A 72,089-nucleotide genomic window follows, 5' to 3' on the forward strand; every position below is an offset into this window, starting at 1 on the left:
TCCTATAGTCTGTTCTGGACTTGAGGACTCTGAAGAGACCTCTGGTGTCATGTCTTGTGGGGTATGCATGCGTGTCCGAGTGGTGTGCCAGTAGTTCAAAAAGACAGCTCACAAATACAAGTAGTGATGAAGTCAATCTCTTTTAAACGTCGAGCCAGGAGAGATTGACATGCATATTATTAATGTTATCTCTCTGTGTACATCCAAGGGCCAGCCGTGCTGCCCTGTTCTGAGCCAATTGAAATTTCCCTAAGTCCCTCTTTGTGGCACACGACTGAACAGTAGTACAGGTGTGACTAAACTAGGGCCTGTAGGACCAGCCTTGTTGATAGTGCTGTTAAGAATGCAGAGCTGCACTTTTTTATGAACAGACTTCTCGCCATCCTAGCTACTATTGTATTAATATGTTTTGACCATGACAGTTAACAATCCAGGGTTACTCCAAGCAGTTTAGTCTCCTCAACTTGCTCAATTACCACATTATTCATTACAATATTTAGTTTAGGTTTAGGGTTTAGTGAATGATTTGTCCCAAATACAATGCTTTTCGTTTTTGAAATATTTAGGACTAACTTATTCCTTGCCATCCATTCTGAAACTAATTGCAGCTCTTTGTTAAGTGTTGCAGTCATTTCAGTTGCTGTGGCAGCTGACGTGTATAGTGTTGAGTCATCCGCATACATACACACTGGATGTACTCAAAGCCAGTGGCATGCCATTCGTAAAGATTGAAAAATCTTAGTTACCTGTTAGACAGGTAGCTCTTTATCCACAATATAGTAGGAGGTGTAAAGCCATAACACATATGCTTTTCCAGCAATAGACTATGATTGATAATGTCAAGAGCCGCACTGAAGTCTAACAAAACCTGTGTGCTTGTGTGTCAGTTGTTTTAGTCTGCCCTACCCATAATACTCATAAAAGTGTGTCTTTTGTGAGAGATGAATGTGTTCACTGTTCTATGAAGTTGTGTGTGTTCTCAGTTGTGTTTGATTTAATCTCGTTCCCAGACACTTTCGCCCAAATATGCGAAGAGTCTGGTGGGTCACGTGGTCAGAGGGGGCTGGGGTGCAGACGGTGGGAGCGGTGGAGAGAACGGTGGACTCAGCCACTTGGCAGTGTTGGCACTGCTACTTCCTACCTGCACATTACTTCTACATATACAATCAATCAATCAAAATTATATATGCCTTTTTTTTTTTTTACATCAGCAGTTGTCAAAGTGCATTTACAGTAACCCGGCTTACACCAGGGGAACCTGGGACATACAGGGCACCACTGCTCCAGCCATCTCTTGCTCCCTGTGTGATGTCATATCCTGTTCCTGTTTACCAGTGCTGAGCTATTGGTGCTTTTTGAGGTTGGTTTGGTTACAGTTCAATTATAATATTTTGATGGTAGTGACAGGCCATTACTGCTTATCACTTAATTACCTTCATTTATTCAAATTATTTTTTTTACCCCTTTTTCTCCCCAATGTCGTGATATCCAATTGGTAGTTACAGTCTTGTTCCATAGCTACAGACTCAGGAGAGGTGAAGGTCGAGAGCCATGCATCCACCGAAACACGACCCTGCCAAGCCGCACTGCTTCTTGACACACTGCTATGGGGGGTGATAAGGGACATATATAAGCTTAGGCAACCGTACCACTTGACATGACATGATACTAACGCGTCTGACTTACATGACATTATACCAACACCTTACTAACGTCTGCGTGACACCTGCATTAATGAAAGTCATAATGTGCAAAGTTTATATTTATATTAATTCAGTCTCAACCATAAATGTTAGAAATTTACAATTTTTCCCGTGCAAGCAGGCAAACTATAGTGTAGCCTACGGCTTGTGTATTTCCTGTTATCGCTAATGGCCTAGAAAAGATGATGTCCAATCTATAGATAATCTGTCTTTCCCTCAACACCTCATGGCATGGTACGTTATCTTGTCTCGCTGTATACAGATTGAAATGTTGTTAGCCAATCACAGACTGTGTTGTTACGAGTTCGACATCAGACACCCAATAAGAGTTGTGTCCATGGCTTTCAGAGGAGTTCATAGTTGCTATTCGGCATTCTTGGGATGTCCTCTCAGTCGAATAGAGCCGTTCATAGATTTTCCCAGAGGATCCATGTTATTTGGAATCCTTGGGATGTCCACACCTCTATCGAATCAAATCAAAGTTTATTTGTCACGTTCGCCGAATACAACAGGTGTTGACCTTACAGTGAAACGCTTACTTACAGGCCCTAACCAACAGTGCACATTTTAACTTAAAAAATGGCATTAGGTGAACAATAGATAAGTAAAGAAATAAAAAAACAACTGTAAAAAGACAGTGAAAAATAACAGTAGCGAGGCTACATACAGTAGTGAGGCTATAACAGCAGCGAGGCTATATACAGGCACCGGTTAGTCGGGTTAATTGAGGTAGTATGTACATGTAGGTATGGATAAAGTGACTATGCATATATGATAAACAGAGAGTAGCAGCAGCGTAAAAGAGGGGTTGGGGGGGACACAATGCAAATAGTCCGGGTAGCCAAGTATAAATGTAAATTGGTTACGTTTAGTGTTAGTGTAGGGTAAGGACGTCCCAATGAATCCGTATTGCAGTGACCGTTCATAGAGTGGGAGACTGGCACGGTATTTGAGAGCTCGGCAGCGACACAGACATTCATTTGTTTTTTTGTTTTGTACAAGCGGCAGAAGCGACTTTCGAGTGTCTGCACCGGATAGTTTACTTATTCGAGACAATGAAAACAATTACCAAGATGTCCTTAATCCAAATGAGGAGTAAGTAGGCTATATTTAAATTGCGATATCGTTAGGAAATATTTAGGTCTACTGTATTAAGGCAAATTTGGTTTATTGGAAAATAAAAACAAATTGTTGATTACGTATTGTCGAAAGCACGTAGGCAATATTATTTACTGTGTCGAGGCTAGTGTACAATAACGTAATTTGATGTGCTAGTATTATTTATTTAATGGATTCATTCAATTGTAAATGAAATAGCTATTTTTCACTGAAGGGAAACGAGGTACAACATGCAACTTCGATTGAAGACCTAAAATCATGCCTGACAATATCACAACGGTATCCTAATATAGTGTGGATACAGTAGTAGCCTATTCTTCAACAATTTAACTGTATGTGCATGCTAGTATTATTTATCTAATTGATCAATTACATTGTAAATGTGGATGGGTACGCTATTTCATTCAATATTTACGTTATTGTACAAGGTAGACACAGGAATAGTCTATAGTCTACAATAGTAATGTAATTGAATGTGCTATAGTATCATTTCTTTCATTGATGAATACAATTGTACATGGGGATGGGTAGGCTACTGAATATATTGCTGTCTCTGGGAGTATGTTAATGACGGCTTTTCAGCTGTTGAACTATGGCAATGTCGAAATAATTTCTTTTAATTTCTTTTAGTCAAAATGTGATGAGCCAGAGCAACCAATCAGCTTCACTGTAGGTGCTCAACCCCCCACCCTCACTGTTCTCCCTCCACAAGTAACCACATCCTCTTCTCCTGTTCAACTACTTATCCTCTTCTCCTGTTCAACTACTTTGCCACCACTCTAACAATGACTGTACATATACCCCTGTGCCCATCTGTGTCACATGATCCATCCAAGACCTCAGCTGGATGCCTAAAATGGGAGAAATGTAAGCAAGATGCTATAGTATGTGTGTATGGATGGAGTTCCACGTAAAGACTTGATAAGATGGCAAAGGAGATAGTGATGAGAGTGAGAGCATACAGTATGAAAATAAAGACCCATTGGGATCTAAAATGAGTGTGGGGTGCCTCTTGTGTCTCCTTTTTGTCCATTTGAGGATACTACAGTCACCCCTGGTGGAGGTTGTTGGAACACTGTGATTTAAGTCTGAGCAGAGGTTGACAAAAACCTTGAAAGGTGGTGGTGCTATGTTGCTTGTTATCTTGAATACCAGGCAGATGTTTGAGTACAGAATCAAATGGTGTAAACTTAACAGGCTAAACTTATTGAGTACACTCTTTGAGAAAGGGGTTCCAACAGGGTTCTTTGGCTGTCACCAAAGGAGAGAACTTTTTGGTTCCAGGTAGAAGTATTTTTGGTTCCATGTAGAACCTTCTGTGGAATGGAGCCCAAAAAGGTTCTACCTAGACACAGAAGGGGTTCTACCTGGAACCAAAAAAGTTTATCCTATGGGGACAGCGCATGAATCCTGTTAGTTTGTAGATAGCACCTTTTTATCTGAGTGTAGGCCTATATTGCAGTCGTGGTTCCGTGGATATCTGTGAAAAATAAAATTAATTGGTGGTGGTGAGTTAATCAGAAATACTATGAAACATCCCCACTTTTAGCACACATTTGCAAGCAGGCAAAGTAACCTATGTGTGCTAAGGCATGTGTGATCACTCAACATATACAGAACCAACAAAAAATACATGCTTGGGACTCCTGAGAGGCGCAGCGGTCTAAGGCACGGCATCTCAGTGCTAGAGGCATCACTACAGACCCTGGTTAGTTTCCAGGCTGTATCACAACCGGCTGTGATTGGGAGTCCCATAGGGCAGCGCACAATTGGCCCAGCTTCATCCGGGTTAGGGTTTGGCTGGGGTAGGTCGTCATTGTAAATAAGAATTTGTTCTTAACTGACTTGCCTAGTTAAATAAAGGTTCAATAAAAAAAATGTATATAAAAAAACATACAAACAAAAGATGACGTGTCTAACTTGCACCATTATGCAATTATTAGGAGATGAGATACGCTGCTGCTGCTACATTGACCCCCCTCCATTTGTTTTGTAAAATGCTGCTACTCGCTGTTTATTATCTATGCATAGTCACTTCACCCCTACCTACATGTACAAATTACCTCAACTAACCTGTACCCCTGCACACTGACTAAGTACCGGTACCCCCTGTATATTGCCTCGTTATTGTTATGTTATGTTTTACTTTTTATTTATTTTAATTTTATTTTTTACTTTAGTTTATTTGGTAGATATTTTCTTACTCTTCTTGAGCTGCACTGTTGTTTCAGGGCTTGTAAGTAAGCATTTCACAGTAAGGTCTACACTTGTGGTATTCGGTGCATGTGACAAAGTTTGATTTGAAATAGCTATTCCTGGCTACCAATGTTCTAGTATTAATTTATTGAGGCAAGCAGATCAGAGATGGCAAGGTAGTACTCAAGCATATGCCATGTGTATGTGACACACATATGTATGGTGATATTTTTAATGTTTTATTTTGCCTCCCAGGTATTTGCATTTAATGTCTGTTTATAATTACTGCCGCTAGGGGAGCTGTGACGTCAATGAAGTGAGTTAGTGAGATATTTAACATTTCTTCTTCATTATGGAGAATGACTAGTTCTGAAAACGAACGTTTCTCTGCCTCTTCATTTTACCATATTAATTCAGGTATGCAATGTGCAAAAATGCAATACGACTCAAAATATTGAGGTAACATGGTTAATTACATAGTCCATGAGTTTGGTGATGTTTGAAGGCAGTTTTAACTGAGTGAAAAACTGCTTGGTATATTCCCCATTGTAAGTAATGGAGTTAGCAACCTAGCCTAACGGTAATGGTTTACACTTTACATGAACGAGAAGGGATTAACATCAACTTTCTGTATTTCCCCCCCCCCCCCCCCCCCCACAACGTTTTAGATTCAATTTGTTTTATATTCTATGAGCAAAGGCTCAGTTTACTTTAGGTAATATATGTAAATATCTGACGGCACGATAAAATGTGTTAGTGTTAATATTTGTACGAAAATAGCGTTTAACAGTTCGCTAGCTTGATGCTAACCAAATTTAGCTTGGCTAAGCGCTAGTTAGCTCTAGCCTAATTGGTTTTAGTCAATGTCAGTTTAATGTAATGGTTGTAGTATAATGGTGTAATTAAATTGTTATATTCCTGCATAAAATGGGTATTATGCCACCTCATGGTGGATTAGTATGTTTACATTGTCTAATACACTCAGTGATAAAGGTATGGGATTCTGGGTAATCCACAGCAGATCTATGGAGAATTGCTGTAGGTGAGTTGAAAATGTATGATCCTGGGATAGAAATGTATAAAGTTGACATAAGATCATAAAATCCACCTTTTACATCGTACATTAGCAATTTATGTTATTAGTAACCAATGTTGTTGGTTTATGCGCCAAATAAGCCACTCTTTATATGTTATTTGCCGAACCTGTTTGCCATGTGGGTTTTATGCTAGTTAAAGTTCCCTCTTTGAAGTTGGTAGCTAACTTGAAAATGCATCTTCTTTAGGAGTGCTATTTATATCCCTTCGACTACTCATCATTCATCCACACTGTGTGTGTCCCATGATTGCAGGTAATTTATGACAAATGTATAAAGTATATGTTTTATACATTTACGAGCACCAGCTAACAGCGTATTAGCCTGTTTGTGTTAGCTTAGGAAAATGTGGTACATTCTAGATATTATATTTCTTCGCCACAAGAGTGTGACGTTGAGTAATCTTTCAGGTTCATTTGATATATTTTGAATACTAAAATGGATGATAGTTTATTCTGATGTAAATATGAGATTACACATGGAAACAATATTTTTTATTATAGTAAATTAGGAATTATTAGAAATTGTTAAATCGACTATATGATCACGACTTTGATAGACATTTTAATTGTTCTTTTGTTAGTATATTATAGAGCAGATCTATGGAGAATTGCTGTGGAAGTGCTATTTATATCCCGTCGACTACTCATCATTCATCCATACTGTGTCCCCCTTGATTGCAGCTTTGGAGATAAATGAACTATCCATCCATTACTCCTTCCTGTGTTGACTCCCTGACTTGAGGGACGGGACCAGGAAGGTCACAGTAGCATTGTTTCGCATAGGCATCCAGTAATTTAGTTTTTTTCTTCTTCAAAATTGACACTGATTGTACAGTGAGTTATATAATGTGTAGATGTATGGTGACTCCACGTTTGGATGAACGGACCAATGGGACTGCCACTGGCAAGTCCCTTGACGGGTACCAGGAATGGTGGAAGGACAATCTGAAGGTAATTATCTTTTCACACAACACAGCAGTGTCCAGACCTCCAGAGTATTCACTCTATCGCCTGCTATATGGAGGGGAGCCGCAGCAGTTAACTAACTGACATAAACAATGCAATTGCATATACTGTAGTATAATTTTATTACTTTGACGCCACTGATACTCCACCTGATGTGGAAGTTGTTGAATCAGGTCAGAACGCCTTTGAAGACCACCTTCAGGCACGGACTGAGAAGGATGTGGAGGTTTTTGACCAGGTAAAAATGATTGTCCGCAGTTAATTTATTTTCTGGACTTCCAAGAGATAGATATATAAGAAATGTATTTTGTAATAATATGAAACATATTTGCATTTCTATTATCAATCAAGGTGAGACTGAACATGGACAGGGCACATGAGGAGAGCCACCTGAGAAGAATCAAGGGGACCAAGTGCTTCGACATCTGGGTGAATGGAAGGACGAAAGGAAGGCGAGACCCAGGAAAGCGTGGTGCTCTTTCCCTCCTAGCTGGGGTCAACATCCGTTAAGGTGAATATAAAAATCTCCGATAACTATTTGCATTTGCTGCCTCGTGGTGGGTGGCATCGCCATGCTGTCAGCAGTACCAACGCTGACAGCATGTAAGTGACAATGTGTGTGTGGGGGTGCATTGAAATGATTTTATGTTAACCCCAATGCCTGTTTATTCATAAAAAGCGGAAGATGGTAAATAACATTATTCAATAAAAAAACATGAGCTGGCGCACACCAAGAAAATAGTTTGTGTGGAGGTGTTGACTGATGGTGAATAAACTATCAAAATAAAGTTGCGAACTGCATGTATAATCTCCTAACAATTTAATGGGTATTTACCAACGTTTCGGCATCACTGTGTACAGTGGGGAAATTAGGTCAAATCATGACATCAGTGATTTTCAGGTCAGAGAAATATGCCTGAGATTCCGAGTTGGATCACTGTTCAAAACAAAAATCCCAGTCTGTTTTTTTTCAGAGTTCCAAGTTGTCTTGAACGCACTGAATTCGGAAGAACAGAAATTGCCGACTTCCGAGTTGGTTTGAATGCACCACTAGAGACCTAGACTACCCCCAACAAAAAAAAGGAAAGGGGGATACCTAGTCAGTTGTACAACTGAATGCTTTCAACTGAAATGTGTCTTCCGCATTTAACCCAACCCCTCTGAATCAGAGGAGGTGCGGGGGCTGCCTTAATCGAAATCCACGTATTCGTCGCCCTGGGAACAATGGGTTAACTGTCTTGCTTGGGCAAAACGACAAAAAAAGTTTATCTTGTCAGTTTTGGAATTCGATCTAGCAACCTTAGGTTTATTGACCAAACACTAACCACTAGGCTACCAAGAAGCCTATGTGTTTGTATTGATGCAAGAAATAGGCATATCTACACAGTAATGGTGGCTGCAATAATAATATTTGCATAGATTTGATAGGCCTACTTAAGCTATTTCGACAAATGAAATTGATGAACTAAACAGACACTTAAACTAACGCGTAACACATGTAGACGTTTTTAAGGCGTTAATGGTAAGATCATTCATAATAAACTTGCACACAAACTGACACGCAAAGTGAAGACCAGGTGAACACTCTGCATGACGTGTACGTGTCACGTGACGTGAATGCGTCGGCAGTTTGGCGCCTTAGAAACAAACTTGTCTCCATTGACAGTCCATGTTAATTCATGGCGTTATTTAATGGCGCTAGGAAGTTGTTAGGTGACTTGGTGAGAGGTATCAGTAGCTTCATGAGGCTTAATTCTGGCATGAATCACCCCCCATACATTGCTGTCAGAGGAAACACCGCACAACTGGCGACCGAAGTCAGTGTGCATGTGCCTGGCCCACCACAACTCGCTAGTGTGCGATGGGACAAGGACATCCCGGCTAGCCAAACCCTCCCCTAACCAGGACGACTCTGGGCCAATTGTGCGCTGCCTCATGGGTCTCCCGGTCGCGGCCGGCTGCCACACAGCCTGGGATCGAACCTGGACATTTGTTTGATTTGATGACTTTATTTCATTCCGAGCATCATCTCATCTCTATAGAGCTGCAGCATATGCTGTCTGACAAAATCACTATATTGTAGTTCTTTAAAGTAAATAAGGCATACTTTTATAAATCACTTAATGTATTTTTAGGTAGAGATAACTCGCGAAGCAACAGCTGCTCTCTATCCCCTCACGATCACGCATTCTTCTGCCTTTTCGTAGCAGGCATAAAAGAAAAAGACACGACAATGCGCAATAATGGATTATGGTCATTGTAGTTAATTACAACGTTTTCTGCGCTAAACTATGTAGAATATTGACCTGTTGGAAAGTATAACTCCCTACTAAGACTGGATCTGATTTATCTCTCAAGAAACTGTAATGTGTGCATTGAGCTCATATAAAAAGACTGAAAGAAATGGAATTCAAATTATTGAACTGCCGTCGGTCAATTAGTTGTTTAAAAACCGCAGAGGAAAAAAATGAATTTCGGTGATTCGCTCAGCACTACGGTTTTAGGCACTTGGTTCATACAGTTGGAGCAGTGGTGTAAAAATACTTTAAAGTACTACTTAAGTAGTTTTTTTGGGGTATCTGTACTTTACTATTTATATTTTGACTACTTTTAACTTCACTACATTCCTAAAGAAAATAATGTACTTTTTACTCCATACATTTTCCTTGTCGCCCAAAAGTACTTGTTACATTTTGAATGCTAAGCAGGACAGAAAAGTGGTCCAATTCAAACACTTATCAACAGAACATCCCTAGTCATCCCTACTGCCTCGTGATCTAGCTTACTCACTAAACACACGCTTCATTTGTAAATTATGTTGGAGTATTCCTCTGGCTATCCATAAATAAAAAAACAAGAAATGGTGCCGTCTGGTTAGCTTAATATAAGGAATTTAAAATGATTTGTACTTTTGGTACTTAAGTATATTTTAGTAATTACATTTACTTTTAATACTTAAGTATATTTTAAACCAAATACTTTTAGACTTTTACTCAAGTAGAATTTTACTGGGTGACTTTTACTTTAGAGTCGTTTTCTATTAAGGTATCTTTACTTTTACTCAAGTATGAAATGTGGTACTTTTTCCACCACTGAGTAGGAGTGACCTTTTTGGAGACACTTCTGGAGTAGTGTTAACCTCTATGGGTTAGGTGGGACGCTAGCGTGCCACCCGTGGTGCACTCCATCAACAGCAGGTGCATTTCAAGAGCGGCAAATTTGAATCCAAATAAATGTCAAAATTCAAATTTTTCAAACATACAACTATTTTACACCCTTTGAAAGATAAACATCTCCTTAATCTAACCACGTTTTACGATTTCAAAAAGGTTTTACGGCGAAAGCATAAATTTAGAGTATGTTAGGACAGTACATTTACAAGAGTTGTGTGTAATGTTTTGTCAAGTCAAAGACAGGGTCACCAAAACCATAAAACCAGCTAAAATGATGCACTAACCTTTTACAATCTCTGTCAGATGACACTCCTAGGACATTATGTTAGACAATGCATGCATTTTTAGTTCTATCAAGTTCATATTTATATCCAAAAACAGCGTTTTACTATGGCATTGATGTTGAGGAAATCGTTTCCCTCCAATAACCGGCAGTCAAGTCAGCGTCACAAATTAAATAATTAAAATTAGAAAACATTGGTAAAATATTATATTGTCATTTAAAGAATTATAGATTTACATCTCTTGAACGCAATCAACTTGCCAGATTTAAAAATAACCTTACTGGGAAATCACACTTTGCAATAATCTGAGCACTGCGCCCAGAAAAATACGCGTTGCGATACAGACTAGACGTCATGTTGGGGAGATCTAAAATCGAAAATACTATGTAAATAATCCATTACCTTTGATTCTCTTCATCAGATGTCACTTCCAGGTATCACAGGTCCATAACGAATGTAGTTTTGTTCAAAAAAGCTCATCATTTATGTCCAAAAATCTCTGTCTTGTTAGCACATGATCTAAGCCAGCCGGACTTCTCGTCATGAACGAGGGGAAAAAATATATTTACGTTCGTTCAAACATGTCAAACGTTGTATAGCATAAATCATTAGGGCCTTTTTTAACCAGAACATGAATAATATTCAAGGTGGACGAATGCATACTCTTTTATAACGTATTGGAACGAGGGTACCCAACATGAACTCGCGCGCCAGGTGTCTAATGGGACATCATCGTTCCATGGCTCTTGTTCGGTCAGATCTCCCTCCAGAAGACTCAAAACACTTTGTAAAGGCTGGTGACATCTAGTGGAAGCAATAGGAAGTGCCAAAATATTCCTCAGCCCCTGTGTTTTTCAATGGGATAGGTTTAAAGGTAATACAACACATCAGGTATCCACTTCCTGTCAGAAAATGTCTCAGGGTTTTGCCTGCCAAATGAGTTCTGTTATACTCACAGACACCATTCAAACAGTTTTAGAAACTTTAGAGTGTTTTCTATCCATATATAATAAGTATATGCATATTCTAGTTACTGGGTAGGATTAGTAACCAGATTAAATCGGGTACATTTTTTTTATCCAGACGTGCAAATGCTGCCCCCTAGCCCTAACAGGTTTAAGTGTGTCGGTAGAGCAAATGATGTTGATGATTCCTGATGTTTGACACAAGTGTCAAGAATCGGAATTCATCCTCTCCCTCCAGGTTGCTGTCCTCCTTCGGGGATGGTCTGAGGTTTGATGTGGAGTTCACAGTGAACTGTCTGACCACTAGGCTTCAGCAGAGAGCAACAGAGCTGGCTGACAGACACAGCCTGGGGAATGTACTGTTCCCCTCTGGAGACCAAACTATCAAACCACCCAAAAACAACCTCTCACATGAGTGCACACCACCCATCTGCCTGATCCACACTTCCTTTTTGACCTTTGACCACTGAGCCTTACATGTTAACCCTTATCCAAAATCCCCAATACATAACCCCCCCTCCTCTCTCTTTGTCCCCCTTTCTCTCTCTACCCATCCCCCTCTCCCTAGGTTGTATCACAGGGGTCTAGAGCAGAACCCAGAACAGTACACAGCAGTCCAGAACATCGTAGATGGATCCTCCTGTCCGGCTCCTTACCTGGTGTTTGGACCACCTAGGACAGGTAACACGTGTGTATGTGTGCTAGGTTAATATACAGTGCCTTTGAAAGTATTCAGACCACTTTACTTTTTCCACATTTAGTTACGTTACAGCCTTATACTAAAATGTATTAAATAGAACAAATCAGCTATCAACACACAATACCCCATAATGACAAAGTGAAAACGGGTTTAGACATTTTTGCAAATGTATTCAAAATAAAAAACAAAAATACCTTATCTACATAAGTATTAAGACCCTTTGCTATGAGACTCGAAATTCAGCTAAGGTGCATCCTGTTTCCATTGATCATACTTGAAATGTTTCTGCAACTTGATTGTAATCCACTTGTGGTAAATTAAATTGATTGGACAAGATTTGGAAAGGCACACACCTGTCTATATAAGGTCCCACAGTTGACGGTGCATGTCAGTGCAAAAACCAAGCCATGCGGTCGAAGGAATTGTCCATAGAACTCCAAGACAGGATTGTGTCGAGGCACAGATCTGGGGAAGGGTACCAAAAAATGTCTGCAGCATTGAAGGTCCCCAAGAACACAGTGGCCTTCATCATTCTTAAATGGAATAAGTTTAGAACCACCAGACTCTTCCTAGAGCAGGCCACCCGGCCAAACTAAGCAATCGGGGGAAAAGGGTCTTGGTCGGTCAGGGAGGTGACCAAGAACCCAATGGTCACTCTGACAGAGCTCTAGAGTTCCTCTGTGGAGATGGGAGGACCTTATAGAAGGACAACCATCTCTGCAGCACTCCATGGCCAGACGGAAGCCACTCCTCAGTAAAAGGCACATGACAGCCTACTTGGAGTTTGCACCTAAAAACTCAGAACATGAGAAACAAGATTCTCTAATGAAACCAAGATTGAACTCTTTGGCCTAAATGCAAAGCGTCACATCTGGCGGAAACCTCGCACTATCCCTACGGTGAAGCGTGGTGGCAGCATCATGCTGTGGGGATGTTTTTCAGCGGCAGGGACTGGGAGACTAGTCAGGATCGAGGGAAAGATGAACAGCAAAGTACAGAGAAAGATCCTTGATGAAAACCTGCTCCAGAGCACTCAGGTCCTCAAATTAGCGCTTAGGTTCACCTTCCAACAGGTCAACGACCCTAAGCACACAACCAAGACAACGCAAGATTGGCTTCGGGACAAGTCTCCGAATGTCCTTGAGTGGCCCAGCTAGAGCCCGGACTTGAACCTGATCGAACATCTCTGGAGAGACCTGAAAATAGCTGTGCAGTGATGCTCCTCATCTAACCTGACGGAGCTTGAGAGGATCTTTAGAGAAAAATGGGAGAAACTCCCCAAATACAGGTGTGCTGAGCTTGTAGCGTCATACCCAAGAAGACTCGAGGCTGTAATCACTGCCAAAGGTGCTTCAAGAAAGTACTGAGTAAAGGGTCTGAACTTATGTAAGTGATATTAAAGTTTCTTCTTTTTTTTTTAATACATTTTCAAACATTTCTAAAAACCTGTTCTTGCTTTGTCATTATGGGCTAGTTTATATAGATTGATGAGGGGAAACAATTTGTTCAATTTTAGAATAAGGCTGTAACATAACAATGGAAAAAGTCAAGGGTTCTGAATACTTTCTGAGTGCACTATAGTATTATCTTCAATTGTGTTCCAATATAAAAAAAATTATATATTCACTGATTCAACAATAACCTGTCTTCAGTCATGCTTTGCCTCTGTGCAGATGTCTCCCACCACAGAATGCAGGAGTAACAATCCAGATGAGAGCATCTACCCCCAGAAATAAAAATCATGAAACTCCTGTCAATTACCTGCAAATCAGCCAATAAATGGTATGGAGATACTTGACTAGAACACATCCATCCATTTATATCGTCATGAAAAATATATATTTTGCTTTGTGCTCAATCTAAACAGTGTACCAAATTATTCAACTCAGTTTATCCTTTTTTTTAAGTACCATCTTGCAATGCAGCCTGTGTATCTGTGGCTAAGCATCTCTGCTCTGCTCTGCTCTTGGTGCTTGGTTTCCACTAATGTGATACAGCACTCTGGGCAGAGACCCTGTTTACAGCTCAGTAGCACAGACAAACTGCAAGTTGAACTCGTGAACGAGACTCCTAAATTGATCATGTAGTTTGTTTAGACAATTTTACAGCTAGCTAGGGGACAGATTGCAATTTACTAGGGGGAGGAGTGTCAAACTTTTGTTTTTGCTTTGGAGAGGTTTTTATTTTATTTATTGGGCACAGGGGAGGGTAGTGTTTTTTTTCTCTTCTGGTTAACAATCGCTCTTTTGCAGATTTTACTATATAATTTCTTTCATGCTAGCCAAATTTCCTAATCTGCTTGCATGCGCCTCCCCTATATCAAGGTGTTTTGGTATTTCCATTATGCACTACACTTTTGTCTGTGCTAACTTTTACTGCAGGTCAGTAGTCTACCAGTCAAATGGTCTATCCTTCCCTCTATCCACCATTCGTAGTGACAATAGTGGTAGGTGGGTTGTTTGTCCAGATTTGCAATAGGCTAACTAGCAATCATACCACATATAAAAGCATTCAAAGCTGCATCAATTTTCAATATGAATTGACAAGAACAAATAGGAATAGCTGATAGGCAGTGGACAGGCCAGATGCATCATTGATCTTGTTTAGGAACGATACAATTATCTTACCTAGACTATAGTAGCCTACAACACCACAATGCACTGAATTATTATTGCATTATTGTTTTCAAGTGAGTACAAAATTCTACCCTAGGCTGCAGTGAAAATGTCATTTCAATAATGGCACAAAACCCCTGTGATTTGAATGTTTCATTCGATTTGGATCCTATAAGGTCTAGAAAGCCACAGTACCAGGCCAGTCTGCCTGTATTTTTACTTCTTATACCAATGCACTGTCTGTTTCAGATCATCATTCTTCTAAGTAGTCCTATAATAATGTGGCCACATAAGCTCCCTTCCGGCATGCCCAGTTATTCAGGAAAGCTTAACACGCGCTCGGCCTCCTCTCCAATCCAAGCGGCTATTCCTTGCGAACTTAGAACCTAACGCTTCAATATAGCCTAAATATTTTTTTATTTAACTTTTTAAAATGTATTACCTTTTATGTGGCATAAACACAACCAGTCACAATGTTTTAGTCTGATTAGGCTACTACAAAAGTCTTCTGTAGGCATGCACACCATCTAAAATATAATTCCAGCATCCTCAAAATGGCTTGACATTAACCAGGTTTCCATCCACCCTTTTTATGCAGGTAAGTAGCCTACATGTCGGATAAAAAATGTCATGACATCATGGGAAAGCATGCAGTTTATTAGGCTACAGATGAAATAAGCTATGATGAACTTCACAGTGGTGAAAGTGCAGTGATGAGTTTGATGCTCCTTTCAATAAATGTCTTGTTCTTGTGACATGATGGCATCCCTCACAGTTCCTTGTGTATGATCATATATTTTGATACCTATGAATGTTAATATTGTGAACCTATGTTATATATATATTTTTTTACTTATAGTTTCAGGAAGTGATGTAACTGAGTACTCACCCTGTATATAGGACCTTCCATCCCCATCTGGGATATGGATGCCTGATGAAGACCTACGGGTTGAAACGTTATAAATAAAATAACCTGGGAGCATGAACAGCAGTGTGCTGCATTTCTTTCTGTTTTCCATGAGTTTGCCTACAACTCCAGCAACCTGCGGAAAGTACCTGGATGTGCGTATTTTCTTAAGCTTTTGTCATTTGGCCAATATCTCTTGTTTATTGGCCCGGTGGCTGCGCCAAGTCGGATCTGCATGCGTATGGATGTTCGGTAAATTTCTTCAGTCATGTTGACAGGTGCCAAACTTTTGTAAAGGAAACCCTGAAATGCTCACGTTGTTTATATGCTGATTTTAGAATATTTGCATGAAAATCTGTCACCAATGGATCGGAACCTATAGCTATAGACATCCTAAAGACTGGCAAGTGGGCTAGTCCAGTGTCACTTTGATTATGCCTGCACATCATGGTTCACCAGCAGCCCCAAACATCTAAAGAATAAGCTACATATTAGGGTCGAATATTTTCCCTGTATTTTACATATGTTCCATCCCAAGAATAATTAATTTTCTCCTGGGTAACCCGGTTATTCCCAACCAAACCGGAAGTGTCATTCTAAAGCATATGCCTGGATTTGATTAGAGCTTTGATCGACTTGAAAATTCAAGTCTGATGCTGCCTGAGCCCGATGAGCCACACATTTTGTAATCCTTACGTTAATTACATTTTTATTTCAAAACATAGCCCACGATAGGTACATTACCCCCAAATCCGTAAACACGGGCACCCTCTGGCCCTTTGGACACTGTTAACTAACCTCCAGGCGAGCTTCAATGCCATACAACGCTCCTTCCCATGGCCTCCAACTGCTTTTAAAAGCAAGTAAAACTAAATGCATGCTCTTCAACCGGTCGCTGCCCCCGCCCACCCGTTCAGCATCACTACTCTGGACGATTCTGACTTAGAATATGTGGACAATTACAAATACCTAGGTGTCTGGTTAGACTGTAAACTCTCCTTCCAGACTCACATTAAGCATCTCCAATCCAAAATTAAATCTAGAACTGGCTTCCTATTTCGCAACAAAGCATCCTTCACTCATGCTGCCAAACATACCCTCGTAAAACTAACTATCCTACCGATCCTTGACTTCGGCGGTGTCATTTACAAAATAGCCTCCAACACTGTACTCAACAGATTGGATGCATTCTATCACAGTGCCATCCGTTTTGTCACCAAAGCCCCATATACTACCCACCACTGCGACCTGTATGCTCTCATTGGCTGGTCCTCGCTTCATATTCGTCGCCAAACCCACTGGCTCCAGGTCATCGATAAGTCTTTGCTAGGTAAAGCCAAGCCTTATCTCAGCTCACTGGTCACCATAGCATCACCCACCTGTAGCACGCGCTCCAGCAGGTATATTTCACTGGTCACCCCCAAAGCAAATTCCTCCTTTGGTCGCCTTTCCTTCCAGTTCTCTGCTGCCAATGACTGGAACGAACTGCAATAATCACTGAAGCTGGAGACCCATATGTCCCTCACTAACTTTAAGCACCAGCTGTCAGAGCAGTTCACAGATCACTGCACATAGCCCATCTGTCCAACCAACTACCTCAACCCCATGCTGTTATTTATTTAGCTCCTTTGCGTCCACTTGCATTCATCTTCTGCACATCTATCACTCCAGTGTTTAATTGCTATATTGTAATTATTTTGGCACTATGGCCTATTTATTGCCTTACCTCCCTTATCCTACCTCATTTGCACACACTGTGTATAGACTTTCTATTGTATTATTGACTGGGTTTGTTTATTCCATGTGTAACTCTGTTGTTTGTGTCACACTGCTTTGCTTTATCTTGGCCAGGTCGCAGTTGTAAATGAGAACTTGTTCAACTAGCCTACCTGGTTAAATAAAGGTGAAATAAAACATTTACACAATACAGAAAAACATAAAAGCTCATAGATGTAGCTATGCTCTGTTGGGAAAGTAAATTAAATAAGCTCCAGTAAGCTAATCTTTTTTTTAGTGTGGACTGTACTATATGCACCTCTTTCAAACCATGAACCAGGGAGAGAACATGTGATCTTGGTGAAGGACATGCTTCCTACGAAGTTACAATTAGGCCCTACTTTACATTTTCATCATTAGTAGGTTGATGCATACATACCTTTCATATTTCCCCTACAGTTGTGCAACATGCTTATCAGCCTACCTCCTCTTTCTCTATTGTTGCTTCATTCCTTCCTCGCTTTCAACAGTTAAATGAAATACGTTTTATCCTGATCATCATTGTAATGACATGCTTGAATAAGACAGGACTACAATAAGATGCAGATGGCTTTCTTTTCTCTTCATGAAGACTGAATGGTTACGGGTCTGAACAAATAACTGCTATAGCTTACCGCCATCCCTCATTCTCTCTTCCTTCAATCTCCCTGGCCTGTGGCCCTGAGTTCTATTAGCTGCTGCATTTAACATTGAGTAAACAGCTTGCATCCCTCGTACAATAGTCTATTTGTATAAGAAATGCTACAAATAAATTCTTCTAGCAAGATATTCTAGTCTAGCTTGAACCAAATCTAACATCTCTGGAGACCTGAAAATATCTGTGCAGTAACGTTCCCCATCCAAACTGACAGAGTTTGAGATGATCTGCAGAGAAGAATGGGAGAAACTCCAAGAAGTGAATCAGTGGCGATTTTAGCATGTAAATCTTGGTGGGGGAAGAAAAAGTGGAATGCATGCCTGCAAAGCCACTAAACAAAACATTAATTGCACTATAACGATGACAAACGGTGCCCACAAACTGTTAGGGCCTACATAAAGCTGTCCCAACATCTTACCAGTGCTACACCTGGCTATCAGCGGAGCCTTGTCTTGAGGCGAAACTGTTTATTCAGCCTCATTTACTGCCTTTAAAAAAAAACATGTCTGACTTCCTTAATAAGGATCGTACCCTTTTTTGTTTTTCAATTTTCGCCTAAAATGACATACCCAAATCTGTCTAGGTCAGGCCCCGAAGCAAGGATATGAATATTCTTGTTACAATTTGAAAGGAACCACTTTGAATTTGTGGAAATGTGAAATTAATGTAGGATAATATAACACATTAGATCTGGTAAAAGATAATACAAACAAAAAACGTAATTTTTTTCCTCCATCATCTTTGAAATGCAAGAGAAAGATTCCTATCTTAAAGTATGGCCTATGTTTAATTTCGATTTTGGCCACCAGATGGTAGCAGTATGTGTGCAAAGTTTCAGACTGATCCAGTGAAGAATTACAGTAAATTACTACTTGTGTAAAAATCTAAAAGTATTTGGTTTTAAATATACTTAAGTATCAAAATGAATAGTATGAATAATTTAAAATTCCTTATATTAAGCACACTCCAACAGTCAGACAATTTACCAACAAAGCATTTGTGTCTAGTGAGTCCGCCAGATCAGAGGCAGTAGGGATGACCAGGGAGGTTCTGTTTATTAGTGTGTGAATTGTACAATATTCTGTCCTGCTAACCATTCAAAATGTAATGAGTACTTTTGGGTGTCAGGGAAAATGTAAGGAGTAAAAAGTACATTATTTTCTTTAGGAATGCAGCAAAGTAAAAGTTGACCAAAATATAAATGGTAAAGTACAGATACCCCAAAAAACAACTTAAGTAGTACTTTCAAGTATTTTTACTTAAGTGCTTTACAACACTGCTACTCTGACTCCTTAATCTGTTCAAACACAATGCCACACCCACGGACGTTTGTTTTAGACCCTTTGGGGCTGTCTGATTGGTTCCAGAAACCAATGTGTTGGGCCAGAACACACATGGGTGAAGCTGCGTTTTTGTGGTACGTAATTGGCTTTGATACTGGGATTGGTTTTCACCACAAACAATGCCAAAAAACAACTTTCAATGATGGAAGATTCAGACTAAAGTCTAACAAATGATAGAGCAGCGTAAGAATTTAGTGTGAGAGTTCAGAGTGGCAGTGTACACTCGTACACGCCACCTCACGGATTTAAAAGAAATTAACTAGTATAAGGAATATGGTGGAAACTCCCCCCAGCCATGCTTTCCCTAATCCAGTGCTTTTAAATGCATGAGGGGGAGTGAACGAGTGCGCACTTTAGAAGAAAGAGTAGAGAATCGGAATGTAACCAGACAACCATGAAGAGAGAGAGCTTTGATTTATAAGATCCCTTCGGGAAGAAGCCTCCTCCAATCATGTCCTTACTTCCTGTCAAATCCCAGTTTGACGGAGTCCAGCTCCACACGGTGGACGTAACCACGGTATTTGACCACGCCCCCCTTATTAGCGTCACCTGACCTCGTCACCAGGATGGAGTTGCCCTGCAGAACAGACGGACGGTTCTCTGACTCACCTGGTACCTGCATGAGCACACAACATACTGGGCTGGAGATAAACCCTGGGCCATCTAGTAGAGGAGGAGATACGTTCCTAGTGTTTGTTTGTTTGTGTGTGTCCTGCAGCACCAGTAGTGTCTTGTTGGTCTTGTCTCTGACCATGTGTGAGTACATCTGTGTTTGTGTGTGCCTCTAGCACCAGTAGTGTCTTGTCTCTGACCATGGGAGTGTTGGGCTTGTTGTATATTTTAATGTCCACCTCCATCTGTAGCTCCTCTAGATACAGCAGCAGCTGGAACCGTTTAGAGTAATTCTCTACTCAGACCTGACTCTAGGATAGACCTGGGGGAAGAGGGGGAGGGAGGGTGAGAGAGAGAAAGAAAGAGACATTCACAGCACTCATATTGAACACTGGCAGGGTGGTCTAGGATTACAGAGGAGGAAGAGGAGGTACTCACTGAGCATCCAGTAAAAGAGTAGAGGAGGAGGAGTATCCATTGAGGAACTTGATCAGATCTTTGGCATATCCTGGAACCTTGTGGTCCTGGAAAAGCACCATGGGCTTCAGGCTGTTGGCTGAGAGACTGATGGGGAGGAAGGGGCAGAGAGAGGAGAAGATGGTTGGGAGGGGGAAGAGAGAGAGATTTTTGAGTTTTAAAGAACATTTATTGGGTCTGGGAACCCACAGCTAGGGTTGCACATTTTGGGGAATATTCAGAGGTGGAAACTTTCCGTGGTAATTAATGGGAATATATGGGAATTAACGGAAATATATGCGAATTAATATTAGTACCATTTAAATGTAGATGTTTTTTGCATTGGACTATATTTACCATATCATATGGAGACAGAAACATAAACCTTTTACCTTATCATAAGTAGACATAATTGCCAATGATAGAAATAATAAAACATTTATTGTTACGAATTGAACTTGAATTAAATGAGTTGACTCTTCACTTGGGATGATTTCACTGAACAACAAAAGGGAATATTGAATGATCACCAATGATCGATCGCATCTCCCCAAAAAAATTTCAACATACTTCTGTAAAATGATAGTCTAGAAACTAAAGCTTTGGTTGTCTTCCCCTCAGGCTTCAATGTCTTCTCCCTGGACCTCCTCAGTGTCCACCGCTTGAACATCAGACTCTGAGGCCTCATCTTAACTGTCACTTTCTAACCTTGTTGAGGATGGCTCGTTGTCAGGCTCAAAAAGCCTCAAATTTGCCCAGATGGCCCCTGATTTTTCAACCCTTGTATTGGTTAGCCTGTTGCGTGCTTTGGTGTGTGTGTGTGTCCCAAACAAAGGACCAGTTGCGCTCTGAGGCGGCTGATGTTGTTGGGATTTGGAGGATGATGGAGGCAACAGGGGAAAGAGCCTCAGATACAGACAGTCCCTTCCACCAGGTGGCTGATGAGATATGTTGGCACGACTGCCATATTGCATCTCCATCCCAAAGCTCTTGCTTGGAAATGTACTTCACCAGACTGCCAAGAACCTTGCCCTCATCAAGGCCAAGGTGGCGAGACAAGGTAGTGATGACACCATAGGCCTTGTTGATCTCTGCACCAGACAGGATGCTCTTGCCAGCATACTTGGGGTCCAACATGTACACTGCGGCGTGTATGGGCTTCAGGCAGAAGTTTTCACGCTTTTGATGTATTTCAGAACTGCAGTTTCCTCTGCTTGGAGCAACAGTGAAGCAGTGTCTGAACATCAGACAGGATGGCATTGACTCCCTCAATCCGTGCAATGGCTACTGCTATAGGTTTCAGGCTGCTTACCACTCTCTCCCAAAATACATAATCCAGGAAGATCCTCTTGATGGGGCTGTCCATATCGGCAGACTGTGATATGGCCATTTCTTGGAGAGACTCCTTCCCCTCCAGGAGACAGTCAAACATGATGACAACCCCACCCCAATGGGTGTTGCTGGGCAGCTTCAATGTGGTGCTCTTATTCTTCTCACTTTGTTTGGTGAGGTAGATTGCTGCTATAACTTGATGATGCTTCACATACCTAACCATTTCCTTGGCTCTCTTGTAGAGTGTATCCATTGTTTTCAGTGCCATGATGTCCTTGAGGAGCAGATTCAATGAATGAGCAGCACAGTCAATGGGTGTGATGTGAGGATAGGACTTTTCCACTTTAGACCAAGCAGCCTTCATGTTTGCAGCATTGTCTGTCACCAGTGCAAATACCTTCTGTGGTCCAAGGTCATTGATGACTGCCTTCAGCTCAACTGCAATGTACAGACCGGTGTGTCTGTGCTCTTGTAGAATACTGGTTGAGGGGTGGAGATGATGTAGTTAATTATTCCTTGCCCACAAACTTGACCACCCATCAGAGAGGATTGCAATACAGTCTGCTTTCTCTACGATTTTCTTGACCTTCACTTGAACTCTGTTGAACTCTGTATCCAGCAAATGAGTAGATAAAGCATGTCTGGTTGGAGTGGTGTATGCTGGGCAAAGAACATTCAGAAATCTCTTCCAATACACATTGCCTGTGAGCATCAGAGGTGAACCAGTTGCATACACAACTCGAGCAAGACATTCATCAGCATTTCTGTGACTACGTTCCTCCATTGAGTCAAAAAACTTTGATTCCAGGAGGACCATGAGCTGTTGCTATCGGTTTCTGATTCATAATTTTTACCTCGAATAGAAGTAGAGGGACTTTTGTCAGAGGTTGCTTGTTGTGAGCGTTGAGGAAACTTTATGCACTTGGCCAGATGATTCTGCATCTTTGTTGCATTCTTCACATATGATTTGGCACAGTATTTGCAAATGTACACATCTTTTCCTTCTACATTAGCTGCAGTGAAATGTCTCCACACAACAGATAGTGCCTGTGGCATTTTCCTGTAAAGATTAGAAAAGAAAATGTAAAAATAAAACAAATACAATTCCATGTACAGATAAATATTTAAGGAGATTAAACAACTCCTTTGTAAGATAAATGTTTTAAAATGAAACATGTATGGAAACAGGTGAATTAACACTCCTCAGTTAGCAGGCTCAATCAAGCTAAAACTCACATGGTAGCAAAAACAAACTAGCAGAAATTAACAAGTTAGAAATGATTTAAACAAACTTTGCTGTAGGCTACTATTTACTAGTTAACAAAAAAATAATGTATGTCATATAACATATATTCACCCCACCCAGTATTGTAATCAAAACTTACCAGAAAGCATGTCATCCTTGGCTCAGACAGTGTAGTAGTGTGGGCTCAATGGCATCTCATTAGTGTGCAAGATCTTGAGAATCAGCTGTACATGTGATGGAAGAATGCACTGTGCATGCAGAGGGTTACAATTCCATTGAATTGGGAATAGTGTAATCAAAATATGCCACAAGACCTAGAATTGCCTTATGTGTATCCCACAAAAAAAGGTTCACTGTTATAAGGTAACTTTTTTGATGAATTTAAGCAAAATTCCCCAAATTCTTAACTTCCCATGGAAAATTTCCTGGAAAATTTCCTGAAATTTCCTGGAACGTTTCAGACCCTTTGCAACCCTACCCACAGCACAATGAACACTCAAACAACAAAGCAGATATCATGGGCATCTGGATCAGCCCAAATGACCACTTCTACTGTAACCTTCCCAGGGGTGTCCAGGCTAATTAATTTTTTGGGTTTCCTTTTGTCATCAGTGCTTCAAGATCTGCCAATTGTTCACGTGGACAGGAGAATGCTATACGTCCAAAGGCTGTCCCATGATCTACTATCTCAACAATGTTCTGAAGCTCTAGTTTACACTGAGTGTATGCAAATCCCATCAGCACAGTCTTCTTCTCTTCATATCTCTCTTTCTCCTTCATCCCCAAAAGGGAGGACCAGTAGTGTATTGATTCCTGCATGTCAGACCCTGCTAGACACACCTTCTGTACAGGATCATTGGGAGGCTGTTCTTTGTCCACCAGGTAGAAGCGATAACCTCCTGGTGCCTCAGCCAGATAGAGGGCCTTTCCAACCTCAGTGAGGAGCCAACCAAGCTACTTAGCATTGCTGACAGCCTGGCTAGACTGTCGAGTCAGACCCAGGAAGTAGTTGCCTAGGCAATATTCTCCCACTCCATAATTGTAGATCAGTTCAGCCACAAAGTTACCATCCTCTGGCCCAAAGCTGACCATTGTCTTGCTCCAGTTTCCATCATAAGGGCCGTTACATGTTTCTTTTACATCCCTCTTCAAACTCTTTGTGACACAAAATCTTCATGCCGAGAACATCTCGGTAAAGGGTGGCCGTTTTGCTTCTGTCACTCACTTTGAAAACGAACTGCAAGGCTCACCTCAAAGCCATGATAACCCAAGTGAGTTTGCTATGTACTATACGATTATATATCACGCTCAGTTTGTCTACGTTGATTGAGGATCCTTGCAAATGATTGCCATATAGAAAGGAGAAAGGAAAATCTGCTGAAACCACAGAGAACCCAGACAGAGAGAAAAATACCCTATGAGGTATGATCATCATATTGTTTTCATTTTCTCTTAACCTTACCACGTTTCTCACTACCTTTTGCTGCCGTGACAGCAGTAACAAATTTCCTCAAGCGGAAATGCTTCTTCACACAACTGATCTAACCCCACCGTCTTCTATAACACCACAGGTGACCTCACAAACGTATCAACATAAAAAAAAAATCTGCCAATTTGACAGATTTCCCAAAAGTCTGATCCAGGAACCAATTTACCTCCTCTAGATTGTAAATTGAGTCGTCACCAGATGATACCAGTATCATACTGATCCTCCTCAACTGAGGCCACAGACCCCTGACTCCCCTCTGCCACATCACTCTCAAAACTCCCCACTTGCACCCCATCACTCGTACCCAGGCATCTCCTCTCCAGTCTGGGGAATTGGCTCCCCAGATCCATTCTTACCTCCTACAACAATATTTTTCTGCTGCACATCAAACGCTATATTTCCCTCTGGTACAAGCTGCAACTCCATACCCTCAACACAGACAGCTTGTTACTCAGCAACAGGTGCTTGTGGCTGCTCTACCACTGTCGGCCCACCTATCCCTACCTCAGTGGGCCCAGGTGTTACGAGGACCACCTGCGCCCCTCCCTCGCCTTCTTCCTTTTCAGTATGTCGCTTATGGCCAACATCCCCACACTCAACACTGTTGACTATCCATACTAGCATAAGCCATATACAGTCTGTTGTCATACTTGACTTTAAACGATACCTCCAAAGTCTGTTCCGGTGAGTCCAAAAACATAAACACCTGTCGCCGAAACAACATAACCTGTTTCAACGCCGGGTGTTTGCAACCCAACGGGACAATCTTAATTGAACCGCAATAACTCGCGCTCCAATAGCTCATTGGGAATAAACGGCGGCACATCCGAAATCGTTACCCTTGTTGATGGAGAAAAAAGCGGCATAACTTGAATAAACATACCTTTAAGAAGTACGCCATGCTCAAGCATCCGATCAACTAGACTCTCTTCTTTCAGAAAAACCACCACCGCTTTATTCATCTGCGACGCATAAGCAACATTTTCATAGCCTACTTTCTCTCCTACGGCGACCGGAAACTCCTCCACAGTGACAATAGCCGAAGTGACAGGGACAGCGTCCCCATGTGGGTAGCCATTGCCACTAAAGCGAAAAAAATTCCAACCAGACATGAAATATACCTAGTTCTACCACAAAACATTTAAGTAATGATAACCTTAATCATGCCTAGAAAAATGAAAACCACCAAGAAAATGAAACAAAAAAGAAAACACAGGGAATCTAACTCCACACCAAACACTCAGACTCCAAAAAAACTCCCAGCATGTACTGAGAGAGAGCGCGCGGGAGGGGAGGAGTTTGTTCGTTTCTCCTGTAAAGTCATTGAAAGAAAACAGCTACTATTTTGTCACAGGACTGGTCTTAGAGTTAGGGTAAAAGTAGATTTACAGATGTGGGACAACTAACTACTGTCTCTTATTTGTGAATTAGAGTTCAGAGCAGTCTGACGCCTTTTATTCCCATTCTCCCACATCTTGTCGCCTGCTATCACTTTAGATTTGCATGTGCCGCATCTGACCATTCAAAACTTCTTAGGGCTAGGCCCCTTTTTTCTCCATTTCCGCCTGAGTGAAGTGCCCAAAGTAAACTGCCTGTAGCTCAGGCCCTGAAGCCAGGATATGCATATAATTGGTACCATTGGAAAGGAAACACTTTGACGTTTGTAGAAATGTTAAAATAATGTAGGAGAATACAACACAATAGATATGGTAGGAGAAAATCCAAATAAAAACCAACCAGAATTATTTCTTTGAGAGAGACCATCCTCTTAGAAATGCAAGTAAAAGGTCATATTGAAAATTAGCTCCCTGAATGCAATTCCTATGGCTTCCACAGCAATTTATGTTCAAGGTTTGAGGCTTGTAACTTCAGAAATGAATAAGAAATATCAGTTTTAGTACAGACACAGTCTTGGAAATTCATGTTTGAGCGTGCCATGAAGACAGTACGCACCTGCTAAAATCGGTTTCCTATTGAACATACTTCTTTCCGTAAGAAATATTATAGTTTGATTACATTTTAGGGTATCTGAGGAGTAAATGGAAACATATTTTGACTTGTTGAAACAAAGTTTAGAAGGTAGATTTTCGGATTCCTTTCTCTGCATGTTGAACGAGTGGATTAATCTAATCGATGGTGGCAAATAAACAGACTTTTTTGGGATATAAAGAATGATATTATCTAGCAAAACGACACTACACGTAATAGCTGTGATCCTTTGGATGACAAATCGGAGGAAGATTTTCAAAAAGTAAGTGAATTAATCGTCATTTGTGAATGTATGAAACCTGTGCCAGTGGATATTTATATTTTGATGTGGGGCGCTGTTTTCAAACAATCGCATGGCATGTTTTCACTGTAATAGCTACTGTAAATCGGACAGTGCAGTTAGATTAACAAGAATTTAAGCTTTCAGACGATATAAGACACTTATATGTACCTAAATGTTTAGGGACACCTATCCTTAATTAACGCACCAGTATAAATTCTATGTCGGCTTTGTGAGGAAAAACTCTGATGTTGGGTGCTGGGCGTTCCCCCCTGTGTCCCCAATTTAAACAATGCTAGGGTAATGCTGCGTTCACAGCAAGTGGGAAACTCGTAAAATATTACTTGTAAACTGGGAGAAACGAGTTGTCTGCGTTCTGTGCATTCACGTGCTTTGAACTCGTCGAGAACGCCAATTGGCTGCTGAGACAAACATAAACTAAAAGTACACATATTATGCAGGCAAACTAATTAGTGTTCAAAAAACATGAAAAGATCGTTTTTTTTATAAATAAGGTTTTGTTGTTGCATTTAACTGCCGAAAATGCTGTTATTGAGGTTGTTTACTTAGTATGTGACTTCAGAGTTAAGCATGTAGGAGAAGTCAGAGTTCCGAAATGATAGACGAGTTTCCCACTAGTAATTACCAGTTCAAGCGTTCAAGTGGATTTTTCCCAGTCGTATGCTGGTATTTACGAATTTACGAGATGTTATGAACGCAGCATTAGGGTCAGACAGAGTCAGGGTTAAAGTTCTGGTCTTACCTCTGTCTCACTCTCCAGAGTGAACTTGATCAGGCCATCAACAACAAGGTGGTCAGAAGTGATGCTTACACCGCCACGGTCTGAGATCAACTTAGCTCTGACGGGGTAGGGGTCAGGGGTTAGGTTAGTCACATTACACAGAGGTCCAATCCCAAATAGACCCCTAGACCCTATGCACTTGTCGAGATCGGAGAGGATTTGAAAAATGTGAGCAATATGATAATAGCTCCACTTGCTCACTGAAAGGCTAGGTGGAAGTTTAACCATATTGCCTATATCTATCAAATCCTGTCAGTCCATAGGGAATTTGGGATTGGGCTACCGAGGATCCATAAGGACCTGACGAATGAAGAATAAAGGTAAAAACAAACAGCTCCATGTCTGGACCAATCACCTGTCAGAGTTGAACTTCCTGAGGATGGAATTCTCCAGTCTCTCCTGGGGGTGTGTGATGTCTGGGCTGGGCCAGGTGAGGGCGCCACACACCCTCCACTCACACACACACCATTCTTCTGCCCCACACCATTAACCTGTCCTCCATTCTGAACAGGAAAAGAGCTAGACACCCCCTGCTGCTTCTGGCCACACCCTTTTCCTCGGGGTCCTTGCCACTGGTCCTGACAGAACTCCCTCACCTGCAGACCAACACACTCAGGTGTCAAATTCAACCTTCCGCCTCTTTAGTCTAGTGCCACGACTATATCTGCTATCAGAGCAGAGTCATTTGGACGTCGGTCTTCTTTTTTATTTCAGTTTGGCAATGTTGACTTTGTAACATACGGAAACACACACGCCAGAATGCGGTTGGTATCGATTGCCAGGTTGGTACAGGTTGTAAAAGCTGAGCTGGAGAGGGTGTGGGAGGATGTGGGCTGATCATGAACCCGGACTTGAACCGGGACACACGCACAACTTGTGAACGGGTTGAGGAACACAACAGTAACCCAATGACCCTTATGAGTTAGTAGTTAACATGTGACCATCAGACACAATGGACCACAGTGTGTGTATGTGTGGGGCTCTGCTAAACCTAACTGGCAACACCATAAAGTGGTGCTGTACACCCTGGAATCCCCCTGGCACACTGTTTAGTTAAGTTGGCCTACCAACACCCTGTCTAAAGCAACCAGGCCAGGGCCATATGTTCATATAACTCTGTACCAGGCTAGTGTTGTAGGCCTACCTTTGGTTTGAAGTTCACCACTCCTGAATAGACTTTGGCATTATTGGATAGCTTGAGAGCGTAGAGGATTTTAATGAAGTTAGGGTCTCTCACTCCATCCCTAAGAAAGAGAGAGGTTAAAATTCAGAAGTGTTCATGAACTCCCCCCATCCATTCAGACCAGTCACGTCCAAATACAAACGGGCTGTTCTACCAATTCTGTGCCTTTTGAGAAGTGTAACTTGGTCAATTTTGGGGGGAATTTCAACTAATTTTAACCTTCTGTCATAAAGAGTACATGTTCAACTTTGTAAAAAACATGTTTTCAAATGTATTCTCCTAATGCGGGCTTCTGATTCCTCTCCTACGTTTAAAATGTGGATTGACCAGATTGTTGACTTTCTTCCTCTTGAAAAGCTAAATTATGACCTCCGCAAGAGACAACCCAGGGTCGGTCTCCACTACTCAACTATATTTCAAACTGGACAGAGTGAATGTGGTGATTAAGGAAATGTGTCTGTATACATGATGTGTAAGGGGCTATAAAATGAATGATGTTCTCGTTATCTCAGCTAAAGCTGGAAATATCTAACATGATCACTGATAATGCTGCTGCAAATTTGTTGTTTGTTTCATTTTATTTTTTATTATATTATTTATGTCTGCCACATCTGTGAATGTGTATTGTGTTTTCTTTGTTGACTGAAAAACAAGAACTTAAAACTTTGAATAAAAAAAGATAAACTCTTTCACATCTCAAGAAGTAATTCTTTTTAAAGACTTTAGTAAGTGCTCATAATTAAGTGATAATGCCAGAGAAGCAAGTGTTTAGAGGATATATCGGCATGGGTGTTAGGCCCGAGAGAAGCCTCCCACTAGACTACTATGGGACAGCTGGAGGTCGAATTTGAATATTGAAACAATGTTGCAAATGTCGGCCAGACAGACAGCAAGGTTTATACAAATCTCCGCTGTTCAAAACAAAATGTTAGTCTAAAAGAAATGTAAAATAATGTCTAGATCTTTATAGCGGAGATCAAGTTTATAAAGTGCCTAGCTGGGCTGATGAGACAGTGGATTGCGCAGTCAGATGGAACAGAGTAAATAGCATTTTAACGTCATAGATTTAGCCGGTTGTAACTTGTGGAATAGACACCGGCTGGAATTCGGTTTTAAACAATCACCATTCAGGATTAGACCCACCCGTTGTATAAGTGCCAAATAAAGTAACAGGGTTGACCGGTTGACTACATAAACCATAGATTCCCTTGTGACATGGGGAATGGAAGCTATTTGTGAGCAACCGAGAGTGGCAATTGAATGCAAGCTTCACCCATAAAATGTTTTATGAGTAACAGAGTTGACGTGTTATACTCAACCCGCTCAGTTTTCCATCACAAAACACCAGCATATGGCCAAAAAGAGTAGAACCTGCAAGGCACTACAGAGGTAGTGCGTACGGCCCAGTACATCATGAGGGCTTCCTGCCATCCAGGACCTCTACACCAGGTGGTGTCAGAGTAAGGCCCTAAAAAATGTCAAAGACTCCAGCCACCCGAGTCATAGACTGTTCTCTCTGCTATTGCACGGCAAGCGGTACCGTAGCGCCAAGTCTAGGTCCAAGTGGCTCCTAAACAGCTTCTACCCCCAAGCCATAAGACTCCTGAACATCTACTATAATGGCTACCCAGACTATTAGCATTGTCCCCCCCCCCCCGGAACGCTGCTGCTGCTCTCTCTTATTATCTATGCATAGTCACTTTAATAACTCTACCTACATGTACATATTACCTCAATTACCTTGACTAACCGGTGCCCCCTGTATATATCCTCGCTATTGTTATTTTGCTGCTGCTCTTTAATGATTTGTTACTTTTATTTCTTACTTTTTTAGGTATTTTCTTAAAACTGCATTGCTGGTTAAGGGCTTGTAAGTAATATTTCACTGTAAGATACCTGTTGTATTCGGCACATGTGACAAATAAAATGTGATTTGATTTGATTTTAGATGTATACTTAACAAAAATATAAACGCAACATGCAACAATTTCAAAGATTCTACTGAGTTACAGTTCATATAAAGAAATCAATCTACACTTACCAATCATAAATAAATTAATTAGGCCCTAATCTATGGATTTCACATGACTGGGCAGGGGTGCAGTCATGGGTGGGCCTTGGAGGCCATAGGCCACCACCCACTTGGCAGGGAGACCCACCCACTGGGGAGCCAGTCCCAGGCAATCAGAATTTGTTTTTCTTCCCACAAAAGGGCTTTATTGCAGACATAAATGCTCATCAGTACCTCCCCACCCCAGACGATCCCGTAGGTGAAGAAACCGGATGTGGAGGTCCTGGGCTGTTGTGGTTACACATGGTCTGCGGTTGTGAGGCCGGTTGGAAGTACTGCCAAATTCTCTAAAACAACTTTGAAGGCAGTGTATGGTAGAGAAATTAACATTAGATTATCTGGCAACAGCTCTGGTGTACATTCCTACAGTCAGCATGCCAATTGCACACTCTCTCAACACTTGAGACATCTTGGGCATTGTGTTGCGTGACAAAACTGCACATTATAAAGTGGCCTTTTATTGTCCACCTGTGTAATGATCATGCTTTTAAATCAGCTTCTTGATATGCCACATCTGTCAGGTGGATGGATTATCTTGGCAGAGAAATGTTCACTAACAGTGATGTAGACAAATTTGTGCACATTTGAGATCCTTTTTTTGTGCATATGGAACATTTCTGGGATTCTTTTATTTTTTTTTCAGCTCATGAAACATGGGACCAACACTTAACCTGTTGTAATGGTGTTTGATGAGACCACAAGGCCTCATTTACACCCTATCTGACTAACTAATGCCTTAGAGGAAGCGATAGGTGAAGTTAAACTAGCCCGGTTAATTGAAAATGGTAGATTGTGGTAGCCTGGCTCAGCAAGGGAAGATTCTGCAAATGGAAAAGGTTCTGCAAATGGAAAGAAGATTAAAAGCCATGTACCTTGTGCTTATGCTAGGTTGAGGGGAGTCATCACTGGGGTCCCAATATCTATGTCCATAGATGATATTAAAGAAAATGTGAAGAGAGGCAGAGTGATTGAGGCCAAAAGGTTGATCAGTAGGAAAGAGGACCAAAGAAGTGAAAGCTTATTGTAACGTCTGCTTCCAACTCACACCCTCAAACGCGTAGATCCCCTAAACGCAGCTCACTTTCTAGCTCACTTTCCAGCCCACACTCTCAAACACCTAGATCCCCTGAACGCAGCTCACTCTCCAGATCCCAATCACCTGAATTCTAATCACCTGTTCACACACCTGTATGTCATTATCACACACTATTTAGTTCAGTTCTTTGCACCCCATCACTGTGAGGTATTGTTTGCTTTGTGACACACGTCTTTCAGAGCGCTGGGTTCCCCACAATTTACTCCTTCCATGTATGGCCATCAGACCCGCTGAGTTCTGGCCGTCCCGGAATCACCCGGACCACAGAGCTACTGACACGCAAGTTCTGGTGGTCATCCCTAACCGCCGACGTCCGAGATTACGTTCTTTCCTGTCCCGTCTGTGCTTGGGCAAAGAGCCCTCGCCAACTACCTACCGGTAAGCTCGAGCCTACACCACACAGACCATGGTCCCACATCGCCATGGACTTCCTCACGGATCTGCAGGACTCGTCGGGCTTCAAGACTATTTGTTGTAGTGGACCGGTTCTCCAAGATGTGCCGACTCATACCCCTTCCGCATCTATCTAATGCCATGGAAATGGCCGAGTGCATGTTCCAACAGGTGTTTCGTCTGTATGGGATCTCGGAAGACATTTTTGGATCGGGGACCCCAGTTCATCTCCAGGGTGTGGCAAGCCTTCTGTGACCGACTGGGGGTCTCCATCAACCTATCCTCCAGATACCGTCCCCCAAACCAACGGGCAGACGGAACGCCTGAATCAGGAAATAGGGCAGTACCTTCGCCAACACTGCACCCACCAACCACACGAGTGGAGTCGCTATCTAGCCTGGGCCGAATACCCACAGAACTCCCTGGTGCATTCCTCACTCCATCTCACTCCTTTTCAGTGTGTCCTCGGATACCAACCAGCCCCGTGTTCCCATGGAAGACAGAGCCTGGAACTGTGCCTGCCGTCAATGAGTGCTTTTGACAAGCGAGCAGGTTTGAGAGGCCGCACATCAGCACCTCCATCAAGCTTCCCTCTCCCAGAAACGGTTCACTGACCGGCGTCGCCAACCTACTCCACTCTTCCACCCTGGGCAACGTGTGTGGCTCTCTACCCGGGACATCCGGCTTCATGACCCCTGCAAAAAGTTCCGTCCCCAGTTCATTGGTCCCTTCAAAATAACACACTGCATCAATCCTGTCACCTACCATCCCCAGTTTCCCAGATCCTCATTACCTCATTACCAGATCTCCTCATCCTTCCATGTGTCCCTTCTCAAGCCTGTGAGGTACAGCCCTCTCCATCCTCCTGTGGCGCACCCCCTCCGTTTGACGTCGGCGTTGCACCTGCTTATTCCATCCGAGCCCTCCTTGACTCCAAGTGCCTGGGTGGTCGCATCCACTACCTAGTGGATTGGGAGGGGAACGGTCCTGGATCCATGCCCAGGACATCCTCGACCCAGTCTTGATCCTGGCTTTCCACCGTGACCGCACAGCTCCACGCCCCCGGGGGAGGCCCTTTGCTCCGCTTCCTAGGCCGTCAAGTGCCGCCCGGGGGTGGCGTACTGCAACGTCTGCTTCCAACTCACACTCTCAAACACGTAGATCCCCTGAACACAACCCACTTTCCAGCTCACTCTCAAACACCTACATCCCCTGAACGCAGCTCACTCTCCAGATCCCAATCACCTGAATTCTAATCACCTGTTCACACACCTGTATGTCATTATCACACACTATTTAGTTCAGCTCTTTGCACACCATCACTGAGGTAGTGTTTGTTTTGACACGACTTTCAGAGTGCCAGGTTTCCCGTGATTTACTCTTCCCGTGTATGATAGTTTTTGCCTGCCTCACTAACGACGCCTTTTCCCTGCCCGTATCGGATTTCCTGTTATCTACCTATTGCCTGATCTCCTGGATGACGTTACTAGCCTTTTCCCTGCCTGTACTGTTGCCCTTTTGGACCCCCTGTGTATGACCCTCTGCCTGGACCCAGCTACCTGCCTCCTCCTGTGGTCCTTTGCAATAAACACCTGCTGCGCTTGAAACCAGCTCTGTCTCCCCTCGTGTTCATTACACTTATCAGTGATGCTGAGATTTGAGGTTTTGCTGAGAAAAGTACAGATAGGATTCCTTAGTTACAATGTTAGAGACTGTGTCTCATATGCACTGCAGTGTTTTGAATGGGACTGATTACAGTGAATGTGGAAGCAATGGGAAGGTTAAGTGTTGTAATTGTGGGGGAGAACACAGTGCAGCATTTGGTGGATGCCAGATGCAGAGAGGGGCTCAGAGATATATAATCAGCAATGATGTATCATTTGCAGAGGCTGTAAGACAGATTTGTAGACCTACAGTGCGGACTGATGGCGCTTATATGGATGTTTCTGTACTAAGTGGACCTAATGTCGGGACTGGTCCTTCTGATGGTCCTGGCATGGTCTCGAGGCCTGTTCAGAAACATTGTGCTCATGTTTTGTCCTAACACCACACAGCGGATGCAAATAGTCAAATGTTGATATGGTGATCATTTGAACCAGATGGCTAGTGCTAAGAAAAAACAAAAATGTGCACCTCTTTGGGTCCCTAGGACCAGGAAACACTGATCTTGGGCTAGGCTACATCAGAAACAATGACTGAGTGGAGTGCCATGACTACAATGGTTCAAGCCCAGAAAATGGGTATGGAGCTGAACTGGCAGCTGGAAGGCTCCCATGTACCATCTCTTGCCATTGTGCCCTTGAGCAAGGTACTGAACCCCCCCCACAATTGCTCTCCACCCAGGGGTGCTGCACTGCAGCATGTTGGGAAAAGCATGAAGAACAGAGATGTGCCAATGTACAATTAAAGTATCTATTCCCTCCATGTTTTTGTCACAAGATGACTCTTTGCACATCTCTACACCCACACCACTTTTGTCTCTATTGCACCACTGTACAAGTATTCCTTGTATTGTACTACACTGCCATTACTGAAAGTATGGCTACTATTTAATTGTGCTATGTAAAGTATCCTGTATGTTCAGAACAAATAAACGTTAAGTTTTACTATGCCTACTTAAATATGACACTGAAAGACTGTCGTTATTACTATGCCTATTTGGAGTATTACGAAAGATTAAGAATTAGCATTATAACATGTTTACTTTGCCAACCAATGAGAGAGCTGAAACGAGAGAGCCAAAATGATCAATTTGAACTTGAGATGGGTTAAATGGAATACATACTGAAATCTGGAAACTGTCAGGCCTATAACATCTCACATGTAGCCTAATATGAAATGAACTCCTGCAGAATTATGTATTTCATGCAGTACAATGACGCCCCAAATGTTATTTATTTTGTCTGGGGAAAAGGAGTGGAGCAATAAAATAGCCTATTAAATTGCGGAAATTATAAGCATTTAAATATAAAAATGTGGCTTAAAAGTGTATTTTTTTCCCCCAACACCCCTGTGAAAAATTTGTCCCACCATGTTTGCCTGTCCTACAATGAGGCTAGTGTCCACTGCACCCCTCCCCATGGCCCGTTGCTTCTCGCCACTATCCAGGCCAAGTAGCCACGTCCTTTGAAGTGTCTGGTCTGCTAGTTCCGCCTCTGAATTCACCATACACTGACTATAGGCTACATGTAAACCTGTTTTTCCGTCTTTATAAGACTTTGTTTACTTTTCTTCTTGTAACATGCACTTGACATGTTGAGTTATTGGGGCAGCTTGCAGGATGTAGTGGGGCCGCGTGTTCTAATTTCATTGTTTTGGTTTACGTTCCAAAAAAGGTCTTATAGAAACAATAGCCAAACTAGGTTTTTACAATGATGGTGAACATTTCGAGAAATGTTAGGGGTTAGAATCTTACCAGTCACAGAGAGTGCACGAAGGGACTTGTCAACAAGTCTTTCCTCCAAGTTTGAACAAATAGTTGGACAAGAGTCATCTCATCGATGAAGAGGAGTTTACCTGTTTCGAAACTCTGAGTTGTAGATGTCTCGGTGTTCACTTCTCATTGCTGTTCGATTTGTTTCTTGCAACAATTCATAAAAATCCAGTCCAATTTGGCTCTGTGTTCTTACATTCATGGTGATATGCGATTGAGAGCAGCTGGTGAGATTTGATGAAATAGCTATATTTTATCAAAGTAGCCTATTTGAGTTTCATTGTGTAGAAAACATAAGTGATCATGGCGCCACTGAAGAGGATCTGCGGAAATCCTGTAAGCCTGAAGAAACAAAACCGAACACATCACTACACGGGGGGCGGGAGTTTCGTATCAAAGATATTTATAACTTTATAAGGTTACCCCTTCTGTAACGTCTATGCTAGTGTTGGTAAGGATTGTATGGTAAAGAAGAAACCTAAAAGCCCGCATTTGAAAACATTTAAATGTGGATAACTCATTCAAAAGATATTGCATTTTAATCAATGGAGGAGAGACTTGTTGACAAGTCCCTCCGTGACTTCTAGGAAGATTTTAACCCCCAACATCATTGTTAAGCCTTCGTTAGGCTATTTTGTTTCTTTGACAAAGCTTTTGTCTTACATTGAAGTAGTCCTGGTTCTATACTATAGTAGTTATCCCTTTTATTACCAGGTAAATTGATTGAGAAGAGAACACATTATCATTTACAGCAACAACCTGGGGACTAGTTAAAGGGGATGGGAGATGAATGAGCCAATCGGAAGCTGGGGATGATTAGGTAGCCATGATGGTATAAGGGCCAGATTAGGAATTTAGCCAGGACACCGGGGTTAATACCCCTACTCTTATGATAAGTGCCATGGGATCTTCAGTGACCACATAGAGTCAGGACACTTGTTTAATGTCCCATCCGAAAGATGGCACCCTACACAGGGCAAAGTCCCCATTCTCTGCCCTGGGGCATTGAGATATTTTTTATATTTTAGACCAGAGGAAAGAGTGCTTCCTACTGGCCTTACAGCTTCAGAGGCAAGCCAGCAGTGGGATGCAGGGTGGTATGCTGTTGGTAATGTATATTCTAGTACTGGTAATGAGGAAACCTTAAAAATAAAAGCCCACATTTAAATGTGGATAACTCATTCAAAGATATAGAATTTGAATCAATAGCCACTTTTACTATGCCAACAAGAAAATGCAATGTCTTTTTTTTCATATGGTTAATTTGAAGGGGAACTGTGTCGCACGGCCTGCTGCTGGCTTTTCACTTCGCCTCCTCCATAGCCCCTAATGCAATAGATTGTACATGGGATAAATATTGGCGTGTAGAGCGAACTTTTCTACCTGTCTCAGCTGAAGTGGGGTGGGAAATACTTAGTAGGGTCTCTACTGACAAAACATGTGTTGTTTTGGAGGGGGCTGCATTATTTGCATTTGTATGTTATAATTATTCCAAAACTATAAATGAATGTACTGTTGTGTTGAATATCAGTTGTAAAGACAAAACACTTAAAAACATGTTTTGCTTACCCTGTTTGCTTCCAGTGTGAAATAAAATGGAAACAAAGACAAAGACACAGTGTAAACAATGATGAACTGGCATACCTGTTAATGACGTAGATTAACCTGATGGTGATGGTAATGGCACACCTTTACGCATTTAAATCAACCCAAGGCCAGATGTGCCCAAAAAATGCATAAGTTCACTCGCTTGGCCTGACAAATCAAATATTTTTTAGGCAGTATCCTAGTAAAATCATGTTGCTATACGTTTATATCACCCCCAGGGAGGACAGACATACACTACCGTTCAAAAGTTTGGGGTCACTTAGACATTTCCTTGTTTTCCATGAAAACATACATGAAATTAGTTGCAAAATTAATAGGAAATTTAGTCAAGACGTTGACAAGGTTATAAATAATGATTTTTAATTTAAATAATACTTGTGTCCTTCAAACTTTGCTTTCGCCAAAGAATCCTCCATCCTCCATCCGTTCTTCTTTGTTATCTGAACACCTCAAACTTAGATTTGTCTGTCCATAACACTTTTTTCCAATCTTCCTCTGTCCAGTGTATGTTCTTTTGCCCATCTTAATATTTAATTTTTATTAGCCAGTCTGTGATATGTCTTTTTCTTTGCAACTCTGCCAAGAAGGCCAGCATCCCGGAGTCGCCTCTTCACTGTTGACATTGAGACGGGTGTTTTGCGGGTACTATTTAATGAAGCTGCCAGTTGAGGACTTGTGAGGCGTTTGTTTCTCAAACTAGACACTCTAATGTACTTGTCCTCTTGCTCAGTTGTGCACCGAGGCCTTCCACTCCTCTTTCTATTCTGGTTAGAGCCAGTTTGCGGGGTTCTGTGAAGGGAGTAGTACACAGCTGTCACGTTTGTCGTAGGATGAAGGAGCGGACCAAAGCGCAACGTGTGTATCGTTCCACATTTTCTTTATTAAACTGTGAAACTATGCAATACATACAAAATAAACTAAATGAACAAAACAACAAACCGTAACGAAGAGTTACAAATACCCTTACTCAAAAGCAATCTCCCACAAACCCAGGTGGGAAAAACAACTACTTAAGTATGATCTCCAATCTGAGACAACGATGACCTCTAATTGGAGATCATCCCAAAAAAAGCCCAACATAGAAATACACAAACTACAACATAACAACATAGAAAATCTAAACTAGAAAAAAAAACTGTCACGCCCTGACCTACTCTACCATAGAAAATGACAGCTTTCTATGATCAGGACGTGACATTTACATTTACATTTTACATTTACGTAATTTAGCAGACGCTCTTATTCAGAGCGACTTACAAATTGGTGCATTCACCTTATGATATCCAGTGGAACAACCACTTTACAATAGTACATCTATATATATTTTTTGGTGGGGGGGGGGGGGTTAGAAGGATTACTTTATCCTATCCCAGGTATTCCTTAAAGAGGTGGGGTTTCAGGTGTCTCCGGAAGGTGGTGATTGACTCCGCTGTCCTTGCGTCATGAGGGAGCTTGTTCCACCATTGGGGTGCCAGAGCAGCGAACAGTTTTGCCTGGGCTGAGCGGGAACTGTGCTTCCGCAGAGGTAGGGGGGCGAGCAGGCCAGAGGTGGATGAACGCAGTGCCCTTCTTTGGGTGTAGGGACTGATCAGAGCCTGAAGGTGCCGTTCCCCTCACAGCTCCGTAGGCAAGCCCCATGGTCTTGTAGCAGATGCGAGCCTCAACTGGAAGCCAGTGGAGTGTGCGGAGGAGCGGGGTGACGTGAGAGAACTTGGGAAGGTTGAACACCAGATGGGCTGCGGCGTTCTGGATGAGTTGTAGGGGTTTAATGGCACAGGCAGGGAGCCCCGCCAGCAGCGAGTTGCAGTAATCCAGACGGGAGATGACAAGTGCCTGGATTAGGACCTGTGCCGCTTCCTGTGTAAGGCAGGGTCGTACTCTGCGAATGTTGTAGAGCATGAACCTACAGGATCGGGTCACCGCCTTGATGTTAGCGGAGAACGACAGGGTGTTGTCCAGGGTCACGCCAAGGCTCTTAGCACTCTGGGAGGAGGACACAATGGAGTTGTCAACCGTGATGGCGAGATCTTCAGTTTCTTGGAAATTTCTGGCATGGAATAGCCTTCATTTCTCAGAACAAGAATAGACTGACGAGTTTCAGAAGAAAGTTTTTTGTTTCTGGCCCCTTTGAGCCTGTAATCGAACCCACAAATGCTGATGCTCCAGATACTCAACTAGTCTAAAGAAGGCCAGTTTTATTGTTTTTTTAATCAGTACAACAGTTTTCAGCTAACATAATTGCAAAAGGGTTTTCTAATGATCAATTAGCCTTTTAGATGATAAACTTGGATTAGCTAACACAAAGTGTCATTGGAACACAGGAGTGATGGTTGCTGATAATGGGCCTCTGTACACCTATGTAGATATTCCATAAAAAGCTACAATAGTAATTTACAATATTAACAATGTCTACACTGTATTTCTGATCAATTTGATGTTATTTTAATGAACAAAAATGTGCTTTTCTTTCAAAAACAAGGACATTCTAAGTGACCCCAAACTTTTGAACGGTAGTGTATGTGCATACCGATATAACGTTTGTGGTTATATCTAGAGCCAGACAACAAAGTTTAAACCAAGCCTCTAAAATCAATAGATTTTCTACATCTGCATTGCTTGCTGTTTGGGATTTTAGGCTGGGTTTCTGTATAACACTTTGTGACATCTGCTAATGTAAAAAGGGCTTTATAAATACATTTGATTGATTGAATATATCCCCAAGCAACTGGGAGAGAGTGAGGAATCAGTTATTTACAACAGCGAACCAATCAGTTGGTAACACGGCGCAGCTACACCAATCCAACAAGCCATGGCTTGTAGATGCAAACGAGAGTAATGGAGATGCAAACAAGAGTAATGAACAGCTAAAGGATATCCAGATAGCTAAAATGCTCTTAATGCACACCAAGACAAACAAACTGCTACAATCTGTTATTAAAAAAGTGAATTAGATCAAAAAGAAAGTAGAGTCTTTCATGTCAGACATGAACATATAAGGTGTGTACATGAACGAACAAGACCCCAAAAATTGCCTTCTGGAAACAAAGATAGATGAATTGGACTGATGAATTAGACGGAACAACATGAGGATATTGTCCTTACCGGAAGGAGGAGGAAAAAGTTGACATTTCCAGCTATGTGGTCAAACTGATATCAGAGGAACTTGATGTGGATATATCACCAGAGGATCTGGAACGATGCCCTATGATTGGCGTGAAACAGAAGAACGCCCCCCGCATGGTAATCTTCAAGCTGTGGAACTATCAGACCAAAGTCAACATTCTAAAGGCACAGGGGGAAAGGAGATCAAAATCCACGGCCAGTCCATTCGATTCGTCCAGGATTTGTCTGCTAGGCTGAGGAAAAAACACAAGGAATACATTCTGATCAGACAGTCACTGAAGAAAAATGTAATCAAATCTCAACTCCACTTCCTGTCAGTGCTGCGGGTATAGAACGGAACACAAAGGATGGAATTCACAAGTGCTGATGAAGCCCTAAACAAGTTCTATGGATGTGTGTGTGGGCATGTGTGTGTGAGTGCAGGTGTGTGTGGGTGTATGTGTGTGTCTGTGCATATGAATGGGATTGTGAAAGAGGGTGAATATGTGTAGGAGGGTGGGAGAGAATGAGTGTGTGGATGCATAGGGTATATGATATGTGAGCAAAGAAGAATGGATGAGTAAATCGATGTATGGATGGTTGTAGATGTGTCTGAGAAAAAGGGAGGGTGGGAAAAGACAGGAGGTCGGGACAAACTTGACTTGGTTGGGTAAGGGTAGGCAAGGATGGGAGGTTGTGACAAGCTTGGCTTGGGTGGGCAAGGATGGGAGGGTGAGACAAGCTTGGGCAGGGGTAAAGGGGGGAGGGAAATGGGAGGGGGGGTGGAGAGGGACAAGCTTGCCTTTGGAAAGTGGAAAGGAAGGATTTATCTATACAACAATGTAATTTTATTTCTGGCCAAATTAGGAGGTCAAGTCATTATTATTCCTTGTTTGCCATCATAGTTATTGGCGATAGTGGAGATGGGCTCTATCCAAGGGATCGGGACGGGGGATCTGGGAGGGCATCAGACATTTTCCTGAAGTATGAGTGGTGCCTCCACTCACCTCACTTCGGTCTCTCAGCAGATCCACTCTCCCCAAGTAGAGCCCCACCAGCCACTATGCTTTAAGGTATTACAAACTGACCACAATATTTAAGTTGCAGTCTTTCTCCTATGTGTGTACAATTACATAATCCACCGATTTTTGGTACATTAGGGGAGGAGTAGAAGAGTAAAATCCTCAAAGTACAAATAAGTACTTCCTTTCTGTTTTTTTGTATGTTCTCTGTTAAATGTTTGCACAGCCTACATGTTCCTACATGGTCACACATTTTATGTGTGTAATTTATATGATAACTATGCATTCATACTATGACTCTTCCATATCCATGGTATGTCCACTGCCTTTTTTTATCTGGTTCTTCATGACAGATGGAACAGACAATGTTAACTTTGTAGGCCAAGAAAATCCAACTTATTACATGTAATGTGCACTGGCTTCATAATGGCAAAAAAAGCATAAAGTTCTAGAACATTGAAAGAGATTGTCAGCAGATCTGGGTTTTTTTTTGCAAGAGCTACACAAATGTAATATTCTAAGAGGAGTTGGGTTGGAGAGGCCTCTGCTGCCATCTACTGTAGTAACAGCAGAGTTGTAGGCATGCTGATTTTATTTTATTTAACTAGGCAAGTCAGTTAAGAACAAATTCTTAGTTACAATAACAGCCTACTCTAACCCCGGACAACGCTGGGCCAATTGTGCGCTGTTCTATGGGACTCCCAATCACGGCCGGTTGTGATACAGCCTGGAATCAAACCAGGGTCTGTAGTGACGCCTCTAGCACTGAGATGCAGTGCCTTAGACCAGCATAGGGACCAAGAAGGATTTCTTTATCATTTTGAATTGTACCTTAGATGGGGAAAAATACACATTGATTTCATTGTATATCCCCCCCAGTAGCAAAACTTGTGTTTTTAGATACAATTCAAGCTATATTAGATCAAACCCAGACAGGAACTATTATTTTAGCAGGTGACCTAAATCAAGCATTCAGAAAGTTAGACAGACAAAGCAATAAACAAGGGACATTCAGGGAAACTCCAAAGAGCCTGAAAACTGTCACATCCTGACCAGTAGAGGGAGTATTTCTTATTGTAGTTCAGTCAGGACGTGGCAGAGGGTATTTGTTTTATGTGGTTCGGGGGGTTATGTGTATGTAGAGGGGTGTTGTATTTATGTGTTCCGGGGTTTTGGTGTATGTTCTGGGTTTTTGTGTTCTAGGTTTCTAGTTTGTGTATTTCTTTGTGGTCTGTGTGGCCCTCGATTAGGAACAGCTGTTCATCGTTGTTCCTGATTGGGAGTCATATTTAAAGTGCTTGTTTTCACCTGTTTAGTTGTGGGTAGTTGTTTTTGCACTGCGTTTTGTTAGCCTGCAAAACTGTTGCTGTCGTGTTTATGTATTTTTGTGGTCACGTCTTTAATAAATAATATGTTGAGCACGCAACCCGCTGCGCCTTGGTCTCATCACTACGACAGCCGTGACAAAAATGTTAATCTCTACAAATATTTTACAAGACACCTACAACTACAAAAGACTACAATTTTTTTCTCAAAAAAATTACATCTATTCTAGAATTTACATTTTTATTTAAGAAAATGCACTAAACAATATACTGGGTTCTAAAATCCATGGTATAATGATGTCATATCATTCTCCTGTATCACGCTTAATTACACCAACAGAAAATACACCCAGTGACAGAATGTGGAGAATGAACAGAGCGCATCTTCAAGACCTGAAATGTATTAAATATGTAAACGAAGACCTTTACCATTACAAATGTAGACATAGAGGACAGAGAAAAGCCGACACCCAACATAATTTGGGATGCTTTTATGCATACATTAGGGGAATGATAATCTCATACACTGCAAAATAAAAAAATGTAATAAAAATACAAAGAAATCTAAACTTAAGCAGGAATATAATATTTTACTTTTGAAGAGAACCCAAAACTATACGTTAAACTCAAATAAAGCAAACTATGTAATGGCAAATAAACCTGGTAAACACCTCTGACTTCACATAAGAAATAGATGCCAAACCATTTATCATTTTAAAAGATAAGGATTTACAACAACGCTATTTATAACCATTTTAAAAGCTTCATTGAATCAGAATTGAATAACAGTTGGACTGATCCTACAGCCTTCTTAGACTCCATAACCCTGAACCAACTATCAGCAGATAACAAAATAATCATTAAAAATGGAAATCACAGCAACAGAATGACAAAAGCATTACCAGACTTGATACATATTAATCAAACACAGTGTATGAAAAATATACACTTACAAACAAATACAAGAATATGTTTTAGTCAGGGTTGTGTTTGAGATGCCCCAAATCGAGTCCGAGTCAAGACCAAGACCGGAGGGAGGGCGTGACCGAGTCAAGACCAAGACCGGAGGGACGGCGTGCCCGAGTCAAGACCAGGACCAGGAGGGGGACGAAGCGTTCGAGACTGAGTCAAGACCCAGACCAGAAAAATGCAAGTCCAATTCAAGACCATATTTGTAATTTTGTCAAATCACCACAATAATAAGAGTATTTCTGTGTTCATATTTCAGAACAACATGAAAAAATATTAAAAAAGCAACGTGAAAAAATGCATACTGAGTGGAAATAGAGCCACTCTTCAAATTATTACTAACCTAAACACAGTGGGGAACAATGGGCCTTCTACTCCTTCAGAGAAGGGCTAATGATTCATAAAATAACAATAATATAATACCAATAATAATTATATTATTATTTTCAATGATGTTCTGATGTAATCCCTTCAGTTTTAGTTGGAAAGGAAAGGGTTAACACTGAAGCGAAACAGAAATCCCATCAGGATTTTTCTTTGCTGGTCTCTGGGGAGATAAATCTAGCTAGTTACAGTTGAAGTAGGAAGTTTACATACACCTTAGCCAAAAACATTTAAATGCAGTTTTTCACAAATCCTGACATTTAATCGAAGTGAAAATTCCCTGTTTTAGGTCAGTTAGGATCCCCACTTAATTTTAAGAATGTGAAATGTCAGAATAATAGTAGAGAGAATTATTTATTTCAGCTTTTATTTCTTTCATCACATTCCCAGTGGGTCAGAAGTTTACATACACTCAATTAGTATTTGGTAGCATTGCCTTTAAATTGTTTAACTTGGGTCAAATGTTTCGGTAGCCTTCCACAAGCTTCCCACAATAAGTTGGGTGAATTTTGGCCCATTCCTCCTGACAGAGCTGGTGTAACTGAGGCAGGTTTCTAGGCCTCCTTGCTCGCACACGCTTTTACAGTTCTGCCCACACATTTTCTATAGGATTGAGGTCAGGGCTTTGTGATGGCCACTCCAATACCTTGACCTTGTTGTCCTGCTGCCACCTCCGTGCTTCACGGTTGGGATGGTGTTCTTCGGCTTGCAAGCCTCCCCCTTTTTCCTCCAAACATACCGATGGTCATTATGGCCAAACAGTTTTATTTTTGTGTCATCAGACCAGAGGACATTTCTCCAAAAAGTACGATCTTTGTCCCCGTGTGCAGTTGCAAACCGTAGTCTGGCTTTTTTATGGCGGTTTTGGAGCAGTGGGTTCTTCCTTGCTGAGCGGCTTTTCAGGTTATGTCAATATAGGACTCATTTTACTGTGGATATAGATACTTTTGTACCTGTTTCCTCCAGCATCTTCACAAGGTCCTTTGCTGTTGTTCTGAGATTGAGTTGCACTTTTGAGTTGCACATCTCTAGGAGACAGAACGGGTCCCCTTCCTGAGCGGTATGACGGCTGCGTGGTCCCATGGTATTTATTCTTGTGTACTATTGTTTGTACAGATGAACGTGGTACCTTCAGGCATTTGGAAATTGCTCCCAGAGATGAACAAAACTTGTGGAGGTCTACAATTTTTTTTCTGAGGTCTTGGCTGATTTCTTTTGATTTTCCCATGATGTCAAGCAGAGAGGCACTGAGTTTGAAGGTAGGCCTTGAAATACATCCACAGGTACACCTCCAAATGGCTCAAATGATGTCAATTAGCCTATCAGAAGCTTCTAAAGCCATGACATCATTTTCTGGAATTTTCCAAGCTGTTTAAAGGCACAGTCAACTTAGTGTATGTAAACTTATGACCCACTGGAATTGTGATACAGTGAATTATAAGTGAAATAATCTGTCTGTAAACAATTTTTGGAAAAATTACTTGTGTCATGCACAAAGTAGATGTCCTAACCGACTTGCCAAATCTATAGTTTGTTAACAAGAAATTTGTGGAGTGGTTGAAAAACGAATTTTAAAACCTCTTAGGGATCCCTTAACGCTCGAATCCCGTTAGCGGGATAGATTTACAACATCCGGTGAAATTGCAGAGCGCCAAATTCAAACTACAGAAATATAAATATTTAACATTCATATAAATACAAGTGTAATACATCAAAATAAAGCTTAACTTCTTGTTAATCCAGCCGCTGTGTCAGATTTCAAAAAGGCTTTACGGCAAAAGCACACCATGCGATTATCTGAGGACAGCGCACCGCATACAAAAACATGAAAAACATTTTTCAACCAGGCAGGTGCGACACGAAAGTCAGAAATAGTGCTATAATAAATACGTTACCTTTGAAGATCTTCATCTTTTTGCAATCCCAAATGTCTCAGTGACACAATGAATGGTCATTTTGTTCGATAAATTCCTTCTTTATATCCCCAAAATGTCCATGTATTTGGCGCGTTTGATTCAGAAATACACCAGTTCCAACTCGCCCAACATGACTAAAAAGAATCTAATAAGTTACCTGTAAACTTGGTCCAAATATTTCAAACAACGTTTCTAATCCAACCTCAGGTACCCTAAAATGTAAATAATCAATAAAATTGAAGACAGAATAAACTGTTTCCAACACCGGAGAAAAATAACGAGGAGCGCGCTCCGGTTCACGCGCACCAAAAAGACTTGAGTCCATCTGAGTGACACATGGAAAGAATAGGACTACTTCTTCATTTCTCAAAAGAAAAACATTGAACAATTTCTAAAGACTGTTGAAATCTAGTGGAAGCCATAGGAACTGCAATCCAGGTTTCCCATAGAAAAGTATTGGAAAACTCAATGACCTGAAATGTATTTTGCCATGGATGGATTGTGCTCGGGGTTTCGCCTGCCAAATCAGTTCTGTTATACTCACAGACATTATTTTACAGTTTTAGAAACTTTAGAGTGTTTTCTATCCAATACTACCAATACTACCACTACTACCACTACTACCACTACCATATGCATATCCTAGCTTCTGGGCCTGAGTAACAGGCAGTTTACTTTGGGCACGCTTTTCATCCGGATGTGAAAATACTACCCCCTAGCCCAATGAGGATTTATTAATGACTCCAACCTAAATGTATGTAAACTTCTGACTTTAACTGTCAGTCAGCCATTGGCTAGGCCAGGGGTACTCAAGTACTATTTGAGAAAGTCCGGTCACACAAATTTCCTAGGTGGCAAAGGTTCAGATGTCTAATGTAATTTATCGGTGTAGTAACAAACCCCCACCTCGCAACCCATGTGACCCCAAACTTTTCACATCCCTCTTGTTGGAGGAGAGAAAATGTTGCAGTTTTAAAGCTAATTTCCATCAATTCTACACATTTTGCATTGGGCAGAGATTTTCTTCCTCTGTTTTAAAGCTAATTGCTGTGGTCTACATTGACACATCTGTGTCCGGATCCGGTCTGAGTATGAGGGGCTAGGGCATCAGAAGATAGATAAAAGGCAGTGACAATAGAGTGACAATAGAATCAGCCAATCACATTTTGACTTTATGGGTGGGACCGTTTTATAAAAATGTATGGAAACCTCTGCCAAATATTTTTTTATAACTAAACCTCATTGTTCTTCTATCCGTGCTTCTGCCTTCTTGAAGGCCAAAAGGTCACTGTGCAATAGCGAACAGTCTAGCTAGCTAGCTTTTGTTGTCGGCTCGTTTGCAGCGCTGCAGCAGGTGTTTCCAAAGAGGATGTCGTTGCTAATTTGTTAGCTTCTCCCTTTTCGAGAATATATCTTTCAACAAGAAGTTACGTTTCAAGTGATCATCATCTGGTGAGTGGAACTGTGTTTTTTATTGCAGCGGGCTTGCTGTTGTTAGCCATCTCTTTCAAAATAACTTATGTGTGTGAAACATTGTTGCATTTAAAGTGGAACTGCATTTTAGCAACATTAAATCCTATTTTAATCTGTCCATATACACCCACAGGAAGAATGACACTATTTAAAAAATATATATATAATTCTAACAAGCGACCACTTAGAGATGGTCATTTTCATGTTTTCATAAATTCTTAGAACGTTTGAGAATTACGTATATAGGGTTTACAGTTGCGTCACAAATCACCTAGCAACCGCACCAAGCGCCATGTTGGAAAACCAAACTCAGTCTACGCACCTGATTCAATGTATCAAACGTAATTAGTTAATAATCAAGTGTTCTAATGCTGGGCTGGAACAGAAGTCAGTAGATCAGGGATCAGTGGAGCGAGGTTGGCCACCTCTGGTATTGACTTTTTTGTTCACCTGAAATGATGCATGCGCTGACCAACTGGCAAGTGTCTTCACTGACATTTTCAACCTGTCCCTGACTGAGTTTGTAGTACCAACATATTTCAAGCAGACCACCATAGTCCCTGTGCCCAAGAACACTAAGGTAACCTGCCTAAATGACTACCGACCCGTAGCACTCATGTCTGTAGCCATGAAATGCTTTAAAATGCTGGTCGTGGCTCACGTTAACACCATTATCCTAGAAACCCTAGACCCTCTCCAATTTGCATACCACCCCAACAGATCCACAGATGATGCAATCTCTATTGCACTCAACACTGCCCTTTCCCACCTGGACAAAAGGAACACCTATGTGAGAATGTCATTCATTGACTACGGCTCAGCTTTCAACACCATAGTGCCCTCAGAGCTAGTCACTAAGCTAAGGACCCTGGGACTAATCACCTCCCTCTGCAACTGAATCCTGGAGTTCCTGACAGGCTGCCCCCAGGTGGTAAAGGTAGGTAACAACACATCCGCCACTCTGATCCTCAACACGGGGGCTCCTCAAGGGGTGCGTGCTCATTCCTCTCCTGCACTCCCTGTTCACTCATGACTGCATAGCCAGGCACGACTCCAACACCATCATCAAGTTTGCCGATGACACGCCTCCCAGGTGGCGCAGCTTTCTAAGACACTGTATTGCAGTGCAAGCTGCGTTGCTACAGATGCTGGTTTGATCCCCATCTGTGTCGCAGCCAGCCGCGACCTGGAGACCCTTGAGGTGATGCACAGATTGCCCAGCGTTGTCCGGGTTAGGGGAGGGTTTGGCCGGCCGGGATGTCCTTGTCCAATCGCGCTGTAGTGACTCCTGTGGCGGGCCGGGTACATGCACACTGACACGGTCGCCAGGTGTACGGTGTTTCCTCTGACACACTGTTGCGGCTGGCTTCCGGGTTAACTGTGCATTGTGTCGGAGTTGTTTATCGGAGGATGCATGGCTCTTGACCTTCGCCTCTCCCGAGGCCGTACGGGAGTGGCAGCAATGGGACAAGACTGTAACTACCAATTGGAAATGACGAAAAAGGGGCCAAATATATATATATATATATATATATATATATATATATATATATATATATATATATATATACACACACACACACACACAAGTACTAAGTCATGTTTTGCAGAGGGGTCAAATACTTATTTCCCTCATTAAAATGCTAATCAATTTATAACATTTCAAACATGCGTTTTTCTGGATATTTTTGTTGATATTCTGTCTCTCACTGTTCAAATAAACCTACCATTCAAATTATGGACTGATCCTTTCTTTGTCAGTGGGCAAACGTACAAAATCAGCAGGGGATCAAGTACTTTTTTCCCCCACTGTATTATATATATATATATATATATATATATATATTTTAAAAAGTTTGCCGATGACACAACAGTGGTATGCCTGATCACCAGCAACGATGAGACAGCCTATAGGGAGGAGGTCAGAGACCTGGCTGTGTGCTGCCAGGACAACAACCTCTCCCTTAACGTAATCAAGACAAAGGAGATAATTGTGGACTACAGGAAAAGGAGGACCGAGCATGCCCCCATTCTCATCGATGGGGCTGCAGTGGAACAGGTTGAGAGCTTCAAGTTCCTTGGTGTCTCCAGTACCAGCCCCACGCACCAGGCCTCCAGTGCGTCAGTCCAGTCCAGCTCGTCCTACTCCTGCTCCTCGCACTAGCCTTGGGGTGCATGTATCCAGTCTGGTACCTCCACTACCAGCCCCACGCATCAGGCTTTCAGTGCGCAGTCCCTGTCCAGAGCTTCCGACGACAGTACCCCGTCCAGAGTGTCCGGAAACAGTGCCCCGTCCAGAGTGTCCGGCGACAGTGCCCCGTCTAGAGATGGCCCACAGTCCGCAACCGAGTGAGACGGCCCACAGTCCGGAACCGAGTGAGACGGCCCACAGTCCGGAACCGAGTGAGACGGCCCACAGTCCGGAACCAAGAGAGACGGCCTTACAGTCCGGAACCGGCGCAGCCAGAGCCGCCCTACAGTCCGGAACCGGCGCAGTCAGAGCCGCCCTACAGTCCGGAACCGGCGCAGCCAGAGCCGCCCTACAGTCCGGAACCGGCGCAGCCAGAGCCGCCCTACAGTCCGTACCGGCACAGCCAGAGCCGCCCTACAGTCCGGAACCGGCGCAGCCAGAGCCGCCCTACAGTCCGGAACCGGCGCAGCCAGTGTCGCCCTACAGGAGACGCCCATCGGCCCTGAGCCTCCGGAGACGCCCATCGGCCCTGAGCCTGCGGAGACGCCCATCGGCCCTGAGCCTGCGGAGACGCCCATCGGCCCTGAGCCTCCGGAGACTAGTTGTTGCTTGTGTATTGATTTCAGGACCATGGATAGTAGGCCACCAGGTCATTTAAAGCTGTGTTGCTGGATATGTACGAAACTACACATATTTGTTTGGTAGAGACCCTTCAGAGTATTTCCAACCCCACTTTAGCTGAGACAAGTAGAAAAGTTATTTCTACAAAACAGTATGTATCCCATGTAAAATCTATTACAGTGTATTGCATTGGGGACTATGGAAGGGTTGGATAATGAAGTGCTGTATGTACGACGCAGTCCCCCTCCAAAACTAACCATATTTGGTTAGTAAAGACCCTACTGAGTATTTCCCACCCCTCTTTAGCTGAGAGAGGTAGAAAGTCTTTCTCTACAAGCCAATAAGTATCCCATAACGCCATCTTAACTGCGAGTAATTCTCGATTTCCCACGTCATAGTTCCTCTCAGCGAGGTTAAGACGACGGGAAAGAAAGGCGCAGAAATGCAGTTTCTGGTCCTTTGGAGTAACTCCTCGTGTCTTCCAATGGTGGCTCCTTGGGAGGAGATGGCGTTGCGGAGCTGGTCCGAGTCTGCTGGGGCAGTTATGGCCAGTTCGTACTATCACGGCTCAGACTAAGACCCAGATGCAGACACGGGAGGCGGATAGTACGAGTCTCCGAGTTTATTACAGTACAAGGGGCAGGCAATCGGTAGGTCAAGGCAGGCAAAGAGTCGTAATCCAAATCAGAGTCAGGCAGGTACAGGATTGAAAGCAGGATCAGGACAGGCAGAAAGGAACTGGGAAGGTCAGAACTGGGAAGACTAGAACTGGGAAGACTAGAAAAAGCAACAACAAAAAAATAGAGCACAGTAAACACGGGCACATGCTGGTAGGACTTGACGGGACACGGCAAACTGGCAACAGACACACAGAAAACGCAGGTATAAATACACATGAGGTAATGGGAGACACCTGGTGGGGGTTGGAGACAATCACAAGACAGGTGAAACAGATCAGGGTGTGACAAGCCTACACAATCGCTTTCGATATACCAGTATTTGTGTAAACTTTCAAAATAAATGCTGGTGTAAATAATACAATATAAAATATAATACATCAAATTATCCATGTATTTTTTCAAAGGTGGTTGCAATGCAGTGAAACACTTTTGCAGGGGGACTCTTATTTTAAAGAAAGAAAATCTATAATCATGGGGTGGCAGGTAGCCAAGTGGCTAGAGCGTTGGGCCAGTAACCGAAAGGTTGCTAGATCAAATCCCCAAGCTGACAAGGTACAAATCTGTCGTTCTGCCCCTGAATAAGGCAGTTCCCCGCCCCGTAAGCTGTCATTGTGAATAAGAATTTGTTCTTAACTGACTTGCCTAGTTAAATAACATTTTTTTTAATGAATGCTGCCTGCATAATATCCTTTGGAAGCCCTGCAACATATATATAAAAAAAAAAGAGTATCTCAAACGACAATTATCTCAAAATTATGTGGCGATCTCAATCTAACCACGTTCCAGAGATCAGCACAGCAGGGCCGCTGGCAAACGTGTGGCGAGCTGGCATATGCCCCAACACTTTTGATTCGGTTTGATAAAACGTATTGACACGGAACGCATTGAAAATAGGGACAAAGTAAAGTTGTTTAGACTGATTTGCATCATGATTTGTCAACTCGTGCACAATTTATCTGTGCTTCAGTCTGATCAACGGTAGCCTACTGACAACAACCACAGCTGCAGGTAGAGAAGCCTATTAAGCTCTGATCCCCTCTGGCCAGGGGAAAAGAGTCAGTAACGTCATGCATTTATAGCCTGAAATGGGCCTATTTATTTGTGTTAAGAGAAAATGTGAATGTGATCAAATTTGGTTCATATTCAAACTTCGGGTGGCTAGGCTACTTAGACCTTCAAACCACAATTATTGACTCGAATTAATCAATTGACACAATAGTGATGACATACTGTGTGAGTAACTTTTTTTTATTACACATGCAAAGTCCTAATTGAAGGCCTAATAAAGCAAACGCAGCCCCGTTGGTTCTATTGTCCAATTGCATTATTTTTTTTTTACCATATGACATAATTAGAAAAAATATGGTCCCATCATAGCCCATATAAAACCATTTTATGTCATACCCTCCAACTAGGGTCTGGAGTTTAACCTGATTAGGTTAGCCTTGTGGTTCTAAAATACCTCCTCGGTGACGTCCAGACGTTTCACAATTTTATTTTAGCCCTGAACTATACTGCTCAAAAAAATAAAGGGAACACTTAAACAACACAATGTAACTCCAAGTCAATCACACTTCTGTGAAATCAAACTGTCCACTTAGGAAGCAACACTGATTGACAATAAATTTCACATGCTGTTGTGCAAATGGAATAGACAACAGGTGGAAATTATAGGCAATAAACAAGACACCACCAATAAAGGAGTGGTTCTGCAGGTGGAGACCACAGACCACTTCTCAGTTCCTATGCTTCCTGGCTGATGTTTTGGTCACTTTTGAATGCTGGCGGTGCTTTCACTCTAGTGGTAGCATGAGACGGAGTCTACAACCCACACAAGTGGCTCAGGTAGTGCAGCTCATCCAGGATGGCACATCAATGCGAGCTGTGGCAAGAAGGTTTGCTGTGTCTGTCAGCGTAGTGTCCAGAGCATGGAGGCGCTACCAGGAGACAGGCCAGTACATCAGGAGACGTGGAGGAGGCCGTAGGAGGGCAACAACCCAGCAGCAGGACCGCTACCTCCGCCTTTGTGCAAGGAAGAGCAGGAGGAGCACTGCCAGAGCCCTGCAAAATGACCTCCAGCAGGCCACAAATGTGCATGTGTCTGCTCAAACGGTCAGAAACAGACTCCATGAGGGTGGTATGAGGGCCCGACGTCCACAGGTGGGGGTTGTGCTTACAGCCCAACACCGTGCAGGACGTTTGGCATTTGCCAGAGAACACCAAGATTGGCAAATTCGCCACTGGCGCCCTGTGCTCTTCACAGATGAAAGCAGGTTCACACTGAGCACGTGACAGACGTGACAGAGTCTGGAAACGCCGTGGAGAACGTTCTGCTGCCTGCAACATCCTCCAGCATGACCGGTTTGGCGGTGGGTCAGTCATGGTGTGGGGAGGCATTTCTTTGGGGGGCCGCACAGCCCTCCATGTGCTCGCCAGAGGTAGCCTGACTGCCATTAGGTACCGAGATGAGATCCTCAGACCCCTTGTGAGACCATATGCTGGTGCGGTTGGCCCTGGGTTCCTCCAAATGCAAGACAATGCTAGACCTCATGTGGCTGGAGTGTGTCAGCAGTTCCTGCAAGAGGAAGGCATTGATGCTATGGACTGGCCCGTCCGTTCCCCAGACCTGAATCCAATTGAGCACATCTGGGACATCATGTCTCGCTCCATCCACCAACGCCACGTTGCACCACAGACTGTCCAGGAGTTGGCGGATGCTTTAGTCCAGGTCTGGGAGGAGATCCATTACATTACATTACATTACATTATCTGAGATCCCTCAGGAGACCATCCGCCATCTCATCAGGAGCATGCCCAGGTGTTGTAGGGAGGTCATACAGGCACGTGGAGGCCACACACACTACTGAGCCTCATTTTCACTTGTTTTAAGGACATTACATCAAAGTTGGATCAGCCTGTAGTGTGGTTTTCCACTTTAATTTTGAGTGACTCCAAATCCAGACCTCCATGGGTTGATAAATTGGATTTCCATTGATTATTTTTGTGTGATTTTGTTGTCAGCACATTCAACTATGTAAAGAAAAAAGTATTTAATAAGATTATTTCTTTCATTCAGATCTATAATGTGTTGTTTAAGTGTTCCCTTTATTTTTTTGAGCAGTGTAGTTCACCTGATTCACCCAATCAAGGGCTTGATGATTATTTGACAAGTTGACTCATGATTAGTTGTTAGTTGATAGGTTGAACCCCCCCCCCCCCCAATGTAATCACAAAATGTTACAAATGAAGAAACATATGCTATAAGATAGTATTGACATTTTAAAAAAGTATGGGGGGAATGGGCTTCCATAGGATATTATGCTGGCAACACATTCAGTCTCCCTGCAAAGACATGGTAAACTTCGACTTAGGATCTATAAATGTTTAGATATTATCTAGAAATGTTTACTTAGGTATCTAAAAATGTTTATAATAAGTAGACATTTTGAGATAGTATTGACACTTTAGTGGCAGGATAGTGCTTCCATTACTATCCTGCTGCTAGGAGAATGGTAATGGTTGCTGATTTAGTTGATAGGTGGTATTGTAGTCATTATTCATCCGTCCACTTCAACAAGTGGTTCCATACACATAATTATAGCAGGAAACATTCTGTACCCCCAAATCTTTTCAGGTCTGAAGTTTTAGATTTCACCTTGAATGTTTTGATATTCTATTCCCATGGCAACTGCCCAACAATTGTGCAATGTGCATAGATACATATGTCTACTTTAAAATGGTTTTCTATGTGTTCTTGTTTGTCATCTCTCACTAAGGTCCATATGTCTCATCTCAGCCATGACTTTTGGAAGGGATATGTGGAATAACCTGCATGGGTTCTTTCTGTTCTCTAAACATCAGTAAATGAATTGTATGCAAGTCTGTGATACCATAGTGCACTAGAGTTGACCTAATTTTCACTATGGTGAGTAAAATAATTAAAATGTGATCCATTGACTTCACCAGCATACTGTTTTAATTTTTTTCTCTAACACATTCCCCATATCTAGGCATAATTTCATGGGCACTGGATCAAAACAGGGAGAGAGGACCTTGTGTCTGCCTCCGAGTAGAACTCTTTGAATTCTTCAAGGTAGTAGACCCCCTGCTGAATGTTTGAAAGAAATTGTGGAGGCAGTGTAGATGCAAAATTAGTGTATTTGCTGAGTGTACCTGCATTGCAGTTACTGGCACAATATACATGCCGACTACAGTAGAATACTTAATCACAGCCAACTGTTTATTTGTTTTGTAGTTTATAGCCTTCTATTACAGCCAACACCCAACATCACAGCCATGGCTTAACTTGCTTTGTATTTTATCTGTTGTTTTTCTTCTGCCACTAATTGGATAACTGGCTTATGAGCGCAACACTATGGTTTAATGTGTTTTTGCAGATGTTCCACCGAGAGGGTGATCAGCAATGTTCCTCAGTACGTGGAGAAAGGGCTGGTGTCAGGGCATGTTATCCCACCATCACAGCCTATGGAGAACAATCTCAACCCTGGTAAAAGAGAGCACTGAATTTGTATAACAAATGATAGGAACAAAAAATACTGCAGGCGAGTGATGATTGAATGGAATACATAATGTTAATTTAGGCCTAACAACTGTCAAAAGCAGGTGATTACCTTTGGGTATTGCCTCTGTCTCAGGGCAGGTTTTAGATCTCTCAAGTAAAGGTCCAAGCACACCTGTAAATGTCACCTCCACCAATCACAGCAAAAGCCAAATGGCAGAGAATTATGAGGTCATCGATGATAACTTCCTGTCCATTGATCATGATGAGACACTCCTTATATTCCAAACACTAGATTGCATTGAAGTGTATCTCTTGACTGAGGGCCCTGTTCAATCAAAAACCACTAACTAGGACTTTCCTGAGGCAAGACAAAACATCACTTGAGTAGAAAGCTTTGTGTTTTCATAGAGGGCTGTAGCACCAAAGTGAATGATGAAGATAATGATGTAGGACCCTCCAGTTACAACAATCCCTCCAGCAGCCATGAGTACCTTCTCCATCTCAAACAGCAGGCCGGTTCCCATCTCAGGGCCCAGAAGGAACGCCATGTCAAAGGTCAGTGGTCAGAGGGAAATGTCAGAGGTCTTTGACAGGGCAAAGGGGAAATATACTGGGTGGATTTGTTGATAGTAATGTACCTGAATCATGTTTTTCACAGCATGAGGTAGTAATCAGAGCATGACCCTAAGAAATTGGCCTTTCACTGTCTAGGATGCAAAATTATTCAAAATGTAGGCCTAGTTAATGTTTGGTTTGCATTTAGCTAAAGTTAATGTATTATTTTTATTTTCTCTGATAGATCTCTCTCTGAAAAAGGACAAACTCCAGCATCTTCTCCTGAAACTGGACACTATGAAGGGCCCCCCGGGGCAAGACAATCGATGGCAACACAGCAGCGAGCGAGACGAACCAATTGTACTTACATTGCTAATGTCTAATGTCTTGCAGTACTAATGTCTGTTCCACCCCTTAACCTCTATAAAAGGGACACATCTCTAAAGGCAACAGTGCTTCTAAAGAGATAGTACTACAGTATATACAGTACATGTCATACAGACATAATAACTGAAAATGAATCACAATTAAAAGCAGTTCAGTCTGTGGATGTGTGATTGATGTCCAGAGTGGTGTGAGAGATGTGTGTTCTCCCTCTCTAAGGAGCCTGGAGAGGATGACAGGGCTCATGCAAATCCTGGGGACAGACAGAGAGAGGCAGCAGGTGAGAGGACAGCCAACAACCACATGGAGGATAGGTAAGCAATCACACAGCAGCTCACAGCCCCTTGCAAAGGATGTAGACTCTGGCATTGTTTGGTTGTTCTGCGTTGTTTGGTTGTGCACATTGAGTATTCAATTTATTGATGGATTATTAATAAAGTATTTGAGATTTTTGTTTCCTTTTCACAGACCTGTGCATATGTCACCCCATCACAGAGAGAGCATGAGCCCAGAGGATGACGACGCCTCTGACCATTCCCTGCACAGGTAGTGGCAACCTTTCTTGCCACACTTTGTTCATTATCCATGTTGAAATTGACCTTCTTGCTGAAGTTTATTTTGTCTCCGCAGGGGGAATAAGATGATCCACAGGTGTTGGAGCAGAATCTTCCAGTCCATCAGCTTCCCCTTCAGCCTGGCTACTGCCTTCATCATAGAGCTGCTCAGCTTCATCACACAGTATGTCATAAAGGTAAAGTTGCTCTCAGAGGGATAATGATGTACATGGGTATATTCAGATACTAGAATTCACTTATTTCAAAGTATATTATATTAGGTTGCATTTAGTTCACCTGTCTTTACCCGTGTGCACACAGGTGTTGATAGTGGGACTAGTCGTAGCGCTAGGGGAACAGGTGATCACACCTCTGTTCGGGGCACTGTTTAGCCACACCCTCCAGCCCATGGCCAGGTGTTTCGTCAACGTCTCATGGGCATTGTTAGGGAAGTCTTTATGCACGTAGCACTACTCGTCCAATCGTTCAGGCTCGTGGAAGTCAACATGGCTGCTGCTGAGCCTCGTGGCAGACAGGATGAGTGATTCAGGAAGCCCAAGGGCAATTAAAAGCCTATAAAGCTACTATAACTTAACTTTTCTCAGTGATTGAAAGTGTGCCTTTATGTTTAAGAGAAGTGTTGTAGTTTTTAGCTAGTTATTACTAGCTACAATTATACATTAATACAAATATCATAGTTACATATACAGTATACCCAATATCATTCTATCATAGCTGCACATGGAATACATCCATTCCTTCCAGTTATTCATAAGAAAACACAATTTTGAAACAGTTACTGAAATCACAAAATGTGTTTATTTGCAATGTGCTGAACACATCATTCAAGTGGGGTTGAACCATTGTTTTTGAAACAACACTAATGTCTTCGTGTGTGAACATCTACAGTATGAAACTTCGGTTTACACTCTAAAGCAAACACTAGTGACGCCACATAATCACTGTACACTATAGTTACACAGTGTTCGGGAGTAGTGAACTACGTGTAGTTCAACAAGTAATTTAATTACATTTTGCAGTAGCAAAATTCTAATCTTGGTAGTATTTTCAGTAGTTAATAACTTGTTTTTGCCATGTGGCAGTGTAGCTAACTACTGGAACTACACACTACTTTGTTGCAACGATAAAATAAAATATAGGTGAAGTAGGTAAGAATTTTCTTTCTTTTTTGGCATCAGACCTGCCTAATTCTCAGTTGAAACACATTTTGTGTGCCTAATTCTCACTACACACTCTGTTAACATCTGATTCCAGAGTGATTTGTTCTTGCAATATGTAGTCTATGGCATTTCAGATTTAGATATGATAATTTTTAACTAAGTATAGTAGTTTGGATGTAGTGAACTACTTTTTCAAATTAAGTTTACTTAACTATATTTTTCTTAAGGGTAGCTTTAGTGTAGCTTCATTTCTTCCAGTGTGAAGTAATTGGTAGCTTGGTAAACTACATTTTCAGAGTAGCTTCCCTAGCACTGTAGTTACATTGCATGCGCTTACATTATGACTTTAATTCCTGAAATACTAGTTCTTCAACACTGCAAATGAAAGTAATACCGAATGACTTCATTCACATTAAGTCTGGTCCCACACTGTTTTACAGAAAACACACGTTTCTGTTATCAGATTTACATTCGTCCATTTACTCAATCAAGACCTGAAAAGTGATTGAGCTCTTTTAGGCCAAAATAATCATTTGGAATTGGAGAGAGAAAAAACACTGAGAAAACAAAACAATTTATAAACATTTTTGTCTGTGTACAGTGTTCGTTTGGCTCCATAATATCCGTTTTATTTTTGAATAAATGGTTAGAGTTCTTTTGCATCTTCCTCAGTGTGAGTCTGAAGCCCAGAGTGTGAGTCTGAATGGTGCATCTGTGGGTTACTTGGTCGTCTGTTTGCTTGGTCGCCGGTTTGTTTCGTTGAGCCCCTGCGCTGCGATTCCCCCGTCGACGTCCTGATGCTGGAGCAACTGGACCTGGCGCCAGCTTCATCCTCCATGGCTATGTCATAATCGTCTGAAAGACAGATCACTGAGTGCATATTCTTATATTGGTTTTCTGTCTCAGACTCCTCTTCAGAAGTGCTTTTGTGTCCGTCTTTGGGATCTCTGATTTGGTGTGTTTTCATCCTGTGACTCTGAGGCTTTTCTGTGTTTGTTCGGTCCTCAGAGGTCTCGCTTACATCTGCGGTCTCACTAGAAGCGCCACTAGAAGCACCCAAAACATCTCTCGACTTATCCGTCCTTTCCCCCTCGGAATATCTCTTCTCTTTTGTGTCAACGGCGCGTTCCCACTCCTTCTCCCATTCCCCCTCCTCCTCCTTCTCCATATCCCTCTGCTTATTCCTCTCCTTCTCCTTCTCGTCTTTCGTCACAGCCCCCATGCTGATGGTGCTGTCAGCTTTCCTGCCATTGGAGAGTAGGGTGGGAGTGAGGTTTTTAACCAAGGGCTCTGGCATCACCAGTATAGGCAGCATGTCGCCTGTTACGGTCCTGGAGCCGCAGTCTGGATAGCTGCTGTGGGAGCGTGGTTGTGGTGGGATCAGTGACTGTTTCCTGGTGTAGACCCCATGTCTCCCATGGAGGCTTTCGGAACCTCCTGAGGCCTCGTAGTCTATGCTGAACCCTTTGTTCTGGTAGCAGACCTCCTCGATCAGGGGGATCATGGGCCGGCCCGAGTTCACCTGTCGATCACGGAAAGAAGGGGCATTTAGAGGGTTGCTTTGAGTTGAAATGGTTGCTTTGTGACTTATGTTCCAACTGATGCAGTGTTGTCCTTGTCCGTGCAAAAGTCTCATTGGTCTCGTTCAGAATTTCAAAAGTACATTGGGCAATTATGGACAAACAATTCAGCACGTTTGAAAAGCTGAGGCTGTACGACCAGATCAAACTGCCCCTCCATGCCCATACCCCGCCTCCCAGGATGCCTCTTCCACAGAGCTAAACAACCGTATCACATTCTGTTCATGTGTTACTTCACGCATACATTTTTTAACAGCTGAAATAAAAACCCTGTAGCATTTTGAAAGAGCATTCCCCCAAAATATCTATTTTGTAGGCTAATTTAAGAGTACATGATTAGCATGTAGCTACAACCTTCTCTGTCTGTTGTAACTAAGGATATTGCAGTAGCACAAACATAAGCAGTACGCAATTTTTTTTGCAATATCCTTATCCTAAACGTGGTGGGAAACCAAATGCATTTAGCCTACATGACAACATAACATGTAGCCTAACGCAGTTATTTCGCAACACCAAACGATATGATAGACAGCACATCATTGAAATTTGCCAGAGTCGCCCGTTTCAGCTCTGGCCAGCCGAACTAGCACATACGCAGAAGGTACGGTTGTTTAGCTATCGGGAAGAAGCTTCCAGAGAATCTGGTCACGAAGCCACTCCGTTTTTGAAATATTAAAACACCACACATTGGCTTACTGAATCCATATAGATAGATACTAGATCTATTCTATGACTGAATCTATAATATTCCACTTACACATGGGGTTGGGTACTGACCATAAATCGGCTTCAGTCTACGATGCAAAACATAAGCAAGTCAGTATTTCACCTCATCACCAAACTCACAATAATTACTCCAAAAGTATTGGGACAGTGACATTTAAAAAAAAAATTTTTTGGCTCTGTGCTACCATGCTACCATGATTACGAATAATCCTGAATGAATCAGGAGTAAGGATGAGTGAGTGTCACGCCCTCATCTGTTTCACCTGTTCTTGTGCTTGTCTCCACCCCCCTCCGGGTGTCGCCCATCTTCCCCATTATCCCCTGGGTACTTATACCTGTGTTTTCTGTCTGTCTGTGCCAGTTCGTCTTGTTTGTTCAAGTCAACCAGCGTTTTCTCTCAGCTCCTGATTTTCCCCAGTCTCTCTTTTTCTCGCCCTCCTGGTTTTGACCCTTGCCTGTCCTGGCTCTGTGCCTGCCTGCCGTCCTGTACCTTGGCCACACTACTCTGGATTATCGACCCCTGCCTGCCTTGACCTGTCGTTTGCCTGCCCCTGTTGTTGCAATACACATTGTTACTTCAACACAGTCTGCACCTTACCTGAAACCTGATAGTATGAACTGGCCATGACTGACCCAGCAGACTTGGACCAGCTCCGCAACGCCATCTCCTCCCAAGGAGCCCTCATTGGTAGACACGAGGAGTTGCATCGTGGTCTGATGGAAGGGTTCCAAGACGTGGCCGAACGTCCGCTTTGCGGGAGCAATTCTGTGGTTTGCCTACTAGGCAGCCTACCACAATGGTAACATCCATGCCCCTCAGTAACCCAGCTGGTAGCAGCCCCGTCACCTCGGATTCCCAGGAACCCCGCTTACCTCCCCCGGAGCACGACGATGGAGATTCCAGAACCTGCTGGGCCTTTCTCCCCCAGTGCTCCCTCATTTTTGAGCTGCAGCCTTCTTCGTTCCCCTCGGACCGCTCGAAGATAGAGTACATTATTACGCTGATGTCCGGGGGGCACTCGCCTGGGCCATGGCGGTGTGGGAGCAACAATCCGCCGTCTGCCTCAGTCTGGAGGTATTCGTAGCGGAGGTGAGAAGTTTTCGAGGCTCCGGTGTCCAGGAGAGAGGCTCCCCGGAAGTTACTCCAGCTTCGGCAGGACTCCCTCCGTGTGGTAGACTATGCGGTGGATTTCCGCACGCTACCAGCGGAGGGTGCCTGGAACCCGGAAGCACTGTTCGACACGTTCCTGCACGAATTATCAGAGGAAGTAAAGGACGAGCTTGCAGCCTGGGAACTTCCGACGGATCTCGACTCACTCATCGCTTTAACCATTCGGATCGATGGTCGGCTATGGGACCGTAGGAGGGAGAAGAGGTCTGATTGTGGTCCCAAACGCTCACTCAAGGATCCCACCTTGCATTGATGAACTCTGGAAGTCCCCGGCATCTTCATCTCCGAGAGGATCCGAGCTTACCCTAGTTCCTCCAAGAGCCTCCGAAGACTGCTGATTTGTCCCTTCCCAAGCCGATGCAGCTCGGCAGGGCAAGGCTGTCTCCAGCCAAATGCATACACAGACTTAACACCTAGAGTTGTCTGTATTGCGATATTGCCAGTCATTATGTGTCTACCTGTCCCTTCAAGAGACCTAGCTCATTGGTAGGAATGAGTACTCTGATGGGTCTTAAGGATAATGTTGCTTCTCCCCCTACTCAACCCCCTCTCCATGCCACCCTACTGTGGGGCGACCAGTCCAAGTTTCTCCAGATACTCATCGACTCGGGGGCCGATATGCGTCTTATGGACATTACCCTGGCGTCCGAGCTGGGCATCCCCACTCAACCCCTCTCCATTTCCATGGATGTTAGAGCGCTGGAAAGGCACTCTATAGGCCGGGTCACCCACCATACCACCCCATCAACCTACGAGTGTCGGGGAACCACAGCGAGACGATAAAATTCCTGCTAATTGAATCTCTGTAGGTTCCCGTGGTATTGGGATTCTCTTGGCTCCAGCGACACAATCCCTCGATTGACTGGCCTACTGGTGCCATTGTGGGCTGGAGCCTGTTCTGCCACACTCATTGCCTGAAGTCAGCTCTGCCTGCCCCGGGACATATTCCTGGGGGCTTGGAAATTGCTCTGGACCTCTCCGCCAACCCTACGGAGTACCAGGACCTCCGGGAGGGTTTCAGTAAGGCCCGGTCCACTTTGCTTCCGCAGCACCAACCGGTATCCAAGAAGGTCAAACCGGATGCGCTGGCACGCAGCTATAGCCCCGCGGCTACATCCCTGGAAGCCGAGACCTTTCCCTCCTGCTCCAAAATCATTAGCCCCTCTGCTGTTCGTCCTCTGTTGTCCCGTACCCTCCGTATACTTCCTACTTTCATGTGTGTAGATGTAAACCCATGTCTCACAGCCCTTTGTCTCCTGTCACCTGATAGTGAGAAAGGTACAGAGGCATAAATATCATACCCACCAAAAATGCTAGCCTCCCCTGCTATTGTATTAGCATATCTTGGGGGTATGATATTTGTGCTTCTAACTTTCTCACACATCATTATTCACGATTCATTTAGAATGATCCATAAACATGGTAGCATCCACATTAATGTAGAAATGTTTAGAAACATAAAAGTGACTCCAAAATGACACAATACATTATTTACCAATCATTTCTATTGGGTACAAAATAATCTGAACTACAACCAAAATAAACAGCAAATGCATCCAACAAATGTGTAGAGTCACAAGCTTTCTGTAATCATTGTGTGCTATGAATATGGGGCCACTTAACTTTTTACTACTTTAATACACGTAAGTGAATTTGTCCCAATACTTTTGGTCCCCTAAAATGGTGCAAAATTAAAGCTGACAGTCTGCACTTTAACCTCAGTTGATGTATCTTTTGAAATTCAGACTGCTGGAGTACCGAGCCAAAACAACAACAAAAATTCCACTGTCCCAATACTTTTGGAGCTGTACTGTACATGTAACTATTATGTTTCATGTGTTTACAGAGTTCACCATAATACATTTGCTCAAGCTGCACTACATTTTCTTGTTGCTGCATCTTGAGAAAACAAAACACAATGCAGAACCACGACGTCACAGTACAACCACAGGTGCCATACTTGAATTAGCATAATTATGCAATGGAAGTGCATCACATGTAAACATTTAACACACATTACACCATCTCACTGTCACAACCACAACATCACTCTAGTGCATACGTCAAAGCAATGCATTCATGAAAACTCACCATCTGGAACCCCCTTAAGCTCTATATAAACAGCATTAGTGAAAAAAGACATCAGGGGCATAGAGGGAGAGAGTGAGGACGGGAGGAAAGAAAGACTGATATGCTGAGTTTTAACTTGTTCTGCCAACCACTGGTTTAGGAGTCAGAGCTCAAAGATTGTAGTTGATATGGCGTTACAGACATGTTTAAAAATATATATATTAGTCCCAATGTTTTTTTGCCTTGGATTACGCTGTAGTTTAGATAAGTGGTCGATTAGTTTAGATTTGACAGTAGCTAGGTTTCCATCCAATTGGCGACAGATTGTCATACCAATATTCTAAAACCTGCATATAGAAAATAAGTGCATTTTTCCACCAGTGTGGTTTCCACCCCAACATTTTTTCACAAAAACTGTTGTGTTAAATAGCAAATGTGCCTACTATGGTATTGGCATGTGCGTTCTAGCCAACAGCTCTCAGATACAGTGCGGGTAGGCTAGTCTACGTGATGAGATTATTATAGATAAGAAGTGAGGATATTTTTATTTGTCAAATGGCAGTCAAGCATCGATCATCATGTCACCAGAATCAGACCCTTGATATTTATTGGAAAGGAGCATCAAGATCACCGTGCACTTTCACCACCCTGTGAAGTTCATCATCATTTATTTCATCAGTAGCCTAATAAACTGCATAGTTTCCCAAGTCGTAGTGGGAGGACCACACAGCATATCATGGCGTGACTCCAAGTTTACTTCAATATGATGGTTATTGTATCAATATTTGCGCATAAAGGTGTTTCCTCCGGAATTTCTCACTTTACGTTGCGTATTTGGTTTTGTCGACATTTGGAAAGTTCACCAACAACTTTTTTTTTTACTTGCATAAAAAGGTTGGATGAAAACCTGGTTAATGACACATTTAGCTCAGATTAGGGTTGTATAAGCGAGCTGTCCTTAGTTGCTTCATTGTGTTTGACTGTAGTACTCAGTGGGTTTACATGTTGTTTCATGCTTATACTTTATGTGTCTTTGCCATTCCTGAGCATTCATTCAGTCGCAACTAGCCAGCAAATGGTCATTCAATATTTCAACACCTGGATCAATATCTTTCTTTCACTTGTGTGCGTGCTTTAGTTGCCACTGTGTGTGTGTGAGAGTCGTGTGTGGATACAATGTGTGTGTTACGTGTACATGGAGCAGCCCTTACCACATTGGGGTGCTTCCCCAGGGCGACAGCCCCTCGTCTGGCCGGGTCCCGTCTCCGTCTCCTCTTGGCCCATCGGATCAGCAGGAACAGGGTGGTCACTAACAGCAGCAGCATCCCACCCATGATACCGCCAGCCATCCTCACATCCATGTCTCTGAACAACCGCTCTTCTCCAAAAGGTGTCCGTGGAACTATGGAGAAAAGGATGGAGGGATAGGAGAGACGGTTTAGCGTATGAAGTCCAACTGCCCGCACAACTGGTCCAGGGCTATGAGCACAAGCCGGTTCACTTTGCACCGGCTTGTGCTCATAGCCCTGCAGAGTCCTACTCATTCATCCTTGACGTCCAGCCAGTTGACTGGCTTAACTCTTCCTATTGTATTCATGTTGTCTGGAGTGGCGTGATTGACCGTGCATTGGGGGGGGGGGGGGGGGGGGGGGTGAACTGGGAGATTATAAGTGGATCTTCCAGCAAGACAATAACTTTAAAGAATAAATGCATTATGTCATTCGGGTTTGTTCTAAGTCGTCCAGCATGGATCAATTCTTATGCTTCTTATCACCTCTTATGCAAATAAGGTCACAAATATTTAATGAATAGATCAACCACACATTAAAAGCCACAAAGAAATAGTTAATTGGCCACAAAATCAACATTTTGCAATGACCATCTTAGTCTCCGGACTTAAAACACATTGAAAACCTGTGGTTTGAATTGAAGAGGGCAGTCCATAAGCACATACGAAGGATATAAAGGACATTTTAGAAAGGCTTTGTGTCGTTATCCTCGCAAGGTAAGGTAATGAAAACAGGGTATAAATAATTTTGACCCCTAGCTTAAAATATATATATAATATATTATATTACTTGTTAAACAAAATCTCTTTCTCTGAGCAATTGTATTAGTATAAAATAATATAGTTTCCCATTTTTTTGGAGCATACAATATACTGTAGCTCTGTCTTTCAATTATATATTTTATACAGTCATTTTTGCTCATCTTTATCAAGGGTGTCAATAATTTGGAATGCAGACCGTGGGGGAAAGAACAAGGACGCTGTCATTTTGCGCACATCCCAGAAACTGATTTTAGTGAATGTTTGTAAAATCCGTCATGATTTTTGTGTTCTAACAGGCCCACAATGTGGTTACTAAACAATTTGGCTGTTTTCGCTGCATAATATTTAGAAATAGTCAATTTCGGGGTTAGAAAAGATTTCTGTTAACTGCCATTCGTGTAAGCTGGTAGCATAGCAAGGCATATAGAAATCTGTGGTGAAGCCGTTTTTAAGTGTAATGGAGTTGGTTGGTGGCAATGACATGAACATGTATTGGGGTTGACATCCATACAAGCACCATATTCAGATTTTTATCCCAAAATAGTGAGAAATACCATAGCCTAACTGTAAACTACTTTTGATGGGGGGCAATGAAGAGATTCTGAATCTTTCCCCCATGGGGGACACGTGAGTATAGTTGCCTGGCATGCCATGGCATTTCCATTGTTTTGGTCGAGTTCAATTGATGTCTTTCCTGCATCTATAGGCTACACTGTAAGAAAATAGTATTGTTCTTTGTTGACATTCAGAGAGCCCTAGTGGATTAACCAGTGTTGATCTGCTCCATATGTTGTGTGCACAGTACTGTCATTGTGACTTTCCCTAACTGTTAAAGAGCTGATACTGTGTGTGTGTGTGTGTGTTCTGTACGTGGGGTTCCTGTATCCTAACCCGCCCTTTCCCCCTTGACGTGTCAGTAATACTCAGTACTTACCTGGCTGGCCTCTTTGTAGCAGCTCTATGTCGACTGAGGCTTTAGCAACCTCACCTGATTCCTCATCCATAGCGACCACCTATAGGATAAATAATGATATTACAGAGAACTGTAGATTTTAGCCAAAAAAGGCTTCTATGTGTATTTCTAACCCTAATCTTAAATTAAACACATTTTAATGTGTGTGTTACCTACAGTTGTATTACTACTGGACCACTTATTGGTCTAACCTAGCTATACAGTTAGCCAGGGACGACTAGTAAAACCAAATGTCCCTGTTTAACAAATCCAGGTTTTACACTGAAAAAAATATATAAATGCAACATGTAAAGTGTTGGTCCCATGTTTCATGTGCTGAAATAAAATATCTCAGAAATGTTCCAAATACACAAAAAGCTTATTTCTCTCAAATGTTGTGCACAAATTTGTTTATCCCTCTTAGCGAGCATTTTTCCTTTTCCAAGATAATCCATCCACCTGACATGTCTGGCATATCAAGAAGATGATTAAACAGCATGATCATTACACAGGTGCACTTTGTGCTGGGGACAATAAAAGGCCACTCTAAAATGTGCAGTTTTGTCACACAACACAATGCCACAGATGTCTCAAGTTTTGAGGGAGTGTGCAATTGGCATGCTGACTGCAGGAATGTCCACCAGAGCTGTTGCCAGAGAATTAAATGTTCAGTTCTCGACTATAAGCTGCCTCCAACGTCGTTTTAGAGAATTTAGCAGTACATCCAACCGGCCTCACAACCGCAGACCACGTGTATGGCGTCGTGGGGGTGAGCGGTTTGCTGATGTCAACGTTGTGAACAGAGTGCCCCATGGTGGCAGTGGGGTTCTGCAATGGGCAGGCATAAGCTATGGACAACGAACACGATTGCATTTTATTGATGGCAATTTGAATGCAAAGAGATATTGTGACGAGATCTTGAAGCCCATAGTCGTGCCATTCATCCGCCGCCATCACCTTATGTTTCAGCATGGTAATGCACGGCCCCATGTCGCAAGAATCTGTACACAATTCCTGGAAGCTGAAAATGTCCCAGTTCTTCCGTGGCCTGTATACTCACCAGACATGTCACCCATTTAGCAAGTTTGGAATGCTCTGGATTGACGTGTACGACAGCGAGTTCCAGTTCCTGCCAATATCCAGAAACTTCGCAGAGCCATTGAAGAGGAGTGGGACAACATTCCACAGGCCCCAATCAACAGCCTGATCAACTGTATGTGAGTTGTGTCGCACTGCATGAGGCAAATGGTGGTCACACCAGATACCGACTGGTTTTCTGATCCACGCCCCTACCGTTTTTTAAGGTATCTGTGACCAACAGATGCAGAGCTGTATTCCCAGTCATGTGAAATAAATAGATTAGGGCCAAATTAATTTATTTCAATTGACTGATTTCATCATATGAACTGTAACGTATTGCATGTTGCGTTTTATATTTAATATTTTTGTTCAGTATATATTTGTCTGACTATGACCGTACCTCTAGGATGTGCCTCTCAAAGGGTCGTAGGTGGTCGGTCTTAGCGATGATAACCCCTTCCTGGGTGATGTGGTACAGTGCAGTTGTGGCTGATGTGGGCGGGAGAGAGTAATGCATTTTTGGATTCACCCCCTGTGAATGGAGGGAAGGTGAACCGAGAGAGGATGTACCAGGAACCAAGATGGGATGAAAATACTTTGGTTTATGATCCCTTTAAACTAACTAAATTTAGTCAGACACACACATCGTCCCATTGCTTACATCTACGAAGTCCTGGTCTATGGCTTGGATGAGAAGCACCTCGTTCCCATAGGTGGAGACTAGCGTGGCCGGACTGGAGCTCTCGACGATGAAGCCCTTGTACGTGGTTCTGTTAAAGAGGGGAGGGAACCGGTTCTCTGCTAGCACCCGGACCAGCGCTGTCGCCACACTGTACTTCTTTGGGTCATTCAGCTGAGATGCCTGTAGATGATTGATGTTGTTTTCAATGTCAAACAGTCCAGGAAGATCCCATTTCAGATCTATTCGGTTACCAAATTAGATTTTTAAAAGGCTCTTAGTACTGTGCCTATTGTCTCATTTGTGGCTTTTTGATTAGGCACTCTACTGATACTAGTGCTTTTATCGTTGTTTCATTCGTTATTTTCTTACCATGATGCGTAGTCGGAATATAGGTGTCAGGTGTCTGTTTTCCACCCGTCTAGTCAATGTGATCTCTGCTGTTTGGTTGTCAATCTGAAACCTGTTTTTGTCAGCACCTGAGGCACATGTGTTACAGGTAAATACACGGGACGTCACACAGAATGACCATATGAGTTCACGTCTGTCAAGTGTAAGGCTGCAGTGCAGTCCTTTCAAAAAAGAAACATTAGAGCCGTCTACTGGCCTCTCAATAGGCCTTGAAAATGCCTATTGGCGACTATGGCTTAAGCAGACACTATTAGCTAGGCCCACACCTGAGAGAATGGAGTAGAGCAAAGGCGTATCAAGGCTTCTGTCTCCATCTTCGGCATGAATTGGACCAGGAGAGAAATGCAGTAACATGTCCTGAAACCAGAGAATTACTGCATCTTAGAATCCACATGGATTGTTTAATCAATCAATTGTTACATCTTGACTCCTGCCAGGTTGCCCTCGCAAAAGAGATTTCTAACTTCAAGTGTCTTTCCTGGTTAATATATTAAGGGTTAATCAAAAAAAGAATCAATAGTGTATGCAGTATGCACATCCATATAATTAAAATTCTACAATGAAAGATCTAAGCAGTAGTCATGACCTGGTCCTTTTCTGTGATGTTGACTGCGTAGATGGGATTGGTGCAGACAATCGTGTGGTTGTTGTCCTGGGAGATAGGTGTGCACGGTAGGAACTGAGGGTACTGGTCGTCCCCGTCCTTCACGTTCACAGTCAGAGAGGCGGAAGTGTTGTACCACTCCTTGGTGTTGGTTTCCTGGAGTAGATATTTATTATTATTTTATCTAAGCTTCAGTAATGACACCCAATATAATGGAAAACTCTTCCACCTGGCAAGACTGAGAGCAAACCCTTACGGAAAAACCACATTGATTTCACATGTGGAAAATCACAATTTCACATTTGACATTTTTACATGTTTTGCACATGTGAAACCATGTGTTTTTGGATGTGGATTCAAATTTTCACATGAGATTTCACAGGTGATGCCCTGCGAACAATAATGACTCATTATGATAATCACTCTGTCACCGTGATCTGTTCACCTGTCTTGTGCATATCTCCACCCCCCCCACCAGGTGTCTCCTATTTTTCCCCATTATCCCCTGTATATTTATACCTGCTTTTTCTGTTTGTCTGTTGCCAGTTCGTCTTGTCACGTCTTATCAGCATGTTTTCCGTTTCTGCTGTTCTCAAGTTTTTGTTTTCTATTCTACCCGGTGCTGACCTTTCTGTCTGTCCTGACCCTGAGCCTGCCTGCCGTTCTGTCACTGATTGACTCTGACTTGGATTACGATCCTCTGCCTGTCCTCGACCTGCCCTTTGCCTGTCCCTTTGTTATAATAAATATTCAGAGAATCAAACTATCTGCCTCCTGTGTCTGCATCTGGGCCACATCCAGAGTCGTGATACACACAGCACTTTTAACATGGTGTTTTCAACTTAACAACTTTAACAAACAATACTACATTGTGTATGTTTATTTATGCAGTAATTATTATTCAACATGTCTTACCTGTGATTTTAACTCACAACCTCTTGGTTTACAGTGTTCCGATTTTCCTGCTATGCCACAATGTCTGTGTCAGTAACCGATTTCGACTGTATTGCTACACTTTGGACTTAAAATTAAATCCCAACCTTATTAAAAATACAGTCAAGAAAATACAGTCACTACATGTGTAGGTCCCGTGTGGCTCAGTTGGTAGAGCATGGTGTTTGCAACGCCAGGGTTGTGGGTTCGATTCCCACGGGGGACCAGTACGGGGAAAAAAAGAAAATGTATGAAAACGTATGAAATGTATGCCTTCACTACTCTAAGTCGCTCTGGATAAGAGCGTCTGCTAAATGACTAAAATGTAATGGTATTGCATGTAGAAATGTTTCCTCCCCATGTCCACATTCGTTTCACATGAGATAATGTTCTTCCATGTGATCACATGTTGTCACATGTAGTTTTATGTTGTCACATGTTGCTTCACATGTTGTTACATGTTATGACATTAAATTCACATGAAATTACATTTCATCACGAGATCACACAAAATCACGTGTTCACATGAAATTCATGTGTTTTTTTTCTGTAAGGGAAGACAAAGACATGGTCGGGAGACCAGTATTCAGCCCAGCCATGTCCTTCCACAGCATTTGAGATTTAAGGTTAGAGAATGATGCTGCCTGCAAGATGCAATGTGCTTTGCATTGTAACTATTTATGATTGGTTGCTCTCCACAGAGTATTTGAGGGTGGCTTTACTCATAAATAGTTGAGTAGATTATAATACACGTCTAGTCAGGCAGTGGCATAGTAATAGATGACATATTTTCAGATTATAATTATATTATATGACTAGGCAGGGAGTACACAGTAATAGCCTCTGGCTTTCAGAATTATTGGCCTCTGGCCTCAATGTGTTCTTGTTGATTAATGAAAAAGGGGATTAGTAGCAGAAATGGGTTCAAATGGTATTTGTTTTCTTTAACATTCTTCAGCTGTGCTTGATTGAGCATGTCTGACTCAATGAGTTCACTGAAATAGCCCAAGAAGTGCAACCCCGTCCGTCTGGTACCTCAGACAGGCTCAATCAGACGCTCAAAGTATTTGAAAGAAAACACATACTATTCGAACCCAGGTCTGATAAGTAGCAGGTCTTACCACAGCGTAGATGACTAGCTGCAGCTGGGTTTTGGTCTCATAGTCCAATGGCTTGTCCAGGATCACTTTACCACTGTTGGGTAGGTCTATCCTGAAGTAGCTGGCATCAGGCTGGGATGAGAGGAAACATGGAAATGAATGCTCATTAATTTAGTGCACAGATGGTCTACCAAGTGATTGACACAGAGGTGTAATCAGCAAGGTTAGGAGGTACAGGAGCATTAAAATAGATTTAATTTGAGTAGATGTTGGGTTGTCACTATAAGTGGATATATTGGGTCATTGTTTGAAATAAACAGGAACATGACAACAGGATTCAACACTGTGGTGAATTGCCTACTAGAGAGCGAGGAGTTTTATTGG

The 72,089-nt window shown here is 42.5% G+C and overlaps 1 protein-coding gene, 3 long non-coding RNA genes and 1 pseudogene across 6 annotated transcripts in view; 1 reads left to right on the top strand and 4 right to left on the bottom strand.

The window, feature by feature from the left end:
* Positions 1–5,375: 5,375 nt before the first annotated feature.
* Positions 5,376–15,617, top strand: LOC145880027 (uncharacterized). The gene is made up of 5 exons (XR_014392914.1): positions 5,376–5,435; positions 6,302–7,318; positions 7,432–7,591; positions 12,071–12,183; positions 13,876–15,617. It is a non-coding gene; the product is annotated as an uncharacterized LOC145880027 (long non-coding RNA).
* A 3,556-nt stretch (positions 15,618–19,173) lies between these two features.
* LOC106609136 (uncharacterized) lies at positions 19,174–27,265 on the bottom strand. Its single transcript, XR_001329652.3, has 5 exons — positions 25,499–27,265; positions 23,266–23,374; positions 22,735–22,940; positions 20,531–20,656; positions 19,174–20,414 (listed from the first exon to the last, which is right to left on the bottom strand). It is a non-coding gene; the product is annotated as an uncharacterized LOC106609136 (long non-coding RNA).
* LOC145880028 (glyoxalase domain-containing protein 4 pseudogene) lies at positions 23,383–25,489 on the bottom strand (annotated as a pseudogene).
* A 19-nt stretch (positions 27,266–27,284) lies between the features above and the next one.
* Positions 27,285–36,185, bottom strand: LOC106609161 (uncharacterized). Of its 2 annotated transcripts, XR_014392916.1 has the most exons (4): positions 35,946–36,185; positions 28,831–28,930; positions 28,042–28,282; positions 27,285–27,744 (listed from the first exon to the last, which is right to left on the bottom strand). It is a non-coding gene; the product is annotated as an uncharacterized LOC106609161 (long non-coding RNA). The 2 variants fall into 2 exon arrangements; XR_014392915.1 differs by having other exon boundaries at positions 27,285–28,282.
* Positions 36,186–54,996: 18,811 nt separating this feature from the next.
* Positions 54,997–72,089, bottom strand: part of cdhr5-rs (cadherin-related family member 5, related sequence) — a 25,684-nt gene continuing 8,591 nt past the window's right edge. Inside the window, exons 7-15 of one of the 2 annotated variants that reach the window (XM_045721912.2) lie at positions 71,727–71,837; positions 69,655–69,828; positions 69,335–69,425; positions 69,030–69,136; positions 68,640–68,840; positions 68,379–68,510; positions 66,881–66,959; positions 65,108–65,298; positions 54,997–56,867 (exon numbers count right to left, since the gene is read on the bottom strand). In XM_045721912.2, the coding sequence (XP_045577868.1) occupies positions 56,829–56,867; positions 65,108–65,298; positions 66,881–66,959; positions 68,379–68,510; positions 68,640–68,840; positions 69,030–69,136; positions 69,335–69,425; positions 69,655–69,828; positions 71,727–71,837 (1,125 nt within the window). In that variant the 3' untranslated portion in view covers positions 54,997–56,828. Of the gene's footprint in view, positions 56,868–57,968; positions 59,872–65,107; positions 65,299–66,880; positions 66,960–68,378; positions 68,511–68,639; positions 68,841–69,029; positions 69,137–69,334; positions 69,426–69,654; positions 69,829–71,726; positions 71,838–72,089 lie in introns of those variants that run through there. The other variant, XM_014207610.3, reaches the window with a different exon arrangement.

This window comes from Salmo salar, chromosome 07, assembly GCF_965601325.2.
Source record: "Salmo salar chromosome 07, fSalSal1, whole genome shotgun sequence".
Lineage (NCBI taxonomy): Eukaryota > Metazoa > Chordata > Actinopteri > Salmoniformes > Salmonidae > Salmo > Salmo salar.